Source organism: Setaria italica, chromosome II (genome assembly GCF_000263155.2).
Source record: "Setaria italica strain Yugu1 chromosome II, Setaria_italica_v2.0, whole genome shotgun sequence".
In the NCBI taxonomy this organism is placed as follows: domain Eukaryota; kingdom Viridiplantae; phylum Streptophyta; class Magnoliopsida; order Poales; family Poaceae; genus Setaria; species Setaria italica.
In genome coordinates this window covers 4159580-4229113 of record NC_028451.1, presented here as the reverse complement: position 1 = coordinate 4229113, position 69534 = coordinate 4159580, and the positions used below count along the sequence as shown (strand labels likewise).

The 69534-nt window shown below is 41.9% G+C and overlaps 8 protein-coding genes, 2 long non-coding RNA genes and 1 pseudogene across 18 annotated transcripts in view; 1 reads left to right on the top strand and 10 right to left on the bottom strand.

Moving 5' to 3' along the window:
* Positions 1–214, bottom strand: part of LOC106804178 (LRR receptor-like serine/threonine-protein kinase GSO2) — a 4583-nt gene extending 4369 nt beyond the window's left edge. Inside the window, exon 1 of the mRNA XM_014804754.2 lies at positions 1–214. This exon is cut by the window's left edge and continues 1124 nt beyond it. Coding sequence (XP_014660240.1) covers positions 1–179 — 179 coding nt within the window. The 5' untranslated portion in view covers positions 180–214.
* Positions 215–7806: 7592 nt separating this feature from the next.
* LOC106804141 (receptor-like protein 12) lies at positions 7807–12144 on the bottom strand. The gene is made up of 2 exons (XM_022823753.1): positions 11056–12144; positions 7807–9875 (listed from the first exon to the last, which is right to left on the bottom strand). The coding sequence occupies exons 1-2, from the start codon at positions 11555–11557 to the stop codon at positions 7852–7854; spliced, it is 2526 nt and encodes an 841-aa protein (XP_022679488.1). The 5' UTR covers positions 11558–12144; the 3' UTR covers positions 7807–7851.
* A 2964-nt stretch (positions 12145–15108) lies between these two features.
* Positions 15109–24139, bottom strand: LOC101754792 (probable inactive leucine-rich repeat receptor kinase XIAO). 4 transcript variants are annotated; one of them, XM_022823751.1, is made up of 4 exons: positions 22472–24139; positions 21082–21213; positions 15267–15310; positions 15109–15169 (listed from the first exon to the last, which is right to left on the bottom strand). In XM_022823751.1, exons 1-3 carry the CDS (start codon positions 24063–24065, stop codon positions 15306–15308), a joined length of 1731 nt encoding a protein of 576 aa, XP_022679486.1. In that variant the 5' UTR covers positions 24066–24139; the 3' UTR covers positions 15109–15169; positions 15267–15305. The 4 variants fall into 4 exon arrangements, with proteins under 4 accessions (XP_022679486.1, XP_004955623.1, XP_012699448.1 ...); XM_012843994.2 differs by lacking the exons at positions 15109–15169; positions 15267–15310 and adding an exon at positions 19428–19606; XM_022823752.1 differs by lacking the exons at positions 15109–15169; positions 15267–15310 and having other exon boundaries at positions 21169–21213; positions 22472–22551; positions 22634–24139.
* A 1218-nt stretch (positions 24140–25357) lies between these two features.
* On the bottom strand, positions 25358–25969 carry LOC111256432. Its single transcript, XR_002676496.1, has 3 exons — positions 25940–25969; positions 25495–25619; positions 25358–25419 (listed from the first exon to the last, which is right to left on the bottom strand). It is a non-coding gene; the product is annotated as an uncharacterized LOC111256432 (long non-coding RNA).
* A 107-nt stretch (positions 25970–26076) lies between these two features.
* Positions 26077–37370, bottom strand: LOC101755738 (receptor-like protein 12). Of its 6 annotated transcripts, none has more exons than XM_022824490.1 (4): positions 36033–37370; positions 34691–34822; positions 26236–26279; positions 26077–26138 (listed from the first exon to the last, which is right to left on the bottom strand). In XM_022824490.1, exons 1-3 carry the CDS (start codon positions 37336–37338, stop codon positions 26275–26277), a joined length of 1443 nt encoding a protein of 480 aa, XP_022680225.1. In that variant the 5' UTR covers positions 37339–37370; the 3' UTR covers positions 26077–26138; positions 26236–26274. The 6 variants fall into 6 exon arrangements, with proteins under 6 accessions (XP_022680225.1, XP_022680224.1, XP_022680222.1 ...); XM_022824489.1 differs by lacking the exons at positions 26077–26138; positions 26236–26279 and adding exons at positions 31070–31266; positions 31595–31662; XM_022824487.1 differs by lacking the exons at positions 26077–26138; positions 26236–26279 and adding an exon at positions 31071–31266.
* Positions 37371–39376: 2006 nt separating this feature from the next.
* On the bottom strand, positions 39377–41421 carry LOC101774261 (annotated as a pseudogene).
* A 61-nt stretch (positions 41422–41482) lies between these two features.
* On the bottom strand, positions 41483–42317 carry LOC101773861. Its single transcript, XM_012843548.2, has one exon. It carries the CDS (start codon positions 42266–42268, stop codon positions 41483–41485), a length of 786 nt encoding a protein of 261 aa, XP_012699002.1. The 5' UTR covers positions 42269–42317.
* Positions 42318–42488: 171 nt separating this feature from the next.
* On the top strand, positions 42489–43116 carry LOC111256439. The gene is made up of 2 exons (XR_002676530.1): positions 42489–42570; positions 42669–43116. It is a non-coding gene; the product is annotated as an uncharacterized LOC111256439 (long non-coding RNA).
* Positions 43117–44863: 1747 nt separating this feature from the next.
* On the bottom strand, positions 44864–50066 carry LOC101754133. Its single transcript, XM_022823837.1, has 3 exons — positions 48907–50066; positions 45296–45339; positions 44864–45222 (listed from the first exon to the last, which is right to left on the bottom strand). Exon 1 carries the CDS (start codon positions 49987–49989, stop codon positions 49306–49308), a length of 684 nt encoding a protein of 227 aa, XP_022679572.1. The 5' UTR covers positions 49990–50066; the 3' UTR covers positions 44864–45222; positions 45296–45339; positions 48907–49305.
* A 1316-nt stretch (positions 50067–51382) lies between these two features.
* Positions 51383–54870, bottom strand: LOC101753729 (heat stress transcription factor A-2b). Its single transcript, XM_004955563.2, has 3 exons — positions 54694–54870; positions 53922–54588; positions 51383–52704 (listed from the first exon to the last, which is right to left on the bottom strand). The coding sequence occupies exons 2-3, from the start codon at positions 54234–54236 to the stop codon at positions 51922–51924; spliced, it is 1098 nt and encodes a 365-aa protein (XP_004955620.1). The 5' UTR covers positions 54237–54588; positions 54694–54870; the 3' UTR covers positions 51383–51921.
* Positions 54871–64052: 9182 nt separating this feature from the next.
* On the bottom strand, positions 64053–69119 carry LOC101753318 (ETO1-like protein 1). The gene is made up of 5 exons (XM_004955562.4): positions 68415–69119; positions 66582–68294; positions 66198–66489; positions 65244–65553; positions 64053–64595 (listed from the first exon to the last, which is right to left on the bottom strand). The coding sequence occupies exons 1-5, from the start codon at positions 68543–68545 to the stop codon at positions 64375–64377; spliced, it is 2667 nt and encodes an 888-aa protein (XP_004955619.1). The 5' UTR covers positions 68546–69119; the 3' UTR covers positions 64053–64374.
* Positions 69120–69534: the final 415 nt, after the last annotated feature.

The window sequence follows — 69534 nt, the reverse complement described above, 5'->3', positions numbered from 1 at the left end:
GCTTGCCATGATGGTAGGTTGTCACCGATGAAGGAAGCTTTTAGCCGGAGGAGGGAAGAAGCTTGATCCGGGAGGCAAGGCGCTGTGGTGTTAAGCTTGGCGGCAGCATCTACGAAGAGGCAACCTATGAACAAGAGCAGGACCAGAAGGTTGTGGAGGCGATCCTTGGCAGGAGCCATTGCGCTACTGGTTTGCAGTTTCCAAATTCCAATCAATCGTGTGTAGATATTCTGTTCTCTGGTTGCTCTGAACCACACATTCCGGCCGCTGACTCGAGAGGAAGACCAGCGAACAGGGGCCAAAATATAAACTCGCATGGAAGTAATATCTGCCCCCAACCATAGTTACGGAATCTTCAATTGTTATTTTAATAAGGCAAAGCTAAGAGAAAACAAGTCTCCGTATTGACTATAAAAATATCATATTAATAAAATAGAAAAAGAAACAATCGTTCCCCTGTTCTTAAAGAAAAGAAGGTGTTTTGGATAACATAGCTGTGTGGCCACTATTTTCAGTAAGAAGATATTATATAAACATACAAAATATTATATTATGTCTTTCAATGAGTATTCTAAATTTTCAAACTGAATATTCTAAAAGCTGTCTATAGTGGTTAGATTTTCAAAAGGTTGATTGGAATCTTGTTCAAAATATTATCTTGACATGGAAGTAATAAAAAACTAAAACTCCGAATGATAAAAATAAAATAAAAGTTTGATTTACATACAACTGGAAAGAAAAATATCTAATAAAGAGAGCAAATAGATATGAGCCATAAAAATTACAATTCATTTTCTGATAGATTCCTCATAAAATGAAGTATAGGATATTATAGGTTAATAAAATATCAAATTAATTTCGACAGGAATTTAGAAGCAATAGATAATCAAAATTTATATTAAATTCATTTAAAAATATAACCAGCGAATGATTGAAATTGTATTTACAGAATTGATACCAAATGCCATATATGTTGACTTGCATGAGAGGTGGTGCTTGGTTGGAGCAGATTTAAGGGAATTACGGTGCAAACTACAATTTGTTAGGTAATGGGCAATCGGAGGGAGAAGCACACACTGACAGGCACTGGGTAATGGGCATCTGGACCGAACGACAACAGGAAAGGGGAGGAAAAAATCAAGGTATGAGTGAATAACTCGAGTCAATCGAGACTTGTCATAAGACCTATTGAGTTCCCTGGAGTACTCAACAGTGAAGTGGATGTATCAGCCAAGTCAGTCAATGCTAGCTGTCTGGATGTTTGCCGTGTCAACACAATCAAGAGTGTTCAAGACGACATCTCTCATGGTGTGGTTTTCCCGTTGTTCTTTGCTTCTGGGGAATGCCACGGCGTTGTTTCTGTTATTCCTTTCTCCTCCTTTAGAGCAATGACACGAGAGTGTTTTATTGACATTGTTACTTAAAAAATCGGTTTGCAGATATAATCATATAAAGATAGTGTTGGCCACACCGCACGCTGAAAATTCCATACTCTGAAAATTCTGTAGTTTTCCATGGATGCCATGTGCTGGGGCTCGTTGCGCTCGCCTTCACCGAGTACCCAAGCCGGCGCGCTGTTCATAACCGAGTACCTAGGTTAGAAAGCAATGACGAAGGACAGTGAAGGTCAATAATTCGAGTCAATCGAGGCTTGTCATAAGACCTATCGAGTTCCCTCGAGTACTCAACAGGCCAAGTCAGTCAATGCTAGCTGTCTGGATGTTTGCCGTGTCGACACAATCGCCATCGATGGTCAATTTAGCTTCATCTAGAACCACTTTTTACAGTTGTTTCTTTGTTTCTGGGGAATGGCACATCGTTGTTTCTGTTCTTCCTTTCTCCCCTTTAGAGCAATGACACGAGACTGTTTTATTTGCTTTGTTACTTAAAAACTTGGTTTGCAGCTATAATCATATAAAGATAGTGTTGGTCACACCGCGCGCTGAAAATTCCATACTCTGGAAATTATGTAGTTTTCGACGGATGACATGTGTTGGGGCTCGTTGCGCTCGCCTTCACCGAGTACTCACTGAGCCGGCGCGCTGTTCATAATCGAGTACCTAGTTAGAGAGCAATGACGAAGTACAATGAAGGCAACTGTAACCCGGCGAGGTACCCAGAGTCGCGAATAGGAGATCCCAAAGCGGCTCACCGGAGCCCGCAGGTTCCAAGGAAGAATACTGTGGTGTAGAGCAGGGCCGTCTGGCGCTGCAAAAGCTCCTGGCGCGGTGAGCGATGACGCCTGGTGCGCAAGCAGAAGAGCAAAATTAGAGGGACCGAATGACGAAAGGAGAGAAGAGGCCTCGGTTGGGCCTGATGACCTGAAACAAGAGAGGCCGAGAAATTTTAGGATTTCATTTTAAGTTCCGGAAGTTGGGGGAAATAGTTGACCAGAAAAAAAGAACAGCCCATTTTAGGAGGTTAGAGAAACAATTTTAGGATTTCATTTTAAGTTTCGGAGTTCACCAGGATTCTTGGAACTAAATAAAGCCATAGAGAAAATCCACCAGAACATAAATTTACCAGCCCATTAGTCTATTTTTTCCCCTTGATTTGAGCCTGAAAAGCCATGCATAAACATACGCACCAGTAATATTCCAACAAAACACTCTTTCTCTCTTCTCAAATGAAGAGGAGACATTCCACATTCCCGAAATCACCTGAAGCAGATGGTGTAACCTAACCCTAACCGGTCTGCAAGAAAGGCGGCAACGAGAAACGAAACATCAACAGAGAAGCGCTGAATACAGTTTGTGCTTGGCTCTTGCAGGAATTCCATCCATGATCTGCCAATGCAAACAACAGTGACAGTCAACCATTACATAGTAACTTTAACCATATAATTTTGAAGTAATTTTAACCATATAAATATGATGAAACTAACCTTCTATTTGGATTGTCTTGCAGCATTCCTATTCCAATATCATACTGTTGCACAAAAACAAAGAGAACATGAAGCAAGAAAATATTGAAGAGAATTCAAACGATTGATCTAAAAGTTTAAAAAAAATAAATTAAAAAAATGAAGTCTTATACAGCCAACAAAAGAACATTTCACCTAGCTATGCCCTTCTTTTCATGCATATGCAGAACACAAAGAGATGTTAAATAAGAAGAACTAGTCTTCCTCTCTATAGCAGTACTTCACAGGATCAATTATGTGCTATAAATATCCAAGAAGAAAAAGAAAACTATATTAAAGAAACATGCCTCAAGCTTCGAGTAAGCAGACTGTCCTGACAGCTAGCCAAACTAGAGTGAGATAGCTAATGCAGGGTTGTAGATAAGACATGTACTCCCTCCGTTCCAAATTATAGATCGTTTTGACTTTTCTAGATACATAGATATTATTATGCATCTAGATATCTAAGTGCATAACAAAGTCTATGAATCTAATAAAGTCAAAACGACCTATAATTTGGGACGGAGGGAGTACTAACTAGCAACTATCTTAAGTGAAGTAAAGCTGAAGTTGTGGGCCATCAGGTTCGGAAGCCCAACGTTATTCTTGTTGGGCCCGATGGCTAAGGTAGTTAAGATAGGCCCATGAACGGGTATCGCTGCAGCATAGCTGGCGCAGCATGTAAGAGGATAAAATAGTCGTCATGAGGGAAAGAAGAACTGGATTTGGGACTCATTGGCTCTGCGGCGGCAAGCTTCGACTCGAGAACACTAGCGAGTTCCTCATCCATGTGTATCCAAATTCTAGTATACTCCATATATATTCCGTAGTTCATTGTTGGGAGATAATTTGTTCTGTGAGTTGCATCTAGGGTGTGACATTTGGTTCACAGCTATTTCGATCAAAAACCACCACTACCACTGCATCGGAATACGAGTGAACATGACGGAGGAGATGTGTGCTGTGATACTGGCCAAGCTCGAGGAACTAGATCAGAAGTGTGATGACATGAATCGGAAGATCGAGGAAAGGAATGCTCAGTTGTGCCACCGTGCTGAGCCACCGGCATCTTCAACCCCCCTTCACTGACCTCCTTTCCACCACGGGATGCCTCTGTTGTCATTCTCATCACGGCCACGGAGCTTCAACCAGTGGCGCCCACCAGGTGTTCGATGGCGGGTCCTAACCAGGCCACCTGCTTTCAAGTGCCTACAGCCATGACCTCGGCATAACCAACAGCTTTCCGCATCGTTCTGTCAGGGCCACCGAGGTTCTAGAGATGGCGCCCACAAGGTGTCCAAAGACTTCCCTTTACCATGACACCTGCATTCTGGTGTCCAAGACCGCATCCTCGGCACTTCCCTCTACATCCACCTCTACTCTGACCAGGATGCCACCCTAGCCATCTCTATCACCACTACGGAGTGCTAATCCGTGACGCCCACCAGATGTTCAATGCCCAGTCATATCCACAATGCTTGTGTTCCACCGACCGCGAGTGCTCTAGCCACCACCCTAACTTTGTTCACCACAATCAACAGCAACAACGTCTGCGACTTCCAAATCACCAGCGAGAGCCCGGCTCTAACAGATGACATGTTTCTGCTGTGTATTGGCACTGGTGTCTACAATGCCCTCAAGGTGTTCAGGGTAATGCCGGTAACATGCATTGCACAGTGCAGATGATCTAAGGCCAATATTGTGGACGCCATTCAGCCAAGTAGAGATGGTGAGCTTCTGAAGCATCCATGGCCACCGCCAATACAAGTGGAGATTCTGGATAGTGGTACTCAGATACAACCAGCACCTTGGCCGGCTTTCAGTTTCAGTTGATATCAAGTTGGAGACTTGGAGTGCTGTCAAAAAAAAACTCTCTTTGAAAATCACTTAGGCCCCGTTTGGTATGAAGGAATTGGAATCTATTTAATGGAGTAGGCTAATTTATGTTGGAATGTGGCATTCCACAACTTTCCAAAGTTTATATATAAGCTTATCTTAAATTCATGGGGTGGGAGATGGAAATTGATTCTATAGATTATGGTTATTAGAATGGAATTCAATTCTTATAGCACGCTCTTAGACTCGCTTCTCTATGGTAGAAGTGCAGCACATAAGTATCTCTCCCATATCACCAACTATAATATACAACTATATTTCACATACAATTATATTAGCTTAATTAATTTGTGTCTAAATTATGATTATTATGATGGAATTCAATTCCAATGATCCAAACGGGGCCTTATGAAATTCAGTAAATATTACTAATTAGAGACTCCTTCTGAAGCCTTCAGGTGAAACTACCTAGAATCCTAAGTGGACACTTAGAAAAAGAGAGAAATCATAGAAGAGAAATGCTCTGGTGGTCCCTTTCTAAAAATTAGCACGCGTTTCAAAGCAACAAGATTAGTTTATTTCTTAATTTTTTTAGCAGTGGGATAATCTTGGGCCTTGCCTCGCCTCGCCCACTCCTACCCAGCCAATACGATTGGATTTGATTGGATTGGATAAAGAGAATATCAGTGGCCGACATAATCAATAATGGAGGTGCACATGTAGCGGCTGCACGGAGCTGCGCCGGTGAGTGAGATCGCCACTGCCCGGAGAGGGAAACGGCTGCACCAAGAGAGAGTCGCGCGTCTAGCTGGGACCTCGACAACTCGACGTCCTTAGCACATGTAGCGGTACCATCTCCTCGTCAGGCAGGTGTAATCGTGCTACCGGACGAGGTGGACTGCAGTGACACCGGACTTCCCAAATCCCAACCTGCTCTACATACGGCGCCTGCACATTAATTGCTACTTGGTTCATTATTCCTGACCGTTTTGCGGACGTCGTGTCCGGAGGCCATTCCACACATTCATGAGAAACATTGCAGATGTTGTACCTTATTATGCTTGCAATGATATTGTTTCTAGCTTGCACATTGCAAGGTGACTAACTTCACAGAAGGAATAATCATGAAAATGTTTCAGTCCAACCACATGTTGGATGCTTCCACCGCCTTTATGATGTGCCACTGCCATGGAGCGCCGCCGCAAGCCATCGTTGCTCCGTTCTTTTCGCGAGGAACATGAGCCGCCGTTCAGAGGGACTAAAACGGATCGGGAGGAAACAGACTCATCTGGACATGGACTGGGCTGGCCTAGAAGAGACCCAGAATAAAGATAACTAAAAAATATTTAATTAATAAGTTTGTCTGCTTTAAGACCCATGCAAATTTTATAGAGAGGACCACCGCTGCATTTCTTATCGTAGAAATTCTCATAAAAAAGCAAAACATCTGGCCATCAATCTGTAGACTCAACTCATCATAGCCATTAGATCTATTATGTTTTTCTAAAAAAAATTATCCACCTATGCCATTATGAAAATAGCCTAAAGTAACCCCTAAATCTACATCTAAATTACCCATATGCTATTATATAAACTAAACTAAACTAACCCCTAATATTTATCAAAATTACCCACATGTACCATTATAAATAATATTTAAAATAACCTCCTAAATTACCAACTAATTGCCCACCACTAATACTTAAAAAATAACTTAACATGACCCTTTAAATTTGCATCTATATTACCCATATATGCTATTATTAAAAATAACATGAGGTAACCCTACATTTGAATCCAAATAACCTTAATTCAAAATATACACCAATATATGATTCTAAATCATCTATTTCTTACACTATAGGTATATCATATAATAATTAAGGTATATAGGCAAGATGTCTTTCACCATTTATAAAGATATAGAGAATTAAAGTGATGGGAATATAAATTTTTATGTTAAAATGTTAGCTCAAACTTAGGTTCCATTAAACAAATTCAAGCGCATATTTGCAATGCAAAGTGAAAAATTAAAGATTATAAATATGGATGAAAATGTTAAAGAGAAATTACAAACTAAAATCTATCGCAATCGGGTGAAGATAATAATTATATATCTATATAAGTATGTTTTTGAATATTTAACAAATGAGAAGGAGCTCAAGGTAATAGTTTTATAGCAATGTGGCCTCATTTTTTTCCATTGGAGACTCTGCATTGGTTCTTAAGAGATATGCTAAAAAAACACAATTACTTCTCACAAAAATCATAAATATCAAATATCAATCATGCAAACTATATTAATCATAGTCATTGGTCTATTATATTTTCTAAAAAGTTACCCACCACTGTCATTGTAAACCCCAAACCTATATCTAAATTACCAAGCCCTACCATTATAAAAAAATAATGTAAAGTAACCCCATAATCTTCATCCAATTTACCCATGCCTACAATTATAAAGCATAACTTAAAATGCCATTCTAAATTTGTATCTAAGTTACTCATGTATGTCATTTTTAAAAATAATCTAAAGTAAACACCTAATTCTTAATCTAATTATCTTCATGCATATGCATCATATAGAAATGTCTAAAAACAAACTAATATATGATTCTAAATTACTAGTTTATGTCATTGTTAATATAGAAATACTAAGTTAAGGTATATAGACATGATGAGTGTTACCATGTAGACCATTTATACATGTATGTGATAAAGTGATGAAAAATATTAATTTTGATGCTAAACACAATGTACGGAGGTGCAATAAAAAATGGAAAGGTGTGAATGTGGATGAAAAAGTGTATAGAGTAATTACTAATTAAAAATCAATCACAACTAGACAAAGATGAGTACACATCTATATGAGTACTATGTTGAAGTATTGAAAAAATGTGAGAGTAATAAGTAAACAATTTTGATTATTAGCTAGGAGTTTAATTTCTAAATAATTTTCAAATACAACAGCTTTTAAAAATATTTGCCCATGCGGAAGTACGGGTTGATGGACTAGTTACAACGTAATTACAACTGAGTGGATTTAAGATGTCTCATCTAATAACGAGTACAGCACAAACATACATAATTATTCTTGTTGAAAACTTATATTACTAATACAAATGCTTGCAAAGCCATTCTTCTATGTGGTAAAAGGGACCGCATATGATTGCCAATGCAAAACCCACGCCAAAGCCCAAGCCAGCACAGAGGAACAACATGATGGCATCAAGTCTATCCTGCCACAAAGCATTGTGTTCTGGAGCCAATGTGCTTGGGGTGGTTGAATCTGGACGAGGGTCACATTCCTTGGAAAGCTGAATTCCACATAGGCCAGCATTGCCTTCAAACGAACTGCTGGGAAATGACAAGATTTGGTTTCCCTGCGGTATTCTTCCTGTCAAGTTGTTGTACGAAAGGTTCAACACGGAAAGAGAAGTTAGAGAGGTAAACTCCTGTGGAATTTCTCCCGAGAGATGGTTGCAAGAGAGATCCATTGATTCCAACCTTGTTAACTTCCCAAGTTGTGATGGAATTTCTCCCGTGAAGTTATTGTGCGACATGTTAAGTCCGTGAAGTGAAGCAAGTCTTCCAATTGAACTTGGAATGGAACCCTCAAATGAGTTATTTGACAAATCAATTACTTTGAAAGCACGAAGGATTTTGGTGATGCTTAAAGCAGCATCTTTGAAGGTGATAGTGACAGTATCTTGATACAATCGTGTCATTGGTCCAGTTGGATGGTGCTCTAATATCTGCCCCTCATCATTGCTGTTATTCATCATTGAAATAAAATTCTCAAACCATTCGGAATGTAAGTCACCAGAGAAATGGTTGGAGGCCAAATCAACTATTTGCAAACTTGTGAAGTGTTGGTAGCCCCTGCGAAGATCCCTTATAGTGCCATAGAGTTTGTTAGATCTCAACACAAGAATTCGAAGATTTGGAAGAGTACCCATCCATGATGGAAATGAATCTACAATATGATTACTGCCAACATCAAGAACCTCTAAGTCTTGGCATTTTGCTAGTGATCTAGGTAGCGCACCTTCAATTTGATTTTCATTGAAATCAATTGTCTGAAGCTTACATCCTTCTCTAATATTTTCAGGTAGCACGCCATGTAATTTGTTTCCTCTTAACTTCAGTATGCTCGGGTCAACTCTTTCCATAAGACATGATGGAATTGGTCCACTAAAGTTATTGTAAGATAAGTCCATGTGCTCAAGTTGGCTTAAACTACAAAATGAAAGTGGTACATGGCCACTTAATTTATTTTTTGACAAATTGATGTAGTGGGCATTTGTAAGATACCTGCCAAAGTTCGGTTCAATGGTAGAGAAGTTATTATTTGAGTAATCCAACAGAATCAGGTCGGATGGAGTTGATGGTATTGGTATGCTTCCTTGAATTCTATTAGAACTGAGATCAAGAGAATTTAAATGTGTCATCTGAACAGTAGGAGACTTCTCTAAAGTAGTAAACATGTTGTGTGAGAGGTTCAACTGAAGCAGTGGTTTCTCCCACACCCAACTTGGTATGGCCCCTTCGATTTGGTTATTGGAAAGGTCGAGATATTGAATAGTGTCAAGATATTTTAATGGTTCCGGAAATTTTGTAAGGTTGCAAGATGCAAGGTATAAGGTCTGGATTTTAAGGGAATAAGAGAATATCGTATCACCTTCTTTTTCTACGAGTGATATCATATTGTTACCCAGGTCGAGAATAATGAGATTTTTCAACCTCCGTATAGAGCCAAGTTCTATTGTGCCTGTCAATTTATTCGAGCCAAGATTGAGATACTCAAGATTCGTGAGCTGAAAAAGTGATTTTGGTATTGGACCTGTCAATTGATTACCTTGTAAATCGATCTCCCGCAATGGTGATGATAAAGGAGCAGGAATGTCTTCTAGTGAACCAACAAGCTGATTCTCAGCTAGAAGAAGACGCTCAAGATTCGTGAGCTGAAAAAGTGATTTTGGTATTGGGCCTGTCAATTGATTACCTCCTAAATCGATCTCCCGCATTGGTGACGATAAAAGAGCAGGAATGTCTTCTAGTGGGCCAACAAGCTGATTCCTAACTAGATGAAGCTGCTGCAGGACTGGAAGAGCGAACAAAGACTTCGGAATTTTTCCTGCATGTTAGGGTAGAATACCAACAGTTAGAATGTTGTAGACTTTATTAATGCTTCTTCACACTAAAAGCGCTAGTATGAAATTGAAACAAATTAGCATCTCATTACATTGGAGCTAGACATATCCGAATGTTGCTGCAATCTAAGGCCAGTCTTAGTGGAAGTGTTATAAAAAGTTTCGTCAGCATTAATTTCTATACCACATCAGCAATTTTGCTGATTTGTCAAGGTCTTTATGAGGAGAGAGAGGATGGAGTTTCATGAAATGAGAGAGGAGTTTCATCCTCATGAAACCCTACCTGCACAGTTACCAAATTTGCAATTTTTGTAACATTGCAATGAAATTGTGCATTGAGACTGGCCTAAAGAAGCCACGACACTGAGGGGGTAAGGACACAAAAGTAACTGCGTTCTGGAGGAAAGGAAAGAACCGTTTGAATTTTGGAATTTTGGAATGCACCCTCCAATTCCAATTCCACAAGAAAGGGTCCTCTTCCTTCACAAATCATAACAAGTAGAAAATCCAGACCACGCTCAGGTTTGAGAGAGAGAGAGGGAGAGAGACCATGCTCAAAAAACCTAGTCCTTCCTTTTGTTGTTCCTTTGTTTCAAAGAGGCCTTAGACCAGGGAAAGCCGAACAATTTTAACACAACATATTCAATATATATTTTAACAGATCCAGTGTTTCGATCTACAAATGATATATTCTAAAGTTGATTTATCGTTAGAGAACATTTACATGTAAATCTGGTCAAAATAATAAAAAAAGGCCTGTCCAAAAAAATTAATATTCCTTGGTATATTTGTAAATGGACCAATACTATATTTACAGAAAAAAGAAGGAAAAGAGGACCTGAGTCGTGACTCGTGTGTACTAGTGTTAAAGGCATCTAACCTTCCAAACTACTAAACTATGGAAATTGGTCATAGACTCAAAGTGAAAATATCAGTGTTTTTCTTTTCTCAACATTGCCGAAAATTACTAGCCAAAGCCTTTTTCTTGTTTTCTGAAGATCACTCTGTCGATTTGGTAGTGTTAAATTTTCTTCTTCACTTAAATTCATTATTATTTTTTTAACGGTGTATGCATGGCGTGTCATATAGTAGGTGTATGATCTGTCTACAGTTGCAAAATAAAAGGAGGTATCTAGAAAGAAAGTAACAGGGACATAGTCTCACCGCTGATGTTAGTATCCCAGAACACCAACTCTTCAAGTTGGATCAGGTTTCCAATTGTAGAGGGTATTGGCCCAGATAAACTGCAATCTTCAATGGTCAAAGAAGTCAACTTTGTAAGATTGCCTATCCATGATGGCATTGTTTGCTCAGATAAGTCGCAACCAGTGAACTCCAGCGCTGCCAATTTAGTAAGATTTCTAATCTGGTACAGTATTGGCACGGAGAAACTGCAATCCCATATTGTCAAAATTTCCAGCCTTGTCAATTTGCCGATCCAAGTGGGAACCGAGTTTGAGAAGTCATAACCTTCAAGCACCAGGTTTGTCAATTGGGTAAGATTGCTGACCCAAGATAATACCGGGTTCTCCAAATCTGATCCAGTGAGTCGCAGGTAATCCAATGCTGGAAGCTCAGATATCAAAGAGAAGAGTTCATTATCAATTCCCATCGTGCTAAGCCCCAATGTCTTTAAAGACTCGAGATTGCCCCAATGGCGTGTCATAAGACAAATTGGTCCCTTCTAGATTTAGTACTTCCAAATTGTTTCCAGCTGGGAAATATGTTAATCTCACAGAAAGCATGGGGTTCCAGGACAAATCAAGCGTCCTCAAACTTTTTAGCTGGAATATTTTTGTTGGAAATTGCCCTTCAAATTGACTTCCTGATATGTCTAAAATGGTCAAGGAAGATAGTTCAGAAAAGTACTCCGGGACTTTGCCGGTGAGTCCATCATTGTATCTGAGGTTGATCACCGTAAGTGAGCGAAGCCTTGAGAATGAAGGGTGGATAGAACCTGATAAACCACACCAGGGCAAGCTAAGAATCTGTAGCTGGGGAACGGAGTCTGCTAAAACAGTGGACCAATCCGATCCGATGTTCTGTAAACCCACTTCATCAAGATAAAGCTCCCTCAGATTGCTCATATTTGCCATGATGGTTTGGAAACTTGGCCGTTCAAAATACAATTCGTAATTATAAGACAAGTCAATGGTCACAAGGTTCTTGAGGCACGCAATTCCAATTGGGATCTTACCCATAAAACCGGTATCAGAGAGGTTGAGGTAAATGATATCCGTGAGCCGCTCAAACCCAAAAGCCGGGAGCGAGACTCCTCTGAAGTCAACAGATGCAAGGCTGAGGTTCCTGAGAGAGGTGAGGTTGAAGAGCGCAGGATCAAGACGACTGCTCATTAGGTGGTGGAACTCACTGAGGTCAAGAGAAATGACTCTTCCAAAGGCCATGTCGCAGGTGACGCCCTCCCAGTGGCAACAATCTGTTGCAGCTTGCCATGATGGTAGGTTGTCACCGATGAAGGAAGCTTTTAGCCGGAGGAGGGAAGAAGCTTGATCCGGGAGGCAAGGCGCTGTGGTGTTAAGCTTGGCGGCAGCATCTATGAAGAGGCAACCTATGAACAAGAGCAGGACCAGAAGGTTGTGGAGGCGATCCATGGCAGGAGCCATTGCGCTACTGGTTTGCAGTTTCCAAATTCCAATCAATCGTGTGTAGATATTCTGTTCTCTCGTTCCGGTCGCTGACTCGAGAGGAAGACCAGCGAACTGGAGCCAAAATATAAACTCGCATGGAAGTAAATATCTGAACCACACATTACGGAATCTTCAATTGTTATTTTAATAAGGCAAAGCTAAGAGAAAACAAGTCTCCGGATTGACTATAAAATATCATATTAATAAAATAGAAAAAAAACAATCGTTCCCCCGTTCTTAAAGAAAAGGTGGTGTTTTGGATAACATAGCTGTGTGGCCACTATTTTCAGTAAGAAGATATTATATAAACATACAAAATATTATATTATGTCTTTCAATGAGTATTCTAAATTTTCAAACTGAATATTCTAAAAGCTGTCAATAGTGGTTAGATTTTCAAAAGGTTGATTGGAATCTTGTCCAGAATATCATCTTGACATGGAAGTAATAAAAAACTAAAACTCCGAATGATAAAAATAAATAAAAGTTTGATTACATACAATTGGAAAGCAAAATATCTAATAAAGAGAGGAAATAGATATGAGTCATAAAAATTACAATTCATTTTCTGATAGTTTCCTCATAAAATGAAGTATAGGATATTATAGGTTAAAAAATTATCAAATTAATTTCGACAGGAATTTAGAAGCAATAGATAATCAAAATTTATATTAAATTCATTTAAAAATATAACCAGTGAATTGACACCAAATACCATCTATGTTGACTTGCATGAGAGGTGGTGCTTGGTTGGAGCAGATGGTACCAAAGTATCAGCATGCATGGGCACTCATCGGCAGGGGAGGTGATACAGCCATACAGGTAACAAAGAAGGGCGGCCCATGCTTTGGAGATTATAAAGTAAAGAGGATGGAAGGGGCTGACATGTGGGACCCGCACGTATGTACAATCGGAGGGAGAAGCACACACTGGTAGGCACTGGGTAATGGGCATCAGGACCGCAAGACAATAGGAAAGGGGATGAGGAAATCAAGGTCACTGTCCTAAGGTCAACAATTCGAGTCAACCGAGACTTGTCATAAGACCTGTCGAGTTCCCTGGAGTACTCAACAGTGAAGTGGATGTATCAGCCAAGTCAGTCAATGCTAGCTGTCTGGATGTTTGCCGTGTCGATACAATCGCCATCGATGATCAATTTAGCTTCATCTAGAACCAATTTTTACGGTTGTTCTTTGTTTCCGGGGAATGGCACGACGTTATTTCTGTTATTCCTTACTCCCCCTTTAGAGCAATGATACGAGAGTGTTTTATTTGCGTTGTTACTTAAAAACTCGGTTTGCAAATAAAACATATAAAGATAGTGTTGGCCACAACGCACACTGAAAATTCCATACTTTGGAAATTCTGTATTTTCGATGGATGCGATGTGCTGGGGCAAGTTGGGCTCGCCTTCACCGAGTACTCACTTAGCCGGCACGTTGTTCATAACCGAGTACCTAGGTTAGAGAGCAATGACGAAGGACAGTGAAGGTCAATAATTCGAGTCAAACGAGACTTGTCATAAGACGTACCGAGTTCCGCGGAGTACTCAATAGGCCAAGTCAGTCAATGCTAGCTGTCTGGATGTTTGCCGTGTCGATACAATCGCCATCGATGGTCAATTTAAGCTTCATCTAGAACCACTTTTACCGTTGTTCTTTGTTTCTGGGGAATGGCACGGTGTTGTTTCTGTTATTCCTTTCTCCCCCTTTAGAGCAATGACACGAGAGTGTTTTATTTGCGTTGTTACTTAAAAACTCTGTTTGCAAATATAATCATATAAAGATAATGTTGGCCACACCGCGGACTGAAAATTCCATACTCTGAAAATTATGTAGTTTTCGATGGATGCCATGTGCTAGGGCTCGTTGCGCTCGCCTTCACCGGGTACTCGCTTAGCCGGCGCGCTGTTCATAACCGAGTACCTAGGTTAGAGAGCAATGATGAAGTAAAGTGAAGGCAATTGTAACACGGCGAGGTACACAGAGTCGCGAATAGAAGATCACGCAGCGGCTCAGCGGAGCCCGCAGGTTCCAAGGAAGAATATTGTGGTGTGGAGCGGGGCCGTCTGGCGCTGCAAAGCTCCTGGCGCGGTGAGAGATGGCGCCTGGTGCGCAAGCACAAGAGCGAAATTAGAGGGACCGAACGACGAAAGGAGAGAAGAGGCCTCGGCAGGCCTGCAGGCCGAGATGGGTCCGTAAGTTGGGGGAAATAGTTGACCAGAAAGAAAAAAAAAAAGAACAGCCCATATTGAGATAGGAGGTTAGAGAAACAATTTTAGGATTTCATTTTAAGTTCCGGAGTTCACCAGGATTCTTGGAACTAAATAAAGCCATTAGTCTATTTTTACCAGAACATAAATTTACCAGCCCATTAGTCTATTTTTTCCCCTTGATTTGAGCCCTGAAAAGCCATGCATAAACATACGCACCTGTAATATTCGAACAAAACACTCTCTCTTTCTTCTCAAATGAAGAGGAAACATTCCACATTCCCGAAATCACCTGAAGCAGATGGTGTAACCTAACCCTAACCGGTCTGCAAGAAAGGTGGTAACGAGAAACGAAACATCAACAGAGAAGCGCTGACAACAGTTTGTGCTTGGCTCTTGCAGGAATTCCATCCATGATCTGCCAATGCAAACAACAGTGACAGTCAACCATTACAAAGTAATTTTAACCATATAATTTTAAAGTAATTTTAACCATATAATATGATGAAACTAACCTTCTATTTGAATTGTCTTGCAGCATTCCTATTCCAAGATCATACTGTTGCACAAAAACAAAGAGAACATGAAGCAAGCAAATATTGAGGAGAATTCAAACGATTGATCTAAAAGTTTAACAAAAATAAATTGAAAAAAAAAAGATGTTAAATGAGAAGAACTTGTCTTCCTCTCTATAGCAGTACTTCAAAAGATCACGTATGTGCTATAAACATCCAAGAAGAAAAGAAAACTATATTAAAGAAACATGCCTCAAGCTTCGAGTAAGCAGACAGCTAGCCAAACTAGAGTGAGATAGCTAATGCAAGGTTGTAGATAAGACCTGTACTAACTAGCAACTATCACTGGTGGAGGCTTCTCTAGTGAACCGTACATGATATTTATCTAAAGTGCAGTAAAGCCGAAGTTGTGGGCCATCAGGTACGGAAGCCCAACATTATCCTTGTTGGGCCCGAATGGCTAAGGTAGTTAAGATAGGCCCATGAACGGGCATCGCTGCAGCATAGCTGGCGCAGCATGTAAGAGGATTAAAAAGTCGTCGTGAGGGAAAGAAGAACTGGATTTGGGACTCATTGGCTCTGCGGTGGCAAGCTTCGGCTCGAGAACACTAGCGAGTTCCTCATCCATGTGTATCCAAATTCTAGTATACTTCATATATATATTCCGTAGTTCATCGTTGGGGGATAATTTGTTCTGTGAGTTGCATCTAGGGTGTGACATTTGGTTCACAACTATTTCGATCAAAAAACCACCACTACCACCGCATCGGAACACGAGTGAACATGACGGAGGAGATGTGTGCTGTGATACTGGCCAAGCTCGAGGAACTAGATCAGAAGTGGGATGACATGAATCGGGAGATTGAGGAAAGGAATGCTCAGTTGTGCCACTGTGCTGAGCTACCGGCATCTTCAACCCCCCTTCACTGACCTCCTTTCAACCACCGTGCCTCTCCGATCGTCGGGTCTCGGCCAGATCCGTGGGGTTCCGGGCTCCGCGGAGGCTCTAGATCTCGTCGCGCGCGATGCCGCGCGACCTGTCGCGGTCGCCACCCCCCGCGCGGTACCGCGGCCGGAGGGGCTGCAGGGACCGAAGTCCAAGCCCCATCCGTAGCAGATCCCCCTATCGCCCCTCGTATAGGTGACCTCAGCTACCCTATCGCACTCGCATGCCACAGAAATCTGGCGACTCTTATTTTTCTATTTTTCTTATGGTTGTATACTGTAAAAAAGATATGAGGTGGTGCTAATCCGCTTATAGAACTTTTGTACAAAACTTGTTTGATGGAAAATGGGACATATGTTCTGCTTATATTTGTTGGAATTGGATCTATATGAGGTGTTGCTTCGTGTCGTTTGAATTAGCAAGTGTGGTTGTATGTTGTGCTATATCATTTTTCAATTAATCTTTTACGAAGATGTACAACACTTCAGAACTATACAGATTTTCAGGGGAAAAAAATGCTCCCGTTTCCTTGCTGTACAGAGTTAAAATCAGCATGTAAAGAGCAGATAATGCTTTAGATGTAGTTATGCCATGTTTTGCATCACTTGCCTGTACGTACTAACGAGAGTTGCTGTCGCAAAAAGCATGGAATCCTCAGAGATTTTACTCTGTGCTGTATTGCTGTGATGCTCCACCCCCAAAGGTTACTGTAACAGTGTCTCAGGTAACTGCTTTCGGCACGTTTTAGGGCTTCAGGATCCTCTTGCCCGCCGAGGCGACCAGGGGAGGTCCCACCGTGGCCGCGCCGCCCCTGCCCTCCACGGTTGGGTCACCTCGCTGGGGTCGGGGCCGGAGCAGGGGCCACGCTGCTGCTGCTTGGATCGTCGGGGTGGAGGTCATGGCCAGGGTTAGGCTGCTGCTCCGCTCGCGCCAGGCTCTCCGCCCGTCGTTGCACTGTTGTTCGGGCGTTGCACTGTTGTTCGGATTTGAGAGAGGAGCAAGCAGCTTGCTTGACCGGTGAAGAAGGCAGCCTGTTGGTTTGCTATTGCGGGGGGGGGGGGGGGGGGGGGGGCACGGCATGTTTCTGCCAAGTACGTAGACAACTTTATTATTTTTCTCAAGTTGGTAGAGTGGAGTTGAAGTGGAGTGGAGCTAAAAAAATTAAACTGGAGTGGAGTTGGTAGAGTGGAGCTAAAAAAATTGAAGTTGAGTGCTACTAAACACCCCCTAATTAACCATTTAAAAGGTAGTTATAGCCCATCCAAATAAGGTGTAACCTAAGCCACCGTACCTACAACGGGATGTGCATGATGGAAAAGTTTGAGCGTGCCGTCTCCTGTTTGATGAAATACATGTGAAAAGATATTACATGGCTAGAAGGACTAAAGAGCCCCATCGGTGGCCATATGAGGCTGATTTAACTCTCTTGCTTGAATAAAAAATATTTTAATGTAATGGGTATTTGAGTTGAAGGAAATAATTAAGTCAAAATTCTTTTAGTTTTCTATTAAATGTGTAGACGTCCAATAAGTGGAATAAAAATTTAGTGATGGAAATAAAAAATATCATTAGAATTGATCTTTTACCGTAGCAACGCACGATATTTTGCTAGTCTATATCTAAATTACCCACCTCTACCATTATATAAACTAAACTAAAGTAACCACCTAATCTTTATCAAAGTTACCCACTTATACCATTATAAATAACATTTAAAATAACCCCCTAAATTTGCAACTAAATATCCCACCACTAATACTTAAAAAATAAGTTAACATGACCCCTTAAATTTGCATCTTTATTACCCACATATGCTATTTAGAAATAACATGAGGTAAACTACATTTGAATCCAAATCACCTTAAATAAAAATATACATCAAAATACGATATTAAATCGTCTATTTCTTACGCTGTAGGTATACGATATAATAATTAAGGTATATAGGCATGATGTGTGTCACCATTCATAAAGATATAGAGAAAGTGATGGAAATACAAATTTCTATGTTAAAATGATAGCTCAAACTTAAGATCCATTAAACAAATTCAAGCGCATATCTTCAATACAAATGTGGATGAAAATGTTGAAGAGAAATTACCAATTAAAATCTATCGATCATAATTATATATCTATATAACTATTGTGTTTCAATATTTAATAAATGAGAAATAGCTCAAGGTAATTTTTTTAGCGATGTGGCCTTATTTTTTTTTCATTGGAGACTCTGCATTAGTTCTCAAGAGATACGCTAAAAAACACAAATCCTAGAAATTCTCACAATAATCATAAATATCAAATATCAATCATGCAAACTATATTAATCATAGTCATTGGTCTATTATATTTTCTAAAAACTTACCCACCACTATCATTATAAACCCTAAACCTATATCTAATTTACCTGCCATTATAAAAGATAATGTAAAGTAACCCATAATCTTCATCCAATTTAATCATGACTATCGTTATAAAGCATAACTTAAAATGTCATTCTAAATTTGTATCTAAGTTACCCATGTACGTCGTTTTTAAAAATAATCTAAAGTAAACAGATAATTCTTAATTTAATTATCTTCATGCATGTGCATCATACAGAAATATCCAAAAATAAACTAATATATGATTTTAAATTACCAGTTTATGTCATTGTTAATATAGAAATATTAAATTAAGGTATATAGACATGATGAATGACACCATGTAGACCATTTATACATGTATGTGAGGAAGTGATGAAAAATATTAATTTTGATGCTAAACACAATTTATGGAGGTGTGATATAAAATAAAAAAGTGTGAATGTGGATGAAAAAGTGTATAGAGTAATTACTAATTAAAAATCAATCACAACTGGATAAAAATAAGTACACATCTATTTGAGTACTACGTTGAAGTGTTGAAAAATGAGAGAGTAATAAGTAAATAATTTTGATTATTAGCAAGGTGTTTAATTTCTAAATAATTTTCAAATACAACAGCTTTTGAAAATACTAGCTCATGTGGAAGTACGGGTTGATGGACTAGTTACAACGTAATTACAACTGAGTGGATTTAAAATGTCTCATCTAATAACGAGAACAAGACAAACATACATAATTATTCTTGTTGAAAACTTATATTACTATTACAAATGCTTGCAAAGCCATTCTTCTATGTGGTAAAAGGGACCGAATATGATTGCCAATGCAAAACCCACGCCAAAGCCCAAGCCAGCACAGAGGAACAAAATGATGGCATCAAGTCTATCCTGCCACAAAGTATTGCGTTGTGGAGCCAATGTGCTTGGGGTGGTTGAATCTGGACGAGTGTCACATTCCTTGGAAAGCTGAATTCCACATAGACCAGCATTGCCTTCAAACGAACTGCTGGGAAATGACAAGAATTGGTTTCCCTGCGGTATTCTTCCCGTCAAGTTGTTATACGAAAGGTTCAACCAGGAAAGAGAAGTTAGGGAGGTAAACTCCTGTGGAATTTCTCCCGAGAGATTGTTGCAAGAGAGATCTATTGATTCCAACCTTGTTAACCTCCCAAGTTGTGATGGAATTTCTCCCGTGAAGTTATTGTGCGACATGTTAAGTCCGTGAAGTGAAGCAAGCCTTCCAATTGAACTTGGAATGGAACCCTCAAATGAGTTATTTGACAAATCAATTACTTTGAAAGTAGTAAGGATTTTGGTGATGCTTAAATCAGCATCTTTGAATGTGATAGTGACAGTATCTTGATACAATGGTGCCCGTGATGCATTTGTTTCGTGCTCTAATATCTGCCCCTCATCATTGTTGTTATTCATCATTGAAATAAAATTCTCAAACCATTCAGAATGTAAGACACCAGAGAAATGGTTGGAGGCCAAATCAACTATTTGCAAACTTGTGAAGTGTTGGTAGCCACTGCGAAGATCCCTTATAGTGCCATACAGTTGGTTAGATCTCAACACAAGAATTCGAAGCTTTGGAAGAGTACCCATCCATGATGGAAATGAATCTACAATATGATTACTGCCAACATCAAGAACCTCTAAGTCTTGGCAATTTGCTAGTGATCTAGGTAGCGCACCTTCAATTTGATTTTCATTGAAATCAATTGTCTGAAGCTTACATCCTTCTCTAATATTTTCAGGTAGCACGCCATGTAATTTGTTTCCTCTTAACTTCAATATGCTCAGGTCAACTCTTTCCATAAGACATGATGGAATTGGTCCACTAAAGTTATTGTAAGATAAGTCCATGAGCTCAAGTTGGCTTAAACTACAAAATGAAAGTGGTACATGGCCACTTAATTTATTTTTTGACAAATTGATGTAGATGGCATTTCTAAGATACCTGCCAAAGTTAGGTTCAATGGTAGAGAAATCATTATTTGAGTAATCCAACAGAACCAGGTCGGATGGAGTTGATGGTATTGGTATGCTTCCTTGAATTCTATTAACACTGAGATTAAGAAAAACTAAATGTGTCATCTGAACAGCAGGAGACTTCTCTAAAGTAGTAAACATGTTGCGTGAGAGCTCCAACTCAACAAGGGGATTCTCCCACACCCAACTAGGTATGGCCCCTTCGATTTGGTTATTAGAAAGGTCGAGAACTTGAATAGTGTCAAGATATTTTAATGATTCCGGAAATTTTGTAAGGTTGCAAGATGGAAGGTATAACTCTTGGATTTTAAGGGAATAAGAGAATATCATATCACCTTCTTTTTCTACGAGTGATATCAAATTGTTACCCAGGTTAAGATAAGTGAGATTTTTCAACCTCCATATAGAGCCAAGTTCTATTGTGCCTGTCAATTTATTCGATTCAAGACTGAGACGCTCAAGATTCGTGAGCTGAAAAAGTGATTTTGGTATTGGGCCTGTCAATTGATTACCTCCTAAATCAATCTCCCGCAATGGTGACGATAAAGGAGCAGGAATGTCTTCTAGTGAGCCAACAAGCTGATTCTTAATTAGATGAAGATGCTGCAGGCCTGGAAGAGTGAACAAAGACTTCGGAATTTTTCCTGCATGTTAGGGTAGAATACCAACAGTCAGAATGTTGCAGACTTTATTAATGTTTTTTCACACTGAAAGTGCTAGTATGAAATTGAACCAAATTAGCATCTCATTACATTGGAGCTAAACATATCCGAATGTTGCTGCAATCTAAGGCTAGTCTCAGTGAAAGTTTTATAAAAAGTTTCATCAGCATTAATTTCTATACCACATCAGCAATTTTGCTGATTTGGCAAAGTCTTTATGAGGAGAGAGGATGGAGTTTCATGAAATGGGAGAGGAGTTTCATTCCCATGAAATCCAACAGGCACAGTTACCAAGTTTGCAGTTTTGGTAACAATGCAATGAAGTTGTGCATTGAGACTAGCCTAAAAAAGCGACGAAACTGACAGGGGGCAAGGACACTAAAGTAACTGCGTTCCGGAGGAAAGGAAAGTACCGTTTGGATTTTGGAATTTGGGAATGCACCATCCAATTCCAATTCCACAAGAAAGAAAGGGTCCTCTTCCTTCACAAATCAGTAGAAAATCCAGACCACGCTCAGGTTTGAGAGAGAAAGAGAGGGAGAGAGAGACCACGCTCAGGTTTTTCAATAGTTCTTTTGTTGTTCCTTTGTTTCAAAGAGGCCTTAGACCGGAGAAAGTTGAACAACGTTAACACAACATATTCAATATATATTTTACAGATCCAGTGTTTCGATCTACAAATGATATATACTAAAGTTGATTTCTTGTTAGAGAACATTTACATGTAAATCTGATCAAAATAATAAAAAAGGCCTGTCCGAAAAAATTAATATTCCTTGGTATATTTATAAATGGACCAATACTGTATTATGGTATCTGAAATGAATCATGTCAAGAGAGAAAAAAAAGAAGGAAAAGAAGACCTGAGTCGTGACTCGTGTGTACTAGTGTTAAAGGCATCTAACCTTCCAAACTGTGAAACTATGAAAATTTGGTCATAGACTCAAAGTGAAAATATCAGGGTTTTTCTTTTCTCAACAGCGCCGAAAATTACTAGCCAAAGCCTTTTTCTTTTTTTCTGAAGGTCACTCTATTGATTTGGTAGTGTTAAATTTTCTTCTTCACTTAAATTCATTATTTTTTTTAACAGTGTATGCATGACGTGTCATATAGTAGGTATCCCCTGCTTCCTAGTTCGAGTATGAGGAGCAAGAGCGAATTAAAGAAATTAAAGCGTCTGTCTACAGTTGCAAAATAAAATGAGGTATCTAGAAAGAAAGTAACTGGGACATAGTCTCACCGCTGATGTCAGTATAGGAGAACTTCAACTCTTCAAGTTGGATCAGGTTCCCAATTGTTGAGGGTATTGGCCCAGATAAACTGCAACCACCAATGACCAAAGAAGTCAACTTTGTAAGATTGCCTATCCATGATGGCATTCTTTGCTCAGCGAAGTCGCAACCTGAGAACTGCAGCGCTGCCAATTTAGTAAGATTTCTAATCTGGTATGGTATTGGCACGGAGAAACTGCAATCCTCTATCGTCAAACTTTCCAGCCTTGTCAATTTGCCGATCCAAGTGGGAACCGATTTAGTGAAGTCATAACCATCAAGCTGCAGGTTTGTCAATTGGGTAAGATTGCTGACCCAAGATAATACCGGGTTCTCCAAACCTGACCCAAAGAGTTGCAGGTCATCCAATGCTGGAAGCTCAGATATCAAAGAGGCGAGTTCATTATCAATGCCCATCGTGCTAAGCCCCAATGTCTGTAAAGACTCGAGATTACCAAACGAGGATGGCGTGTCATAAGAGAAATTGGTCCCTTCTAGATTTAGTACTTCCAAATTGTTTCCAGCTGGGAAATATGTTAATCTCGTAGAAAGCATGGGGTTCCAGGACAAATCAAGCGTCCTCAAACTTTTTAGCTGGAATATTTTTGTTGGAAATTGCCCTTCAAATTGATTTCCTGATATGTCTAAAATGGTCAAGGAAGATAGTTCAGAAAAGTACTCCGGGACTTTGCCGCCGGTGAGTCCATCATTGTATCCGAGGTTGATCGCTGTAAGTGAGCGAAGCCTTGAGAATGAAGGGTGGATAGAACCTGATATATCACAGCGGGACAAACTAAGAATCTGTAGCTGGGGAACGGAGTCTGCTAAAACAGTGGACCAATCCGATCCGATGTCCTGTAAACCCACTTCATCAAGATAAAGCTCCCTCAGATTGCTCATATTTGCCATGATGGTTTGGAAACTTGGCCGTTCAAAATACAAGTTGTAATTACCAGACAAGTCAATGGTCACAAGGTTCTTGAGGCACGCAATTCCAATTGGGATCTTACCCTTAAAACCGGTATCAGAGAGGTTGAGGTAAATGATATCCGTGAGCCGCTCAAACCCAAAAGCCGGGAGCGAAATGAAATATCCACTGAAGTCAACAGATGCAAGGCTGAGGTTCCTGAGAGAGGTGAGGTTGAAGAGCGCAGGATCAAGACGCCTGCTCATTAGGTGGAACTCACTGAGGTCAAGAGAAATGACTCTTCCAAAGGCCATGTCGCAGGTGACGCCCTCCCAGTGGCAACAATCTGTTGCAGCTTGCCATGATGGTAGGTTGTCACCGATGAAGGAAGCTTTTAGCCGGAGGAGGGAAGAAGCTTGATCCGGGAGGCAAGGCGCTGTGGTGTTAAGCTTGGCGGCAGCATCTATGAAGAGGCAACCTATGAACAAGAGCAGGACCAGAAGGTTGTGGAGGCGATCCTTGGCAGGAGCCATTGCGCTACTGGTTTGCAGTTTCCAAATTCCAATCAATCGTGTGTAGATATTCTGTTCTCTGGTTGCTCTGAACCACACATTCCGGTCGCTGACTCGAGAGGAAGACCAGCGAACTGGGGCCATGGAAGTAAATATCTGGCTCCAACCATAGTTACGGAATCTTCAATTGTTATTTTAATAAGGCAAAGCTAAGAGAAAAGAAGTCTCCGGATTGACTATAAAATATCATATTAATAAAATAGGAAAAAAACAATCGTTCCCCTGTTCTTAAAGAAAAGAAGGTGTTTTGGATAACATAGCTGTGTGGCCGCTATTTTCAGTAAGAAGATATTATATAAACATACAAAATATTATATTATGTCTTTCAATGAGTATTCTAATTTTCAAACTGAATATTCTAAAAGCTGTCAATAGTGGTTAGATTTTCAAAAGGTTGATTGGAATCTTGTCCAGAATATCATCTTGACATGGAAGTAATAAAAAAACTAAAACTCCGAATGATAAAAATAAAATAAAAGTTTGATTTACATACAATTGGAAAGCAAAATATCTAATAAAGAGAGCAAATAGATATGAGTCATAAAAATTACAATTCATTTTCTGATAGTTTCCTCATAAAATGAAGTATAGGATATTATAGGTTAAAAAATTATCAAATTAATTTCGACATGAATTTAGAAGCAATAGATAATCAAAATTTATATTAAATTCATTTAAAAATATAAGCAGTGAATTGACACCAAATACCATCTATGTTGACTTGCATGAGAGGTGGTGCTTGGTTGGAGCAGATGGTACCAAAGTATCAGCATGCATGGGCACTCATCGGCAGGGGAGGTGATACAGCCATACAGGTAACAAAGAAGGGCGGCCCATGCTTTGGAGATTATAAAGTAAAGAGGATGGAAGGGGCTGATATGTGGGACCCGCACGTATGTACAATCGGAGGGAGAAGCACACACTGGTAGGCACTGGGTAATGGGCATCTGGACCGCAAGACAATAGGAAAGGGGATGAGGAAATCAAGGTCAGTGTCCTAAGGTCAATAATTCGAGTCAACCGAGACTTGTCATAAGACCTGTCGAGTTTCCTGAAGTACTCAACAGTGAAGTGGCCTGGATTTATCAGCCAAGTCAGTCAATGCTAGCTGTATGGATGTTTGCCGTGTTGACACAATCGCCATCGATGGTCAATTTAGCTTCATCTAGAACCAATTTTTACAGTTGTTCTTTGTTTCTGGGGAATGGCACGACGTTATTTCTGTTATTCCTTACTCCCCCTTTAGAGCAATGATACGAGAGTGTTTTATTTACGTTGTTACTTAAAAACTCGGTTTGCAAATAAAATCATATAAAGATAATGTTGGCCACACCGCGGACTGAAAATTCCATACTCTGAAAATTCTGTATTTTCGATGGATGCCATGTGCTAGGGCTCGTTGCGCTCGCCTTCACCGGGTACTCGCTTAGCCGGCGCGCTGTTCATAACCGAGTACCTAGGTTAGAGAGCAATGATGAAGTAAAGTGAAGGCAATTGTAACATGGCGAGGTACACAGAGTCGCGAATAGAAGATCACGCAGCGGCTCAGCGGAGCCCGCAGGTTCCAAGGAAGAATATTGTGGTGTGGAGCGGGGCCGTCTGGCGCTGCAAAGCTCCTGGCGCGGTGAGAGATGGCGCCTGGTGCGCAAGCACAAGAGCGAAATTAGAGGGACCGAACGACGAAAGGAGAGAAGAGGCCTCGGCAGGCCTGCAGGCCGAGATGGGTCCGTAAGTTGGGGGAAATAGTTGACCAGAAAAAAAAAAAGAACAGCCCATATTGAGATAGGAGGTTAGAGAAACAATTTTAGGATTTCATTTTAAGTTCCGGAGTTCACCAGGATTCGTGGAACTAAATAAAGCCATTAGTCTATTTTTACCAGAACATAAATTTACCAGCCCATTAGTCTATTTTTTCCCCTTGATTTGAGCCCTGAAAAGCCATGCATAAACCTACGCACCAGTAATATTCCAACAAAACACTCTCTCTTTCTTCTCAAATGAAGAGGAAACATTCCACATTCCCGAAATCACCTGAAGCAGATGGTGTAACCTAACCCTAACCGGTCTGCAAGAAAGGTGGCAACGAGAAACGAAACATCAACAGAGAAGCGCTGACAACAGTTTGTGCTTGGCTCTTGCAGGAATTCCATCCATGATCTGCCAATGCAAACAACAGTGACAGTCAACCATTACAAAGTAATTTTAACCATATAATTTTAAAGTAATTTTAACCATATAATATGATGAAACTAACCTTCTATTTGAATTGTCTTGCAGCATTCCTATTCCAAGATCATACTGTTGCACAAAAACAAAGAGAACATGAAGCAAGCAAATATTGAGGAGAATTCAAACGATTGATCTAAAAGTTTAACAAAAATAAATTAAAAAAAAGATGTTAAATGAGAAGAACTTGTCTTCCTCTCTATAGCAGTACTTCAAAAGATCACGTATGCGCTATAAACATCCAAGAAGAAAAGAAAATTATATTAAAGAAACATGCCTCAAGTTTCGAGTAAGCAGACTGTCCTGACAGCTAGCCAAATTAGAGTGAGATAGCTAATGCAGGGTTGTAGATAAGACCTGTACTAACTAGCAACTACAACTGGTGGAGGGCTTCTCCAGTGAACCGTACATGATATTTATCTTAAGTGCAGTAAAGCCGAAGTTGTGGGCCATCAGGTACGGAAGCCCAACATTATCCTTGTTGGGCCCGAATGGCTAAGGTAGTTAAGATAGGCCCATGAACGGGCATCGCTGCAGCGTAGCTGGCGCAGAATGTGTTGGTCATCTCACTCTAATTCTAGCAGCGTAGCAGCGTAGCTGGCGTAGATAGCGTAGCTGGCGCAGCGTTATCATCGTGAGGGACAGAAGAACTGGATTTGGGACTCATCGGCTCTGCGGCGGCGAGCTTCGGCTCGAGAACACCAGCGAGTTCCTCATCCATGTGTATCCAAATTCTAGTATACTCCATATATATTCCGTAGTTCATTGTTGGGAGATAATTTGTTCTGTGAGTTGCATCTAGGGTGTGACATTTGGTTCACAACTATTTCGATCAAAAAACCACCACTAGCACCGCATTGGAATACGAGTGAACATGACGGAGGAGATGTGTGCTGTGATACTAGCCAACCTTGAAGAACTAGATCAGAAGTGGGATGACATGAATCGGATGATCGAGGAAAGGAATGCTCAGTTGTGCCTTCACTGACCTCCTTTCCACCACAGGATGCCTCTATTGTCATTCTCGTCACGGCCACGGAGCTTCAACCAGTGGCGCCCACCAGGTGTTTGATGGCGGCTACCTGCTTTCAAGTGCCTAGAGCCATGACCTCGGCATCACCAACAGCTTTCTGCGTCGTTCTGTCAGGGCCAGCGACGTTCTAGAGATGGCGCCCACAAGGTGTCCAAAGACTTCCCTTTACGGTGACACCTGCATTCTGGTGTCCAAGACCGCATCCTCGGCACCTCCCTCTACCTCCACCTCTACTCTTACCAGGATGCCGCCCTAGCCATCTCTATCACCACTACGGAGTGCTAATCTGTGACGCCCAACAGGTGTTCAACGCCCAGTCATATCCACAATGCTTGTGTTCTACCGACCATGAGTGCTCTAGGCCTCTAGTCACCACCCCAACTTTGTTCACCACAATCAACAGCAACAACGTCTGCAACTTCCAAATCACCAGCGAGAGCCCGGCTCCAACAGATGACATGTTTCTGCTGTGTATTGGCACTGGTGTCTACAATGCCCGCAAGGTGTTCAGGGTAATGCCGGTACTCCTGTTCCTGCCACATGCTATACTACATGGAGTTTGCACAGTGCAGATGATCTAAGGCCAATATTGTGGACGCCATTCAGCCAAGCAGAGATGGTGAGCTTCTGAAGCATCCATGGCCACCGCCAATACAACTGGATATTATGGATAGTGGTGCTGAGATACAACCAGCACCTTGGCCGGCTTTCAGTTTTAGTTGCTATCAAGTTAGAATGCTGTCAAAAACACCAATGGCTAATAGCGGCTGATGTGTTGGTCAGTCCACAGTCCAAACCACATGGATGTGTGAGAGGTATGGTATGACGATTTCAGCATACAGTTCTAGGTGAAGGACTATTACTTCGTAGATCTAATAATGTCAAGTAACTGAAATGCATGTGTGAGTATGCTGGTAGTGCAAAATATATCCTTATGGCTGTGGTCCATATTGACTGCCAATTCTACTAGAGTCAAGGTGAGAAAGCAGTGGTTGAAAGATTACCTTCATTCAACTAGTGATGTGCATCTTATGATTCTAGGATCATCAATGGTAAGAATTGTGAAGTGGCTGTCTTAGGAACCATGGCATCAGAGATAAAATCTTCTTGCGTACAAATTTACCTACTGAGCATGTGCATAGTGAGGCCTTTCCATTTTCAAATCAGGATGGAGTGTGGGAATCAATTTGATGTTTGCTACAGGCGAGGACTTGGTTTGTTTCAGTCATACCTTCATGCTATTTTATTTGATCATGAAGCCTGCAATATGGATGGATGGTTACAGCTGAGCGGTCTGGTTAACCTAATGGTCAAGAAATGGATGTATTTACATACCAAGAGAACTATTGCAGTCATTTCTCTTGTGTAGCTGCATGCCCATTTAACTGGTCAATTCTCGAGTGGCGACAAACACTGAGTAAGCTGTTACAAATAGCTATGCAAGGATATATGTTAGCTAAAGGTCTGGAGATGATGCTACTGTCACAACCAGCATATCAAGAATTCTGCTATTTTGGGAATACAAACTGGAAAGCGCATGACAAATGTATGGTGCATAAATGGATGATGGCGGAACTGGCCCTATTTCTATGGTGGAATTACAACGGTGCAGTTCAGAACACTAATGTGGAGGAACAGCTCCACGGTGCTGCTACAAATAGATAAATATAGCACAAGTATTGGAGGAACCTCTCCAATGTGCTAATAGGTAGAAACAGCACAAAGTGTTGAAGGAACCACTTCAACGTGCTGAGCTACATATCGTTCTAGAGTCAAAGATGGATCAAAAGGTCGAATCCAAATCCATGGATAGCAAGAGTTTAGTCCAAAGCCCTTAGTGTACAAGATCTAAAGGGTAGAACATGTCCTATTCATAAGGTAGTGGGTACATCAAAACCAAGTTACAAACTTGAGGCTTGCCTCTATTTATAGGCTCATAAGACTGACACAACTCACTCACAACAAATATGACAACTAGATAACAACTCACATATGCCAACTAGGTAACAACTCATGTATAGCTAATAGACAACTAAGCTTCAAGATATTTCTTGATCACACTAGTGTAGTAGTAAAAACCAAGAGGTCAAGAGGAGCATATGGAAAGAAAAGGAGAAGAAAAGAATCTGCACACCTGAAATAAAGATGAATGGGCTGAAAAGAAAAATGAGCTGCAATTGTAAAAGAAAAGAAAACGAAGAAAAATGAGAAGAAACACCTGAAATGAAGAATCCACACGCTTCGATGTCAAATTTTAAAGGAAGAAGTCGGGAGGGGAGACCATACCTAAATTTTATTGATCATGCAAAGCTGTACTCATGAGAATCAGAAAAAAATAAAAAGAAAACAAAAAGGAGAGTAGTATCACAACTTTCTTTGAGGTCTAGGTGATATCACAACTTTTTTCTAAGCACTTCTCCGAACTACCTCTCACTCTCTCCCTATTTTCTAAGCACTACAGAGGTAGGCCTTTACCTTGGAGTGGTGGAGCTCTTCTTCTCTTGTGTGTTGTTGTTTGCTGAATGGAGACAAAGGGGTCTTTTATATTGGAGAGGGAGCCTTGGGGGAGTGGATATGCTCCAAAGATCCCATAGAATATTCCCTCTATCCCCTCCACTCCTGAAGGATCCCATGTCCAGGTTTGTTGCTTCGCGCCAACCTCCCGCAACCGCCTCGAGTAAGGCAGTGGGAGACTCCACACGAAAGATGGGCTTGATCGGGCCCAGTGGCAGATTGGTCGAACCATGGGTTCGGCCAAGCCCCTACTGGCTCCGTTTGGGCCCAAATTTGGTCGTGGATCCTTGTGGGCTCCTCATGTGGATCTAGGGTGGCCCGCGCCAAGATAAGGCGATTTGGTATGTGTTGACGCCAATTTTTGACACGTATGGAATCGGCGTCAAGAAAGGGAAGGATTAGCTGATGCGGCAGGATGAAAAGGTCACGATTGGGAATCGGCCGATTGGTGCTATAGTTGGAGATTGGCCGATTGACGCTGCAGTGTTTTGGCGGACGGAGTTGGTACAGATCGGCCGATTAAGAGGCTGGAGCAATTGGGCCAGTATGGGCTTAAAGTGGATTACGAAGATAATGGGGGGATTGGCCCACAAGAGCGCGGCGACCAACTCCGATACGAGTTATGCTTGTAAATATTCATTTTCGTTTAATATTAGAGATAGAGTCCTAGTCGGTTAAGAGATTGGTTGTAACAGGCTATAAATAGCCGTCTTTAGAGATCTGAAAAAACAACATCAAATCAATACAACAATCTACTATTTCCTCGTACTTTATTTTTAAGTCGGCGACTTCGCCAGTACTTTTCTTCTTTCCACGAGTTCGTACGGGTTGGCGGGGCTGCATCGACTTGATCTCCGGACGATTCTGTAAGTTCCGTTTATCGAGTAATATCTAAGCTTTAACTTCGGGCGCATCGCTGTCATTTCGTTTAGATTTATTCATCAGTTATCGATATTTACTAGAATTCTAGGGTTTACCTACTGTTCTAATTTTATCACCAGTTATCTAGCTTGGAATTAGAGCTTTCGGCTTACTTATATTTATCGCTTATCCGCTGCTTTTGCATAGCCGATTAGATCTGTTTCAAGTGTTGCTATTGTAGCGTTTTTTTAGTTTACTCTGATAGCTTTCTTCACAAATGTTACCTAGTAGTCGGCTGCGCTATAGCCGATTTCCTTATTATAGCAAATCGGCCGAGTCGCTGACAAGCTTCCTCGAGATCGGAACCTTAGCCGATCGCAACCTCTGGGATCTGACACGTTTCTTTCCTTGCCAATCAACAGGTCAGATTGGCTGGCACGCCGCGCGAACCGCACTAGGGCGATCACCCGAATAGGAGTTAAGCAGATTCTCCCGGGTCGTGTGTCCGACGCTGAGATTCGATCGGCTGATCTTTAGCGCCAACAGTATGTCATGTGGGCCCTTCTTGTATCATGCTCTATCAGGATAGGCCGAAGCGTGTGTTTCTTCATGGGTTTGAGCATGTTTTCCCTCGTATGGAGACGCGATCTCCTGTAAACAATGATTCACCAAAGCTTGTGAAAATGGTTAGAGTTAAACCCCTATCTCTAGTTTGGTTTTTGTTATTTCACTATTCTTTATTAGAATTGATGGTCGGATATGGTATTTAAGGACCGCCAACAGTTAACAAGTTCTGGTGGAATATGTCCCGTGAAGTTATTGTTTGACATGTTAAGCATATTGAAGGTCAAGAGGAGCATACGGAAAGAAAACGAAAAGAAAAGAATCCGGACACCTGAAATAAAGAAGAATGGGCTGAAAAGAAAAATGAGCTACAATTGGAAAAGAAAAGAAAACGAAGAAAAATGAGAAGAAACACCTGAAATGAAGAATCCGCACGCTTCGATGTCAAATTTTAAAGGAAGAAGTCGGGAGAGGAGACCATACCTAAATTTTCTTGATCATGCAAAGCTGTACACATGAGAATCAGAAAAATAAAATAAAAATAAAACAAAAAGGAGAGTGGTATCACAACTTTCTTTGAGACCTAGGTGATATCACAACTTTTTTTATTGCCTCAAAAAATTATCTTTGAAAATCACTTATGAAATGCAGTAACTATTACTAATTGGAGTCTCCTTTTAAAGCCTCCAGGTGAAGCTACCTAGGATCATAAGTGGACAACTCAACGGCTGCACGAAGAGATACGCTAAAAAACACAAATCCTAGAAATTCTCATAAAAATCATAAATATCAAATATCGATCATGCAAACTATATTAATCATAGTCATTGGTATATTATAGTTTCTAAAAAGTTACCCACCACTATCATTTAAACACTAAACCTATATCTAAATTACCGAGCTCTGCCATTATAAAAAATAATGTAAAGTAAGCCCATAATCTTCATCCAATTTACTCATGTCTATCATTATAAAGCATAACTTAAAATGACATTCTAAGTTTGTATCTAAGTTACCCATGTATGTCGTTTTTAAAAATAATCTAAAGTAAACACCTAATTCTTAATCTAATTATCTTTGTGCATGTGCATCATACAGAAATGTCCAAAAAAACTAATATATGATTCTAGTTACTAGTTTATGTTCTTGTTAATAGAGAAATACTAAGTTAAGGTATATAGACATGATGAGTATCGCCATGAAGACCATTTATACATGTATGTGAGGAAGTGATGGAAATATTAATTTTGATGCTAAACACAATGTATGGAGGTGCAATATAAAATGAAAAAGTGTGAATGTGATGAAAAAGTGTATAGAGTAATTACTAATTAAAAATCAATCACAACTGAACAGAGATAAGTACACATCATATGAGTAATATGTTGAAGTATTGAAAAAATGAGAGAGTAATAAGTAAACCCTTTTTATTATTAGCTTGGAGTTTAATTTCTAAATAATTTTCAAATACAACAGTTTTTAAAAATATTGGCCCATGTGGAAGTACGGGTTGGTGGACTAGTTACAACGTAATTACAACTGAGTGGATTTAAGTTGTCTCATCTAATAACGAGTACAGCACAAACATACATAATTATTCTTGTTGAAAACTTATATTACTATTACAAATGCTTGCAAAGCCATTCTTCTATGTGGTAAAAGGGACCGAATATGATTGCCAATGCAAAACCCACGCCAAAGCCCAAGCCAGCACAGAGGAACAAAATGATGGCGTCGAGTCTATCCTGCCACAAAGCATTGTGTTCTGGAGCCAATGTGCTTGGGGTGGTTGAATCTGGATGAGGGTCACATTCCTTGGAAAGCTGAATTCCACATAGGCCAGCATTGCCTTCAAACGAACTGCTGGGAAATGACAAGAATTGGTTTCCCTGCGGTATTCTTCCTGTCAAGTTGTTGTACGAAAGGTTCAACCAGGAAAGAGAAGTTAGAGAGGTAAACTCCTGTGGAATTTCTTCCGAGAGATGGTTGCAAGAGAGATCCATTGATTCCAACCTTGTTAACTTCCCAAGTTGTGATGGAATTTCTCCCGTGAAGTTATTGTGCGACATGTTAAGTCCGTGAAGTGAAGCAAGTCTTCCAATTGAACTTGGAATGGAACCCTCAAATGAGTTATTTGACAAATCAATTACTTTGAAAGCACGAAGGATTTTGGTGATGCTTAAAACAGCATCTTTGAATGTGATAGTGACAGTATCTTGATACAATCGTGCCATTGCTGCAGTTGGATGGTGCTCTAATATCTGCCCCTCATCATTGCTGTTATTCATCATTGAAATAAAATTCTCAAACCATTCGGAATGTAAGTCACCAGAGAAATGGTTGGAGGCCAAATCAACTATTTGCAAACTTGTAAAGTGTTGGTAGCCCCTGCGAAGATCCCTTATAGTGCCATAGAGTTTGTTAGATCTCAACACAAGAATTTGAAGCTTTGGAAGAGTACCCATCCATGATGGAAATGAATCTACAATATGATTACTGCCAACATCAAGAACCTCTAAGTCTTGGCATTTTGCTAGTGATCTAGGTAGCGCACCTTCAATTTGATTTTCATTGAAATCAATTGTCTGAAGCTTACATCCTTCTCTGATATTTTCAGGTAGCACGCCATGTAATTTGTTTCCTCTTAACTTCAATATGCTCAGGTCAACTCTTTCCATAAGACATGATGGAATTGGTCCACTAAAGTTATTGTAAGATAAGTCCATGAGCTTAAGTTGGTTTAAACTACAAAATGAAAGTGGTACATGGCCACTTAATTTATTTTTTGACAAATTGATGTAGATGGCATTTCTAAGATACCTGCCAAAGTTAGGTTCCATGGTAGAGAAGTCATTATTTGAGTAATCCAACAGAACTAGGTAAGATGGAGTTGATGGTATTGGTATGCTTCCTTGAATTCTATTAAAACTGAGATCAAGAGAATCTAAATCTGTCATCTGAAAAGTAGGAGACCTCTCTAAAGTAGTAAACATGTTGTGTGAGAGGTTCAACCTAACCAGGGGTTTCTCCCACAACCAACTTGGTATGGCCCCTTCAATTTGGTTATTGGAAAGGTCGAGCCTTTGAATAGTGTCAAGATATTTTAATGATTCCGGAAATTTTGTAAGGTTGCAAGATGCAAGGTATAAGGTCCGGATTTTAAGGGAATAAGAGAATATCGTATCACCTTCTTTTTCTACGAGTGATATCATATTGTTACCCAGGTCGAGATCAATGAGATTTTTCAACCTCCATATAGAGCCAAGTTCTATTGTGCCTGTCAATTTATTCGAGCCAAGATCGAGATACTCAAGATTTGTGAGCTGAAAAAGTGATTTTGGTATTGGGCCTGTCAATTGGTTACCCCTTAAATCGATCTCCAACAATAGTGACGATAAAGGAGCAGGAATGTCTTCTATTGAGCCAACAAGCTGATTCCTAGCTAGATGAAGACGCTCAAGTTTCGTGAGCTGAAAAAGTGATTTTGGTATTGGGCCTGTCAATTGATTACCTCTTAAATCCATCTCCCGCATTGGTGACGATAAAGGAGCAGGAATGTCTTCTAGTGAGCCAACAAGCTGATTCCTAACTAGACGAAGCTGCTGCAGGACTGGAAGAGCGAACAAAGACTTCGGAATTTTTCCTGCATGTTAGGGTAGAATACCAACAGTTAGAATGTTGTAGACTTTATTAATGCTTCTTCACACTGAAAGCGCTAGTATGAAATTGAACCAAATTAGCATCTCATTACATTGGAGCTAAACATATCCGAATGTTGCTGCAATCTAAGGCCAGTCTCAATGGGAGTTTTATAAAAAGTTTTGTCAGTATAAATTTCTATACCACATCAGCAATTTTGCTGATTTGTCAAGGTCTTTACGAGGAGAGAGAGGATGGAGTTTCATGAAATGAGAGAGGAGTTTCATCCCCATGAAACCCAACATGCACAGTTACCAAATTTTTTAATTTTGGTAACATTGCAATGAAATTGTGCATTGAGACTGGCCTAAAGAAGCAACGACACTGAGGGGGTAAGGACACAAAAGTAACTGCGTTCTGGAGGAAAGGAAAGAACCGTTTGAATTTTGAAATTTTGGAATGCACCCTCCAATTCCAATTCCACAAGAAAGGGTCCTCTTCCTTCACAAATCATAACAAATAGAAAATCCAGACCACACTCAGGTTTGAGAGAGAGGGAGAGGGAGAGAGACCATGCTCAAAAAACTAGTCCTTCCTTTTGTTGTTCCTTTGTTTCAAAGAGGCCTTAGACCGGAGAAAGCCGAATAATGTTAACACAACATATTCAATATATATTTTACAGATCCAGTGTTTCGATCTACAAATGATATATTCTAAAGTTGATTTCTCGTTAGAGAACATTTACATGTAAATCTGGTCAAAATAATAAAAAAAGGCCTGTCCAAAAAAATTAATATTCCTTGGTATATTTGTCAACAGACCAATACTGTATTATGGTATCTGAAATGTATCATGTCAAGAGAGAAACAAAAAGAAGGAAAAGAAGACCTGAGTCGTGACTCGTGTGTACTAGTGTTAAAGGCATCTAACCTTCCAAACTGCTAAACTATGGAAATTTGGTCATAGACTCAAAGTGAAAATATCAGGGTTTTTCTTTTCTCAACATTGCTGAAAATTACTAGCCAAAGCCTTTTTCTTGTTTTCTGAAGGTCACTCTGGTGATTTGGTAGTGTTAAATTTTCTTCTTCACTTACATTCATTATTTTTTTTTAACGGTGTATGCATGGCGTGTCATATAGTAGGTGTATAATCTGTCTACAGTTGCAAAATGAAACGAGATATCTAGAAACAAAGTAACTGGGACATAGTCTCACCGCTGATGTCAGTATCCCAGAACACCAACTCTTCAAGTTGGATCAGGTTCCCAATTGTTGAGGGTATTGGCCCAGATAAACTGCAATAATAAATGCTCAAAGAAGTCAACTTTGTAAGATTGCCTATCCATGATGGCATTGTTTGCTCAGAGAAGTCGCAAATGTAGAACTCCAGTGCTGCCAATTTAGTAAGATTTCTAATCTGGTATGGTATTGGCACGGAGAAACTGCAATCCCATATTGACAAACTTTCCAGCCTTGTCAATCTGCCGATCCAAGTGGGAACCGATTTAGAGAAGTCATAACCATCAAGCAACAGGTTTGTCAATTGGGTAAGATTGCTGACCCAAGATAATACCGGTTTCTCCAAATCTGATCCAGTGAGTTGCAGGTCATCCAATGCTGGAAGCTCGGATATCAAAGAGGCGAGTTCATTATCAATTCCCATCGTGCTAAGCATCAATTTCTTCAAAGACCCAAGATTGCCAAACGAGGATGGCGTGTCATAAGAGAAATTGGTCCCTGCCAGATTTAGTACTTCCAAATTGTTTCCAGCTGGGAAATATGTTAATCTCACAGAAAGCATGGGGTTACAGGACAAATCAAGCGTCCTCAAACTTGAGAATGAAGGGTGGATAGAACCTGATATAAGACACCCGGACAAGCTAAGAATCTGTAGCTGGGGAACGGAGTCTGCTAAAACAGTGGACCAATCCGATCCGATGTTCTGTAAATCCACTTTATCAAGATAAAGCTTCCTCAGATTGCTCATATTTGCCATGATGGTTAGGAAACTTGGCCGTTCAAAATACAAGTTGTAATTACCAGACAAGTCAATGGTCACAAGGTTCTTGAGGCACGCAATTCCAATTGGGATCTTACCCGTAAAACCGGTATCAGAGAGGTTGAGGTAAATGATATCCGTGAGCCGCTCAAACCCAAAAGCCGGGAGCGAGACTCCACTGAAGTCAACATATGCAAGGCTGAGGTTCCTGAGAGAGGTAAGGTTGAAGAGCACAGGATCAAGACGCATGCTCATTAGGTCGAACTCACTGAGGTCAAGAGAAATGACTCTTCCAAAGGCCATGTCGCAGGTGACGCCCTCCCAGTGGCAACAATCTGTTGCAGCTTGCCATGATGGTAGGTTGTCACCGTTGAAGGAAGCTTTTAGCCGGAGGAGGGAAGAAGCTTGATCCGGGAGGCAAGGCGCTGTGGTGTTAAGCTTGGCGGCAGCATCTACGAAGAGGCAACCTATGAACAAGAGCAGGACCAGAAGGTTGTGGAGGCGATCCTTGGCAGGAGCCATTGCGCTACTGGTTTGCAGTTTCCAAATTCCAATCAATCATGTGTAGATATTCTGTTCTCTGGTTGCTCTGAACCACACATTCCGGTCGCTGACTCGAGAGGAAGATTCAGCGAACTGGGGCCAAAATATCATCTTGACATGGAAGTAATAAAAAACTAAAACTCCGAATGATAAAAATAAAATAAAAGTTTGATTTACATACAATTGGAAAGCAAAATATCTAATAAAGAGAGCAAATATATAGATATGAGCCATAAAAATTACAATTCATTTTCTGATAGATTCCTCATAAAATGAGGTATAGGATATTATAGGTTAATAAAAATATCAAATTAATTTCGACAGGAATTTAGAAGCAATAGATAATCAAAATTTATATTAAATTCATTTAAAAATATAACCAGTGAATGATTGAAATTGTATTTACAGAATTGATATCAAATGCCATATATGTTGACTTGCATGAGAGGTGGTGCTTGGTTGGAGCAGATGGTACCAAAGTATCGGCATGCATGGGCACTCATCGGCAGGGGAGGTGATACAGTCATACAGGTAACAAAAAGGGCGGCCCATGCTCTGGAGATTATAAAGTAAAGAGGATGGAAGGGGCTGACATGTGGGATCCGCACGTATGTGCAATCGGAAGGAGAAGCACACACTGATAGGCACTGGGTAATGGGCATCTGGACCGCACGACAACAGGAAAGGGGAGGAAAAAATCAAGGTATGCGTGACTGTCACTGTTTAAGGTCAATAATTCGAGTGACTGTCACTGTCTAAGGTCAATAATTCGAGTCAATCGAGACTTGTCATAAGACCTATTGAGTTCCCTGGAGTACTCAACAGTGAAGTGGATGTATCAGCCAAGTCAGTCAATGCTAGCTGTCTGGATGTTTGCCGTGTCGACACAATCGAGAGTGTTCAAGACGACATCTCTCCGGGTGCGGTTTCCCATTCGATCGCCATCGATGGACAATTTAGCTTCATCAAGAACCACTTTTTACCATTGTTCTTTGTTTCTGGGGAATGGCACGGCGTTGTTTCTGTTATTTCTTTCTCCCCCCCTTTAGAGCAATGACACGAGAGTGTTTTATTTGCGTTGTTACTTAAAAACTCAGTTTGCAGATATAATCATATAAAGATAGTGTCGGTCACACCGCGCACTGAAAATTCCATACTCTGACAATTCTGTAGTTTTCGATGGATGCCATGTGCTAGGGCTCGTTGCGCTCGCCTTCACCAAGTACTCACTTAGCCGGCGCGCTGTTCATAACCGAGTACCTAGGTTAGAGAGCAATGACGAAGGACAGTGAAGGTCAATAATTCGAGTCAATCAAGGCTTGTCATAAGACCTATCGAGTTCGCTGGAGTACTGAACAGGCCAAGTCAGTCAATGCTAGCTGTCTAGATGTTTGCCGTGTCGACACAATCGCCATCGATGGTCAATTTAGCTTCATCTAGAACCACTTTTTACAGTTGTTCTTTGTTTCTTAGGAATGGCACGGCGTTGTTTCTGTTATTCCTTTCTCCCCCTTTAGAGCAATGACACGAGAGTGTTTTATTTGCGTTGTTGCTTAAAAACTCGATTTGTAGATATAATCATATCTTTAGGGTCACTTTGGAAGCTCAGGTTAATTAACCCTGGGAAGAATGACCCTACGGGGTATTTATTTTGGATTTTGAAATCCCCCTCCTCCAGTGGCAGTGCTGCCCCCTTTCCAGCAGTGCTATTTGAAGAACCTGACGCATGGCAGGGCTGCCCCTTCCCCTTTCCACAGCACAGCGGGAGGGAATAATTTCATAAAAAATACAAAATACAAACAGTGTGTCATAGCTGTGTAGGACATTTGCATTGCGCAAAATTGCATGCATGCAATGGTCCCTGCGACAACATCATCAAGTGACGATCCTTTTTTGTTATCGGATTTAGCAGCAGTTGTACTACTCGAGGGGAGCACACTAGCCGGAACCGCACAACAAAATAGCCAGAACGAAACCACCTGATGAGTGGAATAAGAGGGTGTGAGGTCTGGCCAGGGCGCCCTCGTGATTTTAGCAGGGCCTCTAATATACATCCATATATATTACATGCAAAGTTTAATTTAAATATCAAGTAGATCCAGCGAGTATTTGCTATATAAGAAATTCTAGCATCTCATCACCCCTTCCAGTTGACGAAACCACCATTATCCACCATTATCCAAGAGATTAAGACAACGAAACCACCATCTTCTAGTCAACACTCACTGATTCTAAAAAATAAACAATAAAATAATAATTAGGAAGCACCAGTCTGTATAAAGAACTAAGCATAAGTGGAGCATATTTACTAAGCCATGAAACATGCATATATGAAATTTGTTGATGAAAGACCAGATTAACTTATCAGACTCAAATAGCTTAATCCAACAAACACACCTGAGCAAAGGGAAAGGGAACGTACCTGAGCAATCTTTTTCTTCGACCAAATCAGCCGGACATTTGGGTTTTTTGTGCCTACTAATATTTTTCTGTTTGTTTCACTTTGGAAAACTTCATTTGCATCAGCTTTTTTTTTCATCCGATAGCCCTTCCATGGCATCCACAATGTCAATACATTTCTCAATTGAGTAGTCTTCTTCACGTCTTCTCTTCTCTTCTAACTTTTCTAGAGTTTTTCCAATTTGATCCTTTCTAAAGTCAATGTAATCCCCAAGTTTTGCAGCCATCTGACTTTGTTTGCGTTTCTTTCCACCGGTAACATCTTGGTCCTCTGAATTACGACTAGCTGGAGCAGATTGAACTTCTATGCTTTCTACACCACCAAGTCCAAAACTGAGTGGATTTCTATCAATAGATGCCATGCTATGATTGCTTTGCTCTGAGATACTTGTCTGGGGACTGGGTTCAGTTGGCAGCTCACTGTTATGGGGAGTGGGTTCAGTTCTTTGTGGTGGTGGCTGAATTGATGTAAAATTTAAATCCCCTGTGGCCACACTTCCTATTAAACAAATAATCAAGGTAACAATATCAACATCTTAGCATCTACAATAGCGAGAGTTCAAACTAGGAACATGATCTACAATGAAGTGATTCTCTAAAGCACCATCCACACCACAGCACTAAAACAAGAACAGAGGCAATGAACAACAAGATGAAAGCATTACCTTCATACAATAATTCCAAGCTATTAAATAAAGGAAATGGCTTCTTACGGAACTTGGCAACTTTGTGGTTATCCTATTGAAGTACAACAAAAAAAATATGATTAGATGGTTTGTATAAAGGTTAGCTATTATATAAAGGGTTGTTATATAAAGTTGATTCTCCATTTGAGAGACCTAACCTTAATCAGCTTTTCCCATCCTTTTGGTTCTGCAATGATCATACCCAAAGTGTCATTCCAACCAACACCACTTTTCCTCGCTTCTTTTATTATCTTATAGTTTCCTTTTAGCTCTTTCTCCTTTTCTTACACTTGTTGCTTCGTGAAATGTGTCGTTGGAAACATATCATTGAATTTGTTTGTGATATTCCTCCAACCTTCAGCAGTCCACCCATTTTGTCCCTTAAACATTATGACGTTGACAAGCTCTTTCAGAATATCCACAAGTCCCTTCTCATACGTGTAGCTCCACGTAGCTCTTTCCGTTGACATGGCTGCAAAAAAATAAACAAGATTAGATAAAGGTTGTCATAAAAATAATACAGAAATAAGCAATGAAGTAAAAAAACAATACAAGCTGTCATGAAAACATTTATGCTTCACCTAATTATTACGGGCAGCCCACATCTGAAGAGCAATTTGGTCTCGTAGGGTGCTTCCTTCATTTGATTGCAGTTCATTTGGATAGTTGTTATCCCCCTCTGGCAACTCAACATAATCAGATGGGTTGATATTATTTGGTTGGTGATCTAGCCACCCTTCATCCCCATTTAGCCCTCTAATGAGATTATGAAATATTGCAACTGTCGCTGGAATTTTAATTTGATTCTCTATTGGATGAAATATCCCAACTTTCAGGATTGGAAACCGCTTTTTTAGCACACCAAAGGCCCTTTCAATATGATTGCGTAGCTGTGCATGCTGATGGTTGAACAATTCTTTGTAATTTGCATACTGATTTCCATGTCTCCTAAACTCACTCAGGTGATATCTAACTCCTCAGTATGGAGCAATGAATGAGAAAGTATTTGCGTATCCACCATCTACAAGGTAGAACTTCCCCACAGGCACATGAAAACCCTTCGCACGTGCAGACCGTAAGACCCCTGCATCGGATGCAGATCCTTCCCAACCACATGAGATAAAAGTGAAATTTAAATCAAAGTCACATACACACATGACGTTCTGTGACAAGGTTCCCTTCCTATTTCTGTAGGGAGCGGCTCTTTCTTGTGCAATGGTGATAGGAACATGAGTGCCATCAATGGCCCCAATGCAGTTCTGGAAGAAAGGCATAAAGCGAGAGTCTGATGCAATCTTCACATGTGTATGACTCACATTTGGGAGCTTCAAGAATCTACGAGTCAATGCTAGAATTATATCGAAGAACTCTATTATTTTCCTATGAATTGTCTCACCACTATGTCGAAATTCCTTTTTTAGCCTATCGGTGCTTGCATTATGAGAGAGCATGAACATAAACATTCCTAGCTGCTCCTCAACTCTTACACCACGGGTGTCACGTAATAAGTTCTCCACTCTAAGATAATTTGCTATAACTCTAAATATCTCAGGCTCCATTCTGAACTCCACTTTGCACCAATTTTCGTGGCCTTCCAAGATTTGTATGACCTTTTCAGCACCAGGCAGAGTTGAGGTATGCTCCGACCTTTTCTCCTCATATAAACACTGCTGAAGAGCGGGAACCATAACTAGGAATAGTTCGTCATCCTTTTCTTCCTCCTCTAGCATGAATCTCCTAACTTCATCCTCCCAAGATTCCATTATCTATATGCATGTATATGGTAAGGCAAGTAAACTATGTTACTCAAATGCATATGGTCTAAAAAAAAGAAAAAGCTCACAGGTTCTTACATATTTAGATGAGAAAAAAGAAACAACATCATTTGGAGAAGCAGCAGTATAATTTGAAATATATATCATCAGTACTAACATTATGAATTTGAAATATACATTATGAATATGTGGATTAGCGCTGGTGCACAGACGAATATGTGGATTAGTTACTAAATGGTGGACTTGCTGTAAATAGAAAAAGAGAAGAGAAAGGGTTGCCACTGTTGAAGGTGTATTAGCGCTTGCTTTTATATTTCCTTTAATTGATATCAGTCTACTACTCGATGGACTATGTAACAGATACAAATGTGGATGACCTAAATTTCAGGTTGAGGTCGTCGATCTACTTTCTGGAGGTGTGGAAGGGGAGAAACTGAGTTCGTCTGCTTTGAGGAAGCTTGAGGCAGAGCAAGCTGAACAAAGCGAAGCAAAAACTGCTATCCATGAAGCTTCTTAGGGGGGAAAAAAATACATGAATTTAATTAGATGAATGCATAAACGAGGGGTGATATGCTCCAAGCTCCCTTGCAACAAAAGGATAATAAGAGCTGACAGTTTGGTTATATTCAGAAGCAATGCCCATGACCCTGTAACACTTTTACTCTAACGGTCTAACCTTATAAAATCAACCTGGCAACATGTACTCTTTCTACTGACCAAAATTACAGATTTTGTATCGGCATTGCCTTCTGAATGTAAAAGGGAAATCCCCTTGGGTGTTGTCGACAATGGTGGCAAAACTACAGATGAATATTGTTCACCTTATGTTATGTACTCATGTGGTGTGTACTTCATAAGAACTCATGCAAAATAAAAAAAATAATTATACTCTTGGTCCCCCTACTACATATTGGGTATGCACATTAGTTATTCAAGACTCTGGGGTTGTTCATCAATGTAAAACCAGAAAACTAAAGACAGCCTATAATTGCACAGAAATTTTGTTAGGTGGATTAGATTTTGAAAAGTCAAACCGTGCTCTACAACCCTGTCGTTTCGAATAGTTGGTGAATTCAGCCTAGTATAATGATCTTTATACAGAAAATCTAGACAGAAGTGACCTTTCTAAAGTGGTATTATCCTTACTGGAGTTAATAGATGTGTTTTGTATCAAATACTGAATTGAAGAACTGAAAAATATGCCGAGATATGGTGGCCTTCTAATCTTGCCCAGGTCTCACTCTTCAGGTAACTAATCACTCTGCTTACTACTACCTCGAATCCTCGATTAGCAGTAGCACCATGCCACCAGGTAGAGCTGACCCTGTGTAATGGTCTCTGCCTCACTGGGTGGACGATGCAGGGCGTTGCACGAAAAGATTGCTTGAAAGTTTGAAAAATAATGCAATTTGAAGTGGTAAAAAACCCTACCAAAAAATAGTAATGCGATCGATCTGGTGCCGAGCTGGAACCCAGATCTTCAGTCCTACTTGTTCTTGCAATATGAAGTCAAAGCAATCTATGTACAGATCTTGGAATTAGAACAGGAAGACTCACCGGAGGATGAGGCAAGGTAGCACGAAGCAGTCATGGAGCCACGGAGCAGTCACCGGAGGTGAGGGCAGTCACGGAGCAGATCTCCAGCGAAGATCGAGCCGGCGTGGGGATGGGGAGACGACGGGGAGGCGACGAGGAGCCGCACGGGCGACACCACGACGGGGAGGTGCAGGAACGGGGGAGCCACACGGACGCCGCTCGCGCCAGCGGCACGGGGGGCGGCGGCTCGATGTGGTCGCCAGCGGCACGGGGGAGCACGGCGGCGGTGGCAGCGGGCGAGCACGGGCAGGGATGGGGATGCAGACGCGGAGGGGGGGCGCCTGGGTGACGATGCGCGACGCGGAGGGGGTTGCGCCGCCAGGACCCTCGAGGTGAGGACGGCTCGCCCCGGGGAAAAGTCGTGGATGTGGTCTGGCCTCCCCGTCCGATGGGCTCCCAAATGAGGAGGCGATTCGGCCCGTGGTGAGTTGCCCGCGTGGACTTCCGACCCAGGGAAAATAGCGGGATCCCCTCGGGGTTCTGAGTTCCCAAAGGAGCCCTTATAGTGTTGGCCATACCGCACACTGAAAATTCCATACTCTAAAAATTCTATAGTTTTCTATGGATGCCATATGCTGGGGCTCATTGTGCTCGCCTTCACCAAGTACTCGCTTAGCCGGCGCATTGTTCATAACCGAGTAACTAGAGAGCAATGACGAAGTACAGTGAAGGCAACTGTAACACGGCGAGGTACCAGAGTCGCGAATAGAAGATCCCGCCGCGGCTCACCGGAGCCCGCAGTGTGGAGCGGGGCCGTCTGGCGCTGCAAAGCTCCTGGCGCGGTGAGCGATGGCACCTGGTGCGCAAGCAGAAGAGCGAAATTAGAGGGACCGAACGACAAAAGGAGAGAAGAGGCCTCGGTTGAGCCTGATGACCTCAAACAACAGAGAGAGAGAGGAGGGAGCAGGCCTGCAGGCTGAGATGGATCCGTAAGTTGGGGGAAATAGTTGACCAGAAAAAAAGAACAGCCCATATTGAGATAGGAGGTTAGAGAAAGAATTTTAGGATTTCATTTTAAGTTCCGGAGTTCACCAGGATTCTTGGAACTAAAAATAAAGCCATAGAGAAAATCCACCAGAACATAAATTTACCAGCCCATTAGTCTATTTTTTCCCCCCTTGATTTGAGCCTGAAAAGCCATGCATAAACATACGCACCAGTAATATCCCAACAAAACACTCTTTCTCTCTTCTCAAATGAAGAGACATTCCACATTCCCGAAATCACCTGAAGCAGATGGTGTAACCTAACCCTAACCGGTCTGCAAGAAAGGCGAGAACGAAACATCAACAGAGAAGCGCTGACAACAGTTTGTGCTTGGCTCTTGCAGGAATTCCATCCATGATCTGCCAATGCAAACAACAGTGACAGTCAACCATTACATAGTAATTTTAACCATATAAATATGATGAAACTAACCTTCTATTTGAATTGTCTTGCAGCATTCCTATTCCAAGATCATACTGTTGCACAAAAACAAAGAAAACATGAAGCAAGCAAATATTGAAGAGAATTCAAACTATTGATCTAAAAGTTTAACAAAAATAAATTGAAAAAAACGAAGTCTTATACAGCCAACAAAAGAACATTTCACCTAGCTATGCCCTCCCTTCTTTTCAAGCATATGCAGAACACAAAGAGATGTTAAAATGAGAAGAACTTGTCTTCCTCTCTATAGCAGTACTTCACAGGATCAAGTATGTGCTATAAATATCCAAGTAGAAAAGAAAACTATATAAAAGAAACATGCCTCAAGTTTCGAGTAAGCAGACTGTCCTGACAGCTAGCCAAATTAGAGTGAGATAGCTAATGCAGGGTTGTAGATAAGACCTGTACTAACTAGCAACTACCACTGGTGGAGGGCTTCTCCAGTGAACCGTACATGATATTTATATTAAGTGCAGTAAAGCCGAAGTTGTGGGCCATCAGGTCTGGAAGCCCAACGTTATCCTTGTTGGGCCCGAATGGCTAAGGTAGTTAAGATAGGCCCATGAACGGGCATCGCTACAGCGTAGTTGGCGCAGCATGCAAGAGGACTAAATAGTCGTCGTGAGCGAAATAAGAATTGGATTTGGGACTCATCGGCTCTGCAGCGGCGAGCTTCGGCTCGAGAACACTAGCGAGTTCCTCATCCATGTGTATTCAAATTCTAGTATACTCCATATATATTCCGTAGTTCATTGTTGGGAGATAATTTGTTCTGTGAGTTGCATCTAGGGTGTGACATTTGGTTCACAGCTATTTCGATCCGAAAACCACCACTACCACCGCATCGGAATACGAGTGAACATGACGGAGGAGATGTGTGCTGTGATACTGGCCAAGCTCGAGGAACTAGATCAGAAGTGGGATGACATGAATCGGAAGATCGAGGAAAGGAATGCTCAGTTGTGCCACCGTGTTGAGCCACCGGCATCTTCAACCCCACTTCACTGACCTCCTTTCCACCACGGGATGCCTCTATTGTCATTCTCATCCAGTGGCGCCCACCAGGTGTTCGATGGCGGGTCCTAGCCAGGCCACCTGCTTTCAAGTGCCTACAGCCATGACCTCGGCATCACCAACAGCTTTCTGCGTCGTTCTGTCAGGGCCACCGAGGTTCTAGAGATGGTGCCCACAAGGTGTCCAACCAAAGGCTTCCCTTTACCATGACACCTGCATTTCTAGTGTCCAAGACCGCATCCTCGGCACTTCCCTCTACCTCCACCTCTACTCTGACCAGGATGCCGCCCTAGCCATCTCTATCACCAATACGGAGTGCTACCCCGTGATGCCCACCAGGTGTTCAATGCCCAGTCATATCCACAATGCTTGTGTTCCACCGACCGCGAGTGCTCTAGCCACCACCCCAACTTTGCTCACCACAATCAACAGCAACGTCTGCTGACTTCCAAAGCGAGAGCCCGGCTCCAACAGATGACGTGTTTCTGCTGTGTATTGGCACTGGTGTCTACAATGCCCGCAAGGTGTTCAGGGTAATGCCGGTACTCCTGTTCCTGCCACATGCTATACTACATGGAGTTTGCACAGTGCAGATGATCTAAGGCCAATATTGTGGACGCCATTCAGCCAAGCAGAGATGGTGAGCTTCTGAAGCATCCACGGCCACCGCCAATACAACTGATATTGTGGATAGTGGTGCTGAGATACAACCAGCACCTTGGCCAGCTTTCAGTTTTAGTTGCTATCAAGTTGGAATGCTGTCAAAACACCAATGGCTAATAGCGGCAGATGTGTTGGTCAGTCCACAGTCCAAAACAAATGGATGTGTGAGAGGTATGGTATGACGATTTCAGCATACAGTTCTAGGTGAAGGACTATTACTTCGTAGATCTAATAATGTCAAGTAACTGAAATGCATGTGTGATTATGCTGGTAGTGCAAAATATATCCTTATGGCTGTGGTCCATATTGACTGCCAATTCTACTAGAGTCAAGGTGAGAAAGCAGTGGTTGAAAGATTACCTTCATTCAACTAGTGATGTGCATCTTATGATTCTAGGATCATCAATGGTAAGAATTGTGAAGTGGCTGTCTTAGGAACCATGGCATCAGAGATAAAATCTTCTTGCGTACAAATTTACCTACTGAGCATGTGCATAGTGAGGCCTTTCCATTTTCAAATCAGGATGGAGTGTGGGAATCAATTTGATGTTTGCTACAGGCGAGGACTTGGTTTGTTTCAGTCATACCTTCATGCTATTTTATTTGATCATGAAGCCTGCAAGTTGAGCTATGGATGGATGGTTACAGCTGAGCGGTCTGGTAAACCTAATGGTCAAGAAATTAAATGGATGTATTTACATACCAAGAGAACTATTCCAGTCATTTCTCTTGTGTAGCTGCATGCCCATTTAACTGGTCAATTCTCGAGTGGCGAGTGGCGACAAACACCGAATAAGCTGTTACAAATAGCTATGCAAGGATATATGTTAGCTAAAGGTCCGGAGATGATGCTACTGTCACAACCAGCATATCAAGAATTCTGCTATTTTGGGAATACAAACTGGAAAGCGCATGACAAATGTATGGTGCATAAATGGATGATTGCGGAACTGGCCCTATTTCTATGGTGGAATTACAACGGTGCAGTTCAGTACGATGTCTCCTATTTATGCCTCTTGTGATGCAGCACACTAATGTGGAGGAACAGCTCCACATTGCTGCTACAAATAGATAAATATAGCACAAGTATTGGAGGAACCTCTCCAGTGTGCTAATAGGTAGAAACAGCACAAAGTGTTGAAGGAACCACTTCAACGTGCTGAGCTAGATATCGTTCTAGAGACGAAGATAGTCGTTCTAGAGACGAAGATGGATCAAAAGGTCGAATCCGAATAGCAAGAGATTAATCCAAAGCCCTTAGGGTACAAGATCTAGTCCAAGATCTAAAGGGTAGAACATGTTCTATTCATAAGGTAGTGGGTACATCAAAACCAAGTTACAAACTTGAGGCTTTCCTCTATTTATAGGCTCATAAGCCTTACACAACTCACTCACAACTAATATGACAACTAGATAACAACTCACATATGACAACTAGGTAACAACTCATGTATAGCTAATAGACAACTAAGCTTCAAGATACTTCTTGATCACACTAGTGCAGTAGTATTGTAGTAGTAAAAACCAAATTTGCAACTAATTCTTGAAGTGTCTAGAGATGGGTCATTAGTGTATCTTTTCATAGTAGAAGAAGGGGACTTGTCTTCTAACTCTTGATAGCAAAATTCAGTTTGGACTTTGACACACTTGAATGTTCATGAACCATTTGGCTATATTTGATGTCCCTCATCATCTTGGCTTAGCATAGTCAGAATATGCTGCTATTGTAATATGATGGAAGCAAGGAATAAAGTTGTGCTGTTAGATCATGATGGAATAAATCAAAAGTCACAAAATCAGTCACAGAGGACTCTAAACACCCGAGAGTATGTTAGCATTTTCGTAACTTAAATGCATGCTATAGTAGACACAATAGGTAACTACAAATGTTTACAGAAAAATAGAGACAAGGTAAGGCTTATTACCTGGAGCACAGAAGCTCATGTAGGGTAGGACAGCGTAGCAGCCGCCTCTCTTGCCTACCTTCTTTATCTTCTCTGACTTGATCTCAATTGTGAAAACTCCGGCTTATGTCTCCAAGAAGATGGTATCTGTGCTTTCAGCAAAGCCAATCAGTTCAGACGGAAATGATTTGTTCCGAGCTGGAAGAAGACTCTGAAGTTGAATGACTCTGCATAGCGTCCTTCCTGCAGATGAGTTGCCAGTCAGCCATGACCACAGGTGGAGGTCGTCACCCTCAATGGCGGCAAATCCCAACCCTCCATCCTCTACAGCCATGAGGATACGCATCTGCTTGGACACTTCTGGTGCATCAATCACCGAGAGGCCCTGCCCCGCAAGGTCGTATTTGAGGATAGCCTTCCCTAGCTCAACGGAAAAATAGAGTGCATTGCCGATGAGGATGCTGGGCTTTGTCTCAATGTAGGAGTGGAGGTCCACCATGGTGGAGGCACTGAAATCAGCGGTGGCGATTGCGCTCCAGCCACGGGTCTCCGACGAGTACATGCTAGCCCAAGTGACGGCCTCCTCATCGTCGGTGCCCACGAAGACCACGAGTATTGGCCGCTGCTGCAGTCAAGGTGATCACAGCTTGCCGCCGCGCACAGCACTGCTCCGGTGTCGTACGCGTGCGAGTAGGGGGGCAGGGGCAGGTGCTGCTGGTCGCCACTGACGGGGTCCCAGACGACGAGGTCGGACGGTTCGAACCTGTTGACGAGGACGCGGCCGTGGCGGGAGTCGAGAGCCCACCAGTTCTGGCAGTTGAACACCGGCGAGGAGCAGCGGGAGGCGGTGGTGGGGACGAAGCGGGGGATCGGACCGTTCTCGTAGAGGTTGTGGACGAAGCCGAGGAGGGGCGGCCTGCGGTGGCGCTCGCGGTAGCCGCGGCGGAAGGCGGGGTCGGAGAGGACCCGGAGCCAGGGCTTGCAGACGAGCGCGAAGCGGATGAGGTGCGCGGGCTCCTCCGGCGGGATCCGGAGGAGGATCTCGCCCAGGATCTCGTCCATCAGATCCGGCGGCACGGGCGAGCGGCGCTGCGGCGGCGACATGGGGGATTTTGGGCGGCGGCGGGGCGGCGTGGGGTTTGGATTTGGTCGGCGGCGGCGCCGGCGGCGCGCGACAACAGGAAAGAGATAGAGGAATGGGCTGGGTGACCGCTGGCTGGGCCCGGCGAAAGGAATGGAGAGGAATGGGTCAGGCCGAAAGCAAGAGAAAGATTAGGCCCGCGAAGGCAAGAGAAAGATTAGGAGAGAGATTGGGCCCAAATGTTTAAAGGATTAAAGTGATTTTTTTTTTGCGGGTAGGATTAAAGTCAATTGAATTTAGGGGAATATATGAACTAACTAAACCTAGTTCGCAACTCAAATATACACACAAAAAAAACCAATAAAAATCCTGAATGGCTCATGAAAATTTTTAATGCTTTTTTCCTAATCCAAATGTAAATTTTTGAAACGAGTAAAATAAAATTGAAACGAGAATCCAAATGTAAATTTGGAGTGAATTTGAAATGCTTAACTCAAACTAAACCGTGTATTCTAATTATTTCAAAAAAAATCAAAATTTAAGTGGTTTGCACATGGTTCCAAATGGTTAAACTCAAGGTGTCACAGAGGTGAAGCACGGACCTCAGTAATCATCCTAAGGTCAATATTTCAACAGATTTAGGCTAAATCCGTTGGCAGATATATGCAACACACTTGTTACATATTTAGGCTGAAAGTTATGAATCTTAAGTCAAAACTGACTTATAGTTTGGGACCGAGGGAGTAGCTAGGAAACATATTGTTCCAATAACAGTGCAAGCCTCTCCTATCCTATAAGTTTCATTGCCCTGTTTTCGCAAACAGAAAAAAAAAATCCCCGCGGAAAATCTATGCGAGTTCTTGCGTTCCAAACTGGCACTGGCAGCCATGTAATATAAAGCTGGCTCTCTCAGTTTCAGGATAAGGCGCGCTACATGGAGATTAGAGCATGTTGATTCTTGGCCATTGAATGTACAGGTTATAAGCAGACAAGTTTCAATAACTGGTACTAGATGCGAGCACGTACAGGTTTCAGTAACCACAGTGCAAGATTATATTGCATGAAGCTTTTGCACTTGACAGTGACACTGTGACACATGACCTAAGACGTCACTGTTAACATGATCACAGACAGCTTCAAACAGCTGGAACGCGCAACAGTATTCCAGCTGCTCTTAGTTCAGGGAAAGGAGTCCTTGCTTCTTGTCTCTGAGATTTTAAGACATGCTCTACAAGCACTGTCGACATCACAACCCTCCTCTTGGCTCTTATCCTCTATTATCTGGCGGCAACTCTTTTTTCGAAATGTCTTTCAAGTTTTCGTGTGAAATGCGATACTATTACCAACAACGACATCGCACAAGCAAACTGAATATACTGAACCGAGAACTTTCAAGATACAAGAGAAACAAGGACATTACATAAGCAAACGGAATGTATTACTGGAAGTCAATGATGACACCGGAGAAATTAGGATTGCACCTAGCAAAGCTGCTGTTATAGTGAGATATTGTGAGTCCATTTACAAGTCTACACCTTTTAAGTAACATCAGAATATCGACAGAACAAAGTATGCTACTGCATAAACAAAAGACAATCAGCACATCACCACCTACCAGAGTACCAGAACATGCAGGGATCAACAGCATTACTCGTTGCACATTCTGATAGACAAAAAGCTGTAAGCAACCAACAGATCACTTGTTGTCTAAAAAAAACAGAGCAATGCCGGTGGCAATCAGCAATCACCAGAGTCAATCAGATCAGATGAACTTGGCGTTCTATGGTGCTTTTCATGGAAGTAAGCTCTCCCTTGACAAGGAGTTCAGCAGGCATAGAAACCCCAAGCCACGAACAATTGCCATCTTGCTATCACAGTATAACTCAGAAAGCTGCAGATTGTGATACGATGAAAATGACAAAAGGTGATGGCAATGTGATGCAATGAAACAAAAACTATTCCCTGGACGTCGGGCCATCTGAGTTGAGATAGCCCATCTTCTCGGACAGCACATTCATATCATCCTCGATAACAGGGTTGTCATTCTCCTCACCAAGTCCTTCATTCAGCAATTGCTCCCAGAAGTTGTCAGTCAAGTCCTCCTGGGGCATGTCAGGCTGCTGCTCAGAGGTACCAAGATCAATATCCTGTGGCTCAGCCAGGCCTTGGCCATCGAAAGCTGGACTCTCAAGATCAGTTGGGATCCCATCAACGAGGAATTCGACCGACTCCTGGGGGTTAAATAGCACTGGTGAACCTTGCTCTAGGCTGCTACCAGCCCCCAATTCATCAACCTCAGGTCCCTGATCAATGCGGCGTCTTCTTTTCTTTGAAATAGCATCTTGGAGCTCCTTTCTCATCTCATTCTGGGAAACCAGGTGCTTTAAGAATTCAGGGTTCCGCATGACACGTGCCAAGAATGCCATCATCTGCTGTTGCTTTTGCTCAGTGCCTTGCAGCCTATCCTCCATAGCCTTGAGATTTGCCTTTGTGTTCTGCTGCTCCTGCCTTAGCTTCAACACTTCTGCCATCAATAGTTGCTTGTCTCTCTTCAGCTGGTCAATCTCTGCATCATATCCAAAGTGCCCCACCTCAAGATATGGCCCAAGAGACTGTTGGTTTGAGGCATTCTGAGCAGGAGGTTTTCGACGCCTGATGTTCTTCAGGAGGTGCCTCTGTCCCCGTAAAAAACCCTCATTTGCAAATTCCCACCGATCAGGATCCACCTTCCTGAAACCCTGAATTATTAGGCACGGGTTAGCTTCAAAAAACCTCAATGCAGGAAGACATGACTGGTTTATTGGCAGTAAAAAAGGTCAATTTTTCTTTATATCAGTGTTAACAGTTAATGTGTAATACTGTAATTACACAAAAAATATGTCCTATATTTACCTCATTCAGATATGTTCCAGTTCACTTTGCATAACGTCAGTTTGCATGTTTTCAGTTCTTTCTCCATTTTATTTGTTAATTTTCTGCTTCAAATCATCATCCTTATCTACTATTTTGAAGGCCACTCATTTCTCTCTCATTCAAAAGCAAACACGTGGATAGTAAAGCCTAACAAAAAGATTTGAGGTCAGGATTATGAAAATATTGTTGCAATCGAAATATTGACTTTATTCAGAGAGAAGCGTGCCCAAGAGAGGAAGAATGCAGTAATGCACAGTGCAAGATTGCATGAAGTTTTTCAGTTGACAATGACACATGACCTAAGACATCACTGTTGCACCATGCACATGATCACAAATAGCTTCAAAGAGGTGGCACGCGACAGTATTCCAGCTGTTCTTAATTCAAGGAAAGGAGCTCTGACATCAATACATGAAGTACAGCACATGCAGGGCAATGTTTGTTGTTGACTGCCTTAAAGAAAAAAAAATAATCCAAAGACATATTGTTGCTTATAGATAAATGTGTGCTCGAAACACAGCAGCAATATTTTCCCAAATGCCAACAAGACTTTCTTCTCTATTTTCTTCCTTTAAGGACAATTGAGCCTATGTGGCGAGCTGTGCGTGCCTATGTTCCTCATGATTTAATTTAAGTTAACTGGTCTGGGATTTCTATGCACTTGTACAGAGAAACCTGAAACATGCCGCAACTTAGACTTGCTTGTTTAGTTGATTGTCAATGTCATTCTGAAGTACAAAATGTCCTTATCACGAAGAACAAGAAATGAGATTCCCACTAGGCCACTACTCAATCAGAGAAGTTAAGAGTGCTCTTGAGTGCTTTATTTGTCCTCTCTGCTGTTCTATTGCTTACCAACAAAATAAAAAAATGCTAATTTCGAGGATTACACCAACCACTTACAAAATAGCCAACAGCATTGCATTTGGGAGCTTTGAGCAAGGGAAAAATAAGCTACATTCATGATTCATCGCTCAAAAACTCAAGCAACACAGACCGCGCAGCCCTGCACCGTAAGGGGAATTGGGAAACGAGCACTTACATAGGTGTTGAGCTGCCTGACAAAGCTGGAGAAGTTGTTGTGCTTGAAGTGCCTGGGCAGCAGCACGGTGGCGAAGGCGTGCGGATCCCACACCACGAAGCTGTTGTTGGTGCCGCTCCACGACACAATCGGGTCGGTGGCCGGGTCATCGACCATGTCGTAGGTCTTGGTCAGGAACGGTGGCGGCCCGGCGTCGTGCAGCCCCTCCATCGGCCTCGGCGCCGCGGCCGCAGCAGTGGACGGTCCATCCCCAGCGGCCGCACCGGGCACCAAACCACCATCCCCATGGCTCTCCTCCTTCACCGGGTTCAGCATTGGGTCCAAGGCCAAATCCTACCCTCCCAGCCAAGAAACAACACTAGAATCTCTACTCTGACTCCGGAATGGAATGGATAGTTTGTCACAGTGTCTGTAAGCCCCCTTCTAAGCCGAGCACAGTAACAAGCAGCTGCAACTAATGTGCCAAACACACATACACCCACGCGCGCGGGAGCGCATCGATCTAGCACGGGGATGGGGAACAGGATAAGGTGTTATCCTGGCAAGAACACCTCACCATCTTCTTCCCCACCCTGCAAGCACATGTAGAAACTAGAAAGGCAGCCGAGCCGACAAACTGGGGACCAAAGCACCACGCGCCAGGGGGAAATCAAAGGCGCCGGGGAGCCTGAAACGAACACACCAAAGAGTGAGCTTTTACCGAGCCAAAACCAGAAGCGCGGAGGAGAAATTTTGAGAGGAAAAGGCGGGAGCTTTTGGGCGAGAGAGAGACCTTGCGGTCGCCACCAAGGGGATCTTTTCTTGGCGCCCCGAGCGCAGCAGCGGGCGGCGGTGGTCACGAGCGCGCGTGGGGTGGCGGCGGCATGCTAGATGTGGCTCGGGGACGGTGTGGGTAGGGATGGCTATTTCGGGAAAGGAAGGTTCTGGAAGGCGGGGGGCCGTGAAGCGGCGGGGACCGGTGGGGGAAGGCGACTAGTGAGTGGGGAGGGAGACGGGGTCTGCGGCGCTTGTCGGTTCGGCTAGGGAGGGAGGGCCACGTGGCGAAGATGGGCCTGGGCCTGGGTGTTAGGGTACTAGATAGGTTTGGATTTCACGGTTACAACGAAAGGTGCTATACAAGTGACGAGCAAACTGCACGCCAATTTCTCCGGCAAGCAAGTTCGATTTCTAATAGCCTCTCAGTATTGAGATGAAGTACAGTAGTATTTATAGTCTTCTTGGCGTCGTTGGCTTCCTATCCATCAACGAGTCCAATCTAGATCGAAAGACTTTGGGTTGAGCTGCCTCTCCCTAGGCTTCACGAGGCCTGCTTGCATCTTCTGCATTGCTACGCCTTCTTCTTTAGAACACGCTTTCTGAGCTGGCACCTTCTCAGGGTCCGTAACATCCACCCTTCTTTAGAACCGACTTGTCCTGCTCGAAACCATTTGTCTCAGAACTTCTTCATTCTCCCAAGTAGATAGTAATGGTCGCCAAGATGACCATTGTACCAATACTTGTGCTACATCTCTGTCACCTTGGCGGCCAATTCTTCTCTCCAACACCTTGACTGGAAATTGAAATGAATCAGTGAGAATTGGCAATCCAACGCTTACTTGATATGTAGGCCCCACAGCTTGCTTCAGTAAGGATACATGGAACACAGGGTGAATGGATGTGGTTGATGGTAACAGCAACTTGTAAGCTACTGACTCAATCTTAACCACTATTTTGTATGACCCAAAATACTTGAAGGATAACTTGTGATTTGCTGTCTTGTGAAGAGAAGACTGTACATAAGGTTGTATTTTCAGATAGACAAAATCTCCTACTTCACTTTTAGTCCTCTTCTTATCAGCTTGATGCTTTTGCCTTTGTTGAACTCTCACTAGATGTTGTTGCAACAGTTGTACTAAAGATAACCAATCTTTCCATTTGGTGGGGCAGGAGTGAATAAAACATCTGAGATAACCTTCCAGGCACGGATTGACTCGTTCCGACTGTCCATCAGTCTGTGGATGATAAGCTGAGCTCATTTTCATGTCAGTGCCAGCTAGCTTGAAAAGCTCTTGCCACAATGTGCTGGTAAATATTATGTCCCTATTTGAAATAATAGCTTCAGGCAAACCATATAGTTTATAGATATGATCCATATATACTTCAGCCACCTTGAAAGTAGTAAATGGGTGGGACAATGGTATGAAATGTGCATATTTAGAGAATTTATCCACAACTATCAGAATGTCGTTATATTTTTGAAATTTTGGCAAACCTTTTATGAAGTCCATGGTCACAATCTGCCAAGCAAACTCAGGAACAAGTAAAGGTTGTAGAAGGCTAGGATACTTGACTCTTTCAGATTTGGTTTGTTGGCAGACTTGACAAGAGGCTACAAAATATTTGATCATCTGCTTCATTTTACACGACCTAAACAACTGAAGAGTATCTTGGCCCTCTTAAGTGGGTTTTGGTGATTTAATGACACAAGCTTAAGTGTCTACCAAAGTTTCCAGTGTATAAGCGGGTTTAAAAGGATTATTGTTCAAGGAGCACTTGTGATGGACCCTTCAAAAGGAAATGAAATGATAAACGGCATACGCTCAAGTCTAAATTTATATTCGGTTTGAATTTGAGTATAGGAATGCCGCACTATTAAGAGGGATGCGTGATCTTTGGTCTTTACGTTGAAAAAGGTGCTCAAGATGACCTAACAAACCTATGAGAGACACCCTTTGCACCTGCACATCACATAGGGATACTTAGAGTGGTGCTAACTTGAGAGTTCCAAAAATTTTCGGAGGTTTTTCCGAAATATTTTGGAGGTTCAAAGTTTTCGAAGAAGTTCCGGAGGTCCGGATTTTTCCAAAAAAATTCCGGAGGTTCTGGAAGTTTCGGAAGAGAGTTACGAAAATTTCCGGAACTTAACCCCCAACGGCTAGTTTCAGGGTGAAGGGTGTAAATACCCCATCACCCCCTCCCACAGAAGCTCTCTTGACTCTGCACTGTGTTGAACTTCAGAAAACCTTCTAACTTCCCTCTTGGCTCCCCTTCATCTTTCTTTGAGAGATTTGATGGGAATTTAAGGAGGGATTCAAGAGAAAGTAAAATAGAGTGCTAGTGAGCTGAATCTCCATCTCTTGAACACCTTGTTCTTCGTCAAGCTGGTGGTTCCACGTTTGTTACTCTTGGAGCTTCAAGCTCCTAGCCGGTTAGGCGTTGCCCGGTTGAGCATCCACACTTTGTGGCTGCCTCGGGAAGTTTGTATTATCCCGACGATTGAGTAAGTGACTCTAGCTCGACCTTTGTGGTCGCTAGAGGGAGGAAAGTGGCTTAGGAGTGAAAAGCCCACATTTCGTGGGTCCTCAACGGAGACGTAGACTTTAAGGTGTGAAGTTGAACTCCGGAAAATAAATCCTTGTGTCTCTTGTGCTTGTTTTTCTTAATTTCGTTCATATTCAAGCATAGAACTTATTTTTAGGGTTTGAGCTTGATCTACTTTTCTAGTAAGTTTGGAGCTGTGCTATCTTGTGTCAAAGGCTTAGAATAATCTGCTGAACAACCTATATTCATTGATTTACTTTTCAGCTAGTTTATCTTGAGGTTGTAGTTCAAATCTGTCACTGTCCGGAAAAATTCGAAGATCTCTCCAAAAATTTCTAAAATTTTCAGAACAATCTCTGGAAATTTCCAGAAGTCGATGATAAACTTGTTGGAAGTTGTAAAAATTTTCAGGTTCAACTATTTACCCCCCTCCCCCGTCTAGTCGACATCCTAGATCTTTTCAACAACTGTTTAACCCTATGGTATGTGACTTGATACCCAGAGTGCCCTCCCACTGGGCTGGAATGTAATGCAGTAATAATTTTGGCCTGCATATTTGTGTCATTAGGCACCAGAATTCTTCCCTTTTATCTGATAATTCCATCTTTCAATGCATAATCACCTAAAGGAGATGTTACAGCTAGAGAGGCCAAAAGTTTTGCACTGTCAGGGAAGTTGAGGTAGCCTTGCATTACCTCCTCTAACCAAATTGGTTGATTTACTGACACAGCTAATATTTCAAGTTGGTCCTGGGTTGTACTTTGGATCTTGCATTAGCAGCTATATTTTCAGTCCTTTTCTTATAGCACAACTTGTATTGCAAGCCCAACAGCTTTGTCAGAGTTTTCTGTTACCATGGAGTAGAGAGTCTCTGAACATCTAAATGGACCAAGCTTTTCTGGTCAGTTTTGATCACAAATCCCTTTTGCATCAAATATGATCTCCATTGTTCTATGGCCAATAAAATAGCTAAGCATTTATTTTCATATGTTGATAGCATTTGATTTCTAGGTACCAAAGCCCTGCTTATATAGGCTATAAGATGGTCATCTTGTTGCAACACAGCACTAATTCCTTTATCAGAAGCATCAGTCTCAATGGTGAAAGACTTTGAGAAATATGGCAGGGTCAACAAATGGAGCAGTAATCAAAGCTTGTTTTAAGGCTTGGAAAGCTTCTTCACAACTGGGTGTCTAGGTAAAGATTTCACCCTTCTTGAGCATATTAGTTAGAGGTTTACTGATAATACTAAAATTTTTGACAAATTTTCTATAATAACTAGCAATGCCCAAGAAACTTCTCACATCTTTCACAGCTTGTGGCCTCGGCTAGTTCTTGATATCTTTCACTTTTTATGGATCTATAGAAACACCTTGACCACACATCACATGCCCCAGGTAAGGAATTTCATGTTGTGCAAAAGCACATTTGGATAATTTGACCTTGAACTGATGTGTTCTGAGTAGATCAAAGACTGCTCTGACATGTTGTACATATCCCTCAAGTTTTGCTATAAATTAAAATGTCATCAATAAACACTACAACACACTTCATGAGTAGAGGTGCTAGAATGGAATTCATCACATGCTGAAATGTAGCTGGGCCACCTGTTACCCCACATGGCATCACTTTATACTCATAATGCCTAATATGAGTTTGGAAAGCTGTTTTATACTGGTTAGCAATGTCCACTAAAATATGATGATAGCCAGATCTTAAATCCAAGGATGTAAACCATTTGGCTCCATGTAATTCATCCAAGAATTCTTCAAACAGAGGCATGGGATATCTATTTTTCAATATCATAGAATTGAGTCTTCTATAATCAACACAGAATCTCCATTCCCCACTTTTCTTCTTGACTAGCAACACTAGTGATGCAAAAGGGCTTTAGCTTTCTTGAATCATTCCATATTTTAACAGCTCCAAAACTTGTTTTTCAATTTCATCCTTTTGTGTTGGGTTGTATCTGTATGGTCTTAATCTAAATGGTTGAGCATCAGGCATAAAGGGTATTGGATGAGAATATTTCCTTATTTGGGGGCAGGCCTTGAGGTTTCTCAAAAATATTAAAAAATTCCGACAACTCTACTATCTCAAGTGTAATTTCATGTTTGTCTTCTTCTTATTTAGCTGCAAAGACTTCCAAAATGCACCATACTTCCCCATCTTCTTCCAGCATCTGTACTTGATTGTATGAGATAATATTAACTTCTTGCAGAATTGGTCTGACCCCTTGCAGTTTAACCTTCTTACCTTGGTAGTAGAATGACATCCACTTTTCAGACCAATGAACTTTCATAGGACTGGAAATCTCTAGTCAGTCCAAACCCACAATTATATCATAACACTTGAGGGGTAAAATTTTCAAGTTCATGGAAAAGCAGTGCCCCTGAATAATGACTTCACAATTCTACAGTTCATGTGTACAACTGAGAATTTGCCCATTGGCCACTTTCACTTGCACATGTTTCTGGAGTTGCACCTAGTTTGGGATAGACAGCCATATCTGCACTGATAAAATTGCTGGAACTACCAGAATCAATTAATATGAGTGGTTTCTTGCCATAAAGATTTCCCACAATTCTAGTTGTTTAGGTGCTTCACTCCCATTGACTGCGTGTGCAGAGATACACATGAGATCATCCCCAGAGTCACTATCAGGATCAGCATGTGCCTGAGGAATTGACTCAAGGTCTTGTAGTAGTTGCTAGAGTTCCTCCACTACATGAATTGCCACTGTAGGAGCACATTTGTGACCTGAAGCTCATTTCACACCACATTTATAGCATAACCCCTTTTCTCTACAATATGCTTTGGTTGCTGACAATTTTGTCTTCTAGTGATTGCAGCTTCAAAGCTTCCACATATTTCTATTCATCAGAACTGCCATATGTAGGAGATTTTGCTTGACTTAATGGTGTAGCAAATGGTGCCAAAGTTTACTTGAAGGTATGCCTTGGACTGAAGATTGTATCACTTCTTTTCACTTCTCTTCTAAAGATATCCATTGTTAGTTCCTCCTGTAACATAACAAGAGAACTAACAGATCGACAGGCTTTAGTATCATAATAGCAGCTTTAATATTATCTTCCAAGCCATCTAAAAACCTATTGTTAACAACAACTTGACTAAAAGATGGGTTTGATGCACCAACTCATCAAATTGCTCAATATACTTAGCTACACTAGCATATTTTTTAATATGGAAAAACTGCCTAACAAGAGAATTATACTGATCTCTTTAAAAATATAGCGCACACAGCTGCACATAATTCCTTCCAAGTGATCCCTAATATCATGGAATCTACTAATTGAAGCCAAAACGCAGCCATGCCTCCAAAATTCATAGTTGTCATTTTCACCCACATGTGCATAGGAATAGAGAAAAGCTCAAAATATGATTCACAGCGCATCTGCTACATTTTTGGGTTTCTACCATTGAAATGAGGGAAATCCATAGGAGGAATAGTAGATCCCCAAGCATTGTATGGAACAGTAGAAGAACTGGGACGAGACTTGTGGTCAGAGGTGTATTGCGCACCTGTGACCGGAGGCAGCATGTAAGTGGTGGCCACTCCACAACCAGACCTCCGTGTAGCATGTCAAAGCCGTGGCTAAATTGCCTAGAAGCCTCCTCTTGCAAGGTCGGCGCCAGATGGGCAGCACCTTGCTTCGGCAGGTCCAAAGACTCGATGCCGAACACCTTGTAAGCAGGGTCTTGCAATAGTTGGTGAAGGAGGATGTGATCGATCTTCACACGCAACTCATCAACGGAAGAGTTGAGGGAGACCACCGTGGTGTTCATGTCTTGCACCTTGTTGTTGACGGCTTCGACCTTGGTGTCAACGTCCCTCTTCCACCCCGTCAACTCCTTGAGTGTGTCCCTGATCTCGCTCAAAGCATCAGCAATCTCCGAAACTTGCTTGTCCGTCTCCATCACCTATTTCTGAACTCTTGTCTAGTACTGGGGGTGCTTGAGGTAGTCGGGTATGTTCGCGAGGATGTCGTGGCGGTTGAGCTCGGCGCTGGTGGCGGCGGACCTAGATTTGCATGTTGGTGGTGGTGGTGGTGGTGAGAACTTAAATCTGATACCAGGTGTTATGGTACTAGATTGATGGGTTTGGATTTCACGGTTACAACGAAAGGTCCGATATAAACGACGAGCAAGCTCGACACCAATTTCTCCAGCAAGCCGGCCAAGTTCGATTTCTTACAGCCTCTCACTATCGAGATGAAGCACAGTAGTATTTATGGCCTCGTTGGCGTCGCTGGCTTCCCATCCATCAGCGAGTCCAATCTGGGCTGAAAGACTTTGGGTTGGGCTGCCTCTCCCTGGGCTTCACGAGGCCTGCTTGCATCTTCTGCGTCGCTGCGCCTTCTTCTTTAGAACATGCCTTCTGAGTTGGCGCCTTCTCAGGGTCCGTGACACTAGGCCGCATATGGGCCGCCGAGGACTCGAGTTGCTTATGCACGCACGAGGACGAGCGAGTTTGCTACTAGCCTACACCAGCGGCTAGTGGAAGATAGTCAAAGGCGTTGCGAAGGACTACGTACTCACTGTACAAAAAATTGAACGTAGTTTTTACTAAGGATGTGTTTGGATTGTATACAAAAGCTGTGTTATGCGCAAGTTAGGCAAGCCACGGACTTAAAATGCCCATTAATTTACGGTGGCTTTAGAAAACCCGCACCAGTACCTCTAATCGATGCAATTGGTTATGCAACACAACATGCTAGGATCCACCATTTGAATTCGAATTTTGAATAACCACTTTAACACAGGATGACTGGATACAAGGGCATGTGCTTCTAGAGACAAAATCCATACTCCACGGCAAACCTTCTTTCATTTATTTATTATAATCCTTTTTGTAACTCAGCAGGCCTGACCAAATGATCTTTGAGAACAAGACGTGTGCAAAGGGGTTTCCCTCAAGAAAAAGACGCGTGCAAAGGGACTGACTACAGTCTACAGGTGAGCTTAACTGCCCGGAGGTGGTTGCACTTGCAGCGGTTGGTTTGGTGACTCGCACACTGCAAAAAACTGAAACCAGCCACAAAACCATTAACAAGCTTATCATGAAACTCTTGTTGTTTAAACACTGTCATCAGCTAGGCAGACAGACAAGACCTGCTAAACAGTAGCATACACTGCATGCCTGCGTGATCAGCACGCCGTCTCCATCATTTCCAGCGTGCAAACCGGCTGCTGCATCGCCATCAACAGTTCAACACAGCAGCTAGAAAACAAGTGGTTGGAAGGTCGAAGGTGTCAGGCACAAACTGTCAAATGTAACAGTATACTACCCATGTCAGAAGATCCTGTTGCCGGTCAATGCACGTGTGGCCTGTTTGGCTCGGGGGCTGGACTATAGACCTATCACATCGGATGTTTAGATACTAATTAAAGTATTTAATATAGTCTAATTACAAAACTAATTACATAGATGGAGGGTAAATCGAGAGACGAATCTATTAAGCCTAATTAGTCCATGATTTGACAATGTGGTGCTACAGTAACTATTTTCTAACGATGGATTAATTAGGCTTAATAGATTCGTCTCGCGAATTAGCCTAGGAGTTCTACAATTAGTTTTATAATTAGCTCATGTTTAGTCCTTCTAATTAGCATCAAATATCTGATATGACAGGGCTAAACTTTAACCCTAGTATCCAAACATCCCCTTGGTATCCAAAGACCTATCCACATGTCAGATCAGTTTTTTTTTATACTTCGGATCAGTTTTTCAAACAGATGCTCCGAATAAAGGGGGTCTTTGATACCCCTGACTATAGTTTCTGTCACATCGAATGTTTGCACACTAATTAGGAGTATTAAATATAGTTTAATGATAAAACTAATTGCATAAATGAGGGCTAATTGGTGAGACGAATCTATTAAGCCTAATTAGTCCATAATCAGCCCATGTGATGCTATAGTAAACATGTGCTAATTATGGATTAATTAGACTTAATAGATTCATCTCGCGAACTAGCCCTCATTTATGCAATTAGTTTTATCATTAGCCTATATTTAATAGGCCAAATATCTGATGTGATGGGACTAAACTTTAGTCCCTAGCATCCAAACACCCCCAAAGTCGTAGCAGTAGCAGATTATTCAGATCATTTGTTTCATGGAAGCTGTATTTTTAGTTTACCTGCTATTCTTGATAAAGATGTGTACAACTTGTTGTCTAGGTTCAGCACAGCTAGAGCTACAATGGATGTGTAAAGAGAAAGTGTACTTAGGGGGTGTTTGGATCCCCGGGCTAAATTTTAGCTCCTGTCACATCGAATGTTTGGACACTAATTAGGAGTATTAAACATAGACTAATTATAAAACCAATTTCACAACCCCTAGGCTAAATCGCGAGACGAATCTATTAAGCCTAATTAGTCCATGATTTGACAATATGTTGCTACAGTAAACATTCGCTAATGATGGATTAATTAGGCTTAATAGATTCGTCTCGCAATTTAGCCTAGGGGTTCTGCAATTAGTTTTGTAATTAGCTTATGTTTAATCCTCCTAATTAGCATCCGAATATCCGATGTGACACGGACTAAACTTTAGCTCCAAGATCCAAACACCCCCTTACTGTGTTCAAGGGAGCTGTGTTCATCGAAAAGGTGAATACAAGTTGCAGATTCAAACTCAATGCATAAGTTTATGTCATTATGAATGAATGAACATACCCTACACCTGAAACTGCGATCACGCAGTTACAACTCCAAGCAGGGTTTTTCAAAAAATCCCTGAATAAGATACACCATGAAACACAGAAGTTATATACACACTCAAAACCACTAACAGCACATGCAGGTAGATCTTCAGATGGATCATAATTTACTTTCATGATTAATTTCAGTAAAAACTTGATACAGAGAACAGAACTTGGAAATTACATTATGCACGAAATCACTTTATCAGGATGCAGTTCAGTGATTAGCACATTACTTTTACAGAAGCCAAGGCATCGAGTGTAAAAGCTTTATCGATGCCGGCTTTCATAGAACTAGTTCTCTCTCTTCCTTTTTTTTACTTTCTTGCTGAAAACATCATGTTACCAAGAAAAAATGAATCAGGTCAAGGCTGTCATGAGGGGCACCTACGTGGTATACAATACATGATATAGCACCACAATGTGTCAGGGCTCTTGGCTGTTCACACGTTTCTGAAGCTCTAGCATTTCCTGGTGATTCGGGTCCAAGGAGAGGGCGGCTCTACAATCACGGAGAGCGCTTGGGACATCCCCGATGTGCTCGTGGAATGCCGCCCGGAGATGCAGCAAGTGGAGGTCGGCTTTGAAGGTGATGGCACGGCTGAGCTCTGCTATTGCATCGTTCTCCTTGTGGCTATCCATCAGCACTGTGAAAATCAAAACCAACAAAATGTTTTAATTACATTGATATTCTGTGCAGAGCGATTACATTACATGAAAAAATGAATAAGATGTAGTTTCACTGTACTTTTCACAAAGGTGAGTTTCTTTACATCTGCGCATATTTTCATGCTATCAGAGTGGTTCTCATTCTAGCAACAGCCTATTCAATTCTCATCGGCTCCACTAACTGAAGTGGTGCAGGGTCCAAAACTAGACTAAATGTTAAGAGGAATTCTGTGAAGCGATACTATCCAGGAAAAGGGACAAGTGTTTGTAGGTATAGTCCATGAAAAAAGAGTATAGTTGAACTTGATGTTGAACAATATGAGATATGGTAATCCACCAGGGCAAACAGAGTAATTCAGTACACTGTGCCTAAAACAAAATTTCAGTATTGAGCAATGGATACAGTATCGGACAATAAGAAGCACGGTATTTCCATTTCAGACAATATTTACACCCTAAACCCACGTAGCAACAGCTAACAGTTACTCAAAAAGGAAGACAGCTAGCAAAAAAATGTACAGAGAAACACTAATATTGCATAATGCTGCATCTCAAAGCATGATTTACTGGTTTTCAATGCTGAACCCAAGAAGAAACCATTAAGAGAAGTTTCCGTTTGATCTAACCTGCTGCTCGATATCTGTATGGATAAACACGTAAAGGATCCAATTGGGTCACTGTTTGCAAATCTGTCATAGTTTGTTCTCGCTCACAATATTCTGAGCGCTTCTCATAAGCTGAAGCATTGTTTTTAGCTTTCGCTATCAACTTTGTCATTTCCTCATATGCAGCATCCCTGTTGTTCCTGAGGAAATGAACACGAGCAAGACCTTGATGGGCCCTAGTGTGTCGAATCTTCAGGGCACTTGTATAGCAATCAGCTGCTGAGTCTAATTTTCCACAATCAACATAGACACCACCAAGGTTATTCAAAGCCTGCAGGTAAAATAATGCACAGAAAGTGTTAATGACCCCTGGTACCACAATGAGCAAAATGGACAGACGTGGTGGACACAATACCAACCACACATGCATAATCTCAAATGTTCTTGTAACTCTTAAACATCATGCAACATTCTGGTTGCTACTGTGCATGTACTTGGTGGATCAATGTCAGTCAACATGAAGTTAGGAATGCATTCCTTAGCAACAAGTTCAGGAATAAGTATATCAACACCTTTCATGTTCAAATTCCTGAAGTTTTCTTAATTCTGTTTAAATTCATACATGCATTGCAGTGATCACACCACACTACCAAGAAGAAACATGTGATTCATGACAGCCTATCATAGATACTATAATTTTTTTTTCTCCCTCAACTCCCATTTCTCCATGGCAGCTAATACACCAGCAAGCACCATGCTACATGCTTATATATTGAGAGTGTGTTTGGATCACTTAGTGTATAGCAAAGCATAGAAATCTTAAAAAATTCACGACAATATTGGATGAACCAAGTTGCCCTTGACTTAACCAAGTTTAATATATGGGAGATGCTAAACTAAAGTTCAAAGACAATAAATTACCAAAAGTAAAGAATATCAGGAATCATTTTTGCATTGGTAAATGGCAGCACGAACCTGACCCTTCCGAAGCCGGTCTGAAGGGCATTTCAATGCATCTTCAAGAAGCGAGATAACAGTCGCAGAATAAGAAGGATCAACTCCTGAGTCAGCCAAAACGTAGGCTTTCAGAAAGAAAGCCTCAAATGACCTTTGAATAGAAATAGATTCTTCTGCTTTTTGAAGGGCCTCCTCACAGTGTCCAGTGTCATACAAAAGCCACCCCTCATATACTAGTCGTTCATGCTCAGTTGCAGCATGATGTCTTGCCAATTGCAAACTGCGCATCGCTGCCTCAGGACAGTTCAACCTGGAAGCACAAATATCAAGCACCACCTGTCATTAAATTGGAGGCCGAAACAATCATAACAGAATCATCTGAGATGTGCTAGTAGAATTTACCTAAGGAGCAGCAAAGATTGCCTAAAGTACAGAACACCTTTTGCAGCATCTGACTCAAGCATCCGGTAGATCACTGAAAGGGAACCAATATCATCCACTGATGACCAACGCTCATACAGTTGGAGCCAACACTCAGCTGTATTCCACTGCTCGACATGTGCGCCGAGAAGAGTGCCAATTTTGGAAGCAGCTACACGTCCTTCTAACATCCGATACTCAGGTGAAAGAGTAAGAATCGCATGGATATCACAGATGGCAGATTTGTAGTCTTCTAGAGCCAAGTATAGACAAATCCGGAGCTCCAGGCACTCCAATGCTAACTTGAAACCCAAGAGCCGGTTAATTTCCTCCAAGGCAAGTTTAGCATCTTTCTTTCTCATCAAGGATGCAGCTCGATACATGTAAGGGTAAGTAAGAGTAGGATCCAGCTCAGTTGCTTTGTCAAGGTCCGCCAACTTTCTATCACCTTCAGAATACAAAGATCTCTCCAGATACATCCACCCTAGTGGCAGATTAGATGCTATGACTGAACTGAGTTTCTCATAAGCCAAAGCCTTTTGGCCTTGCATACCAGCGATTCTAGCAAGACCAGCAACGGAATACACGTGACCAGCAGAGAAGGCAACCTCAAATCTGCGTTCAGCTTCATTATATTCCTTTCGTAAAAGTCTAATGCATCCAAGCTGATGAAAAGCTATTTGCTTCTGAGTAGGGGTAACTGCCAACTGAACAAGCTTCTCTGATAAGCATACCGTTGTATCTGTTCTTGGATCAATATTCATTGCAGCTTCACTAAGCAAGCAGTATAACAAAAAGGAGGCTTGTCCGACCATGATAAGTTGTTGCTGTGCAGTCGCACCCAAGAAGAGGCTAATTACTAGATCGTCAGTTAGACAATCAGGAAGCTCCTGTAAAAGCATTTGCAAGCAAGAAGCAGCAAGAACTGGCGCATTTTCTTCAAATGCCAACGCCATGAGCTCAACAGCATCCTGCCTTGATGAAACAAACGAAGCCAGTTTCCTATCACAAGCATCTTTTAGCCTGTCACAACAAAATGTGCTTGCAAACACCAGGATCTCCAACAAGATTTCCAAAGGCAAATCCCCTAAGCTATAAGTAGAACTGAACTCAGAAACAGCTCTCATGCCCTCCAATGAGATACCATTCTCCGACAGATCAACAAGCTCAAGCTGTGACTCAGTAAATGGTCCATTAAGCATGGAGAAAAATGGGATCGACAAAGATGCAATCTTGCACCTATCACATGTCACCCTCCCATCTCTTATTTGAAATGTCACCGTGGAAGAAACTCGAGATGAGGAGCCCATCTCACATGAACCATATATCTCAAAATTGCCCACAGGCATCTCAGAAGCAATATCGAGTGGGCCAAACTCTCGGCAGCACTTCCTACATGATGCAAGTACGTCTGATATGATCTCCTCACCCCGCTTCTCGTACCGCAGCCATGCCCCAAATATGACCTTCTCGTGCACAGTGGTTGCACAGCGCCACGCAGAGTGCAGGCTCCTCTGGCGCAATTTCGCCTCCCCAAGGCCCCTAAACACCTGGGACTGGACCAGATACAGCCCTGGCCGCTCGCTCGGCATGCATTGCTCGAGCTCCTCGTGGATCCTGGACAGCACCTCGACATAATCCAAAGGCTTATACAATGGCACTACCGGCGGCTCAGCAATCTTGATGAGCGACTCACTGCACATAGCAACGAACTTAAGTTAATCAGGAAACCCAATTCAGCAGAATCACAGTGAAAAGTTTGAACTGAGCTAAAGAGTGAGCAAAATGCTGGAATGGCGTTGGGCGGGGGCTCACATGGAGGACGGCGAGTAGGATGACTTGGGCAGCTTCCCGCGCTCCACCTGCAGCCACGACTGCGGGTTGAAGCCGTAGCCATGGATGTGCTGCTCGTCGCACGGCGACTCCGAGAGGAAGCTGCTCCTCATAGAGCACAGGAGGGAGAAGACCTCCCAAATCTCCACACTCTCAGATTTTCACACAAACCACAGATACAAATCGCCAGGTAAATGGCATAACCACACCAACCGCGAAGCTCGCGGGGGGGAAGCCAAGGACCTACGAATCAGAATCCACACTGATCCCAGCTAATTGGGGAAGAAGGTGACTGGAAAAAAGATTGGAATTTGATTCCTTTCGCAGCTCCACCCGACCACCAACCGATCCCGACCACGGGAGCCGGAACAAATCCGGCGAGAACGGGCCAAAACGGCCCGGCGAAATCGCGCCGGGGACGGCCCCGTCAGACCGAATCTTGACCGGGGAAAAGAAATGCTGCCCCGGGTGCGCCCGCCGGACCGAATTCGACGGATCAGATCAAGAACGGGGCAATGGCTGGCTGGAAGAAGGAGCGGGGAGCGTGGGACCCGCGGCTAGTGGGCTGCGGGCGAGCTCGGGTTCGGATCCCTGCGGGAGCAGCTTCGCGGAGAGAATGGAGAGGGAGGGGAGACGAAGAGGGAGGAGGAAGAGGAGGGGAGGAGAGGAAAGGAGAATTTTTATTTTTATATATTTTTTCCTAGTGGATGTGGAGAGGAATAAATAAAGTATAGGGTATTGGGCTTTAGCCTGGTAGAGAAATATTTTAATTTTTGTAGGGTGTTTCTTTTCTGGGAAAAAATTAAAAAAAAAGATGTGTGCGCCCTGCACATGAATCTATGCAGAGAATGTGGGGGTGCAAGACCAATCCTCCCTGGCAGTAGCTTGTGATGAGAAAGAAGAAGGCACATCCCTATCGAATTTCCAACAGGGAATGTGTATCGAAATATCTTTATGCCAGGATGTGGATATTTTGCAAAAGGGATCGCAATTTGTTCAAGAAAACTAACACCATATTTCTACACTACATATACATCACGGATGTTTAATCCCGTGTAGGACGAACGAGTTCGAAGAGACTCTTGTAAGAATTTCAAATTTA

Bases quoted from the DNA above. Each gene is read 5' to 3' on its own strand.
- LOC106804141 (XM_022823753.1), bottom strand. From the start codon at position 11,557: ATGACACGCCATTGGGGCAATCTCGAGTCTTTAAAGACATTGGGGCTT. The intron at 9,876-11,055 runs GTGAGACTATGT...CCTAACATGCAG, and splicing joins CTGGGATACTAACATCAGCG to GAAAAATTCCGAAGTCTTTG.
- LOC101754792 (XM_004955566.2), bottom strand. From the start codon at position 24,065: ATGGCCCCAGTTCGCTGGTCTTCCTCTCGAGTCAGCGACCGGAATGTG. The intron at 21,214-22,471 runs GTGAGACTATGT...CCTAACATGCAG, and splicing joins CTCCTATACTGACATCAGCG to GAAAAATTCCGAAGTCTTTG.
- LOC101755738 (XM_004955569.4), bottom strand. From the start codon at position 37,338: ATGGCTCCTGCCAAGGATCGCCTCCACAACCTTCTGGTCCTGCTCTTG. The intron at 34,823-36,032 runs GTGAGACTATGT...CCTAACATGCAG, and splicing joins CTGGGATACTGACATCAGCG to GAAAAATTCCGAAGTCTTTG.
- LOC101773861 (XM_012843548.2), bottom strand. From the start codon at position 42,268: ATGGAATCTTGGGAGGATGAAGTTAGGAGATTCATGCTAGAGGAGGAA.
- LOC101754133 (XM_022823837.1), bottom strand. From the start codon at position 49,989: ATGTCGCCGCCGCAGCGCCGCTCGCCCGTGCCGCCGGATCTGATGGAC.
- LOC101753729 (XM_004955563.2), bottom strand. From the start codon at position 54,236: ATGCTGAACCCGGTGAAGGAGGAGAGCCATGGGGATGGTGGTTTGGTG. The intron at 52,705-53,921 runs GTAAGTGCTCGT...CTAATAATTCAG, and splicing joins TCAGGCAGCTCAACACCTAT to GGTTTCAGGAAGGTGGATCC.
- LOC101753318 (XM_004955562.4), bottom strand. From the start codon at position 68,545: ATGAGGAGCAGCTTCCTCTCGGAGTCGCCGTGCGACGAGCAGCACATC. The intron at 68,295-68,414 runs GTGAGCCCCCGC...TGCTATGTGCAG, and splicing joins TCCTACTCGCCGTCCTCCAT to TGAGTCGCTCATCAAGATTG. The intron at 65,554-66,197 runs GTTCGTGCTGCC...TTTTACCTGCAG, and splicing joins ACCGGCTTCGGAAGGGTCAG to GCTTTGAATAACCTTGGTGG.